The following is a 62,187-nucleotide window of genomic DNA, read 5'->3' on the forward strand; positions in this document are numbered from 1 at the left end:
ATAGAGCTGCTTTGGCAAACCTCCCTCTCTTGCTTATAGTGGCATCCTCTCACACAGGTGCACTTGAGAGTGAACTAAGTCTTGGTGGAGCATAGGGGAAATCTTATTTTTCATACATTTTCCTAAAACGTACACCCTTTCTTCTTTTCTTCAACCTTGTGCCTTGTCGTTGCCCTCGGCAAAGTCAGCTTCATGTTGGACATTCAATTAACATTCAAAACACATACATGGTGAATGTAAAAAAGACTTGTGGCACAATATGACAATCTTCTATGTCTCAAAGGTGGTGTGACAAGGAGACGTATGTTTCAGATACAGTGTATCACGCATGTATTTTGAATGTTAAATAAAGGTCTTGAATGAATGAATGCCTTTACCCAAGTTATCAACGGGGTGGTATGAGGTCACAGAGCAGAGGAAAGGACACCAATTTGGGGAAAATATTTACACACATTGGCAACAACACACACACACACACACACACACACACACACACACACACACACACACACACACACACACACACACACACACACACACACACACACACACACACACACACACACACACACACACACACACACAGGCTGCACTAATCTGAGTGGCATGGTGCAGAGCATATGGGCAATTCTATTACTGGGCCCACAAGACCACACACACACACACACACACACACACACACACACACACACACACACACACACACACACACACACACACACACACACACACACACACACACACACACACACACACACACACACACACACACACACACACACACACACACACAGGGATGAAAACGGATGTGAATTCTCACAACCTTCAGTCAAATGCTGGTAATTCAGAAGTTGCAACTTACAAACTTTCCTTCTGAGCTCTGAGCTGTGAGCTCTCTACATATTTGGCAGGAGTAAGTGGTTAAAGTAGCATTTGGGCAGTGGTTAAAGTAGCATCTTAAGCGTAGCATACTGGTGTCTGAAGGCCCCTGGACACACACAGACACATGCACACGCACGCACGCACGCACACACACACACACACACACACACACACACACACACACACACACACACACACACACACACACACACACACACAAACACACAGATGAATGAAAACGGATGGGAATACTCACAATTTCCAGTTAAATGCTGAAGTAAAATATGACATTTCAGACACAAAAATATATATGACTATTTTTTCTAACCCTAGGTGAATCTGACTGGCGGGTGGTTGATCATTCAAACTGCAAAGATAATTTCTCTCTCTCTCTCTCTCTCTCTCTCGCACACACACACACACACACACACACACACACACACACACACACACACACACACACACACACACACACACACACACACACACACACACACACACACACACACACACACATTTACCCTGATCGCTTTACACTGACAGTGTGTACTATGAGTGAGAAACGTGCGCTGGAGAGCAGTCAACTGATTTTTAATTTTTGCTTTGGAATGTCCTTAACTCATATCAGGGTCCCGAAATGACTTTGCATGGCCTTGAGGATTGGACTTATTCAAATGCACTGGGAGGATACTTCAACTCCTCCTACTCAGTCTCCATTTAAGTCAGTGGGTACACTTGACCAGCCCTGACAGGAAGTGGATTACGGCAGATAACTGTCCTTGGCAGTGTTTAAATCAATTGGGAGTAGCAGCCAGTGGGCTTCCCATGTCAATAGCAACATCCTTTTAACGAATAACACAGTGAAGAGGATTTGCAGACTGATTAATGGTCGTGTGTGTGTGCCATGTTTGTGTTTGTAAGGTGTGAGAGTCTTTTTTTTCCTCGGTCCACACAACACAACATGCCATGTGAAAGTCAATACCATGTTGAATTTAAGAAAAATTACGGATAAGAAATTATCAAAAGACGTCAGAACATAGGCACAAACGCACGCACGCACACACACACACACACACACACACACACGCACGCACGCACACACACACACACACACACACACACTCCTCTTATTTCCTGACCCCTGAAACCTCCAAGTCTTTGATTGCTCCTGTGAAATTGCAAAAGTTCTTTCACTCTTTCATGTAGTTCACGCTGTACTCATAGCACAATCCTGAAATGGAGCACAATGAGCAAAAAGGATTCAGCAAATTTCAGAGAAGTGTGATTGTATGAATTTATGCTTGTATGGATTCCGTTTCTTCACTTTAGCTTACCTGTACATTTGTACAAATCTATGGGTCCAAAGCGTTTTCTAATCTTGCGTCCTCCACTTTTACTTGTGGCCTCATGATGCGAGGCAATACGTCATTGAGAATAAGAGTTTTATTCCATCTCGCCAATGTCCAATTGAAAGCTCATTTTCTCATTTGCAATCAGCATGAGAAAAGTTGTGGCTAGGCTGACAGCGGGGAAACTTGATTGTCTTTTCTCCACGGAGGCGGGGCGTCAGTAAAACACGCCACAAGTTAAAGGAGAGGACAGAAGATTAGGTGACGAGTTGGACCCCATGTTCAGTATACTACATGTTTCTGTTTCTGAGTGTTTAACTGAGGGCTACTTATCGTCTTTTTACTACAGTACATCGTGTGACCTGCTTTTTCATGCCATTCAAAGCATGTGTCATACAGTATAGTTTTGACATATTACATGGCACACCGTAGCGATATCCTAAAACATGGAGACACTAGGAGACATTTTGCAGACAAAATAACACAACCACACAGTAGGGGAGACAAGGGACAGACTTTATAGGGGAAGGTTGCAACATCTAGTTTTTTCTTCTATCAGATAGCTAGAGTGAGTTAAGTCATTGTACATGCTCATGCCCCATCTTTGTACTGTATTAGCTTTTGTCTGATAGTAGAAAAAAGTAGATGCTACAACCATCCCCAGTTGCAACTGTCCCTGGTCTCCCTTGCATTTGGCAGTGTTATTTTAGCACTTCTATAGGACCAACATAGTATTTGACCCTCTCAATGCTTAAGTATTGTGTCTCTGAGCTTGAAATGTCTCCCAAATGTATCTCCATATCTCTGAGTTTTAGGATGTACACCCGCACTGTACCATAATGGCCATGATGGCCAATGTGTAGAGTTTGTGTGTGCAAGTCAAGCCACTATCTCCCATCCTTACCTGTTGGTTGTGGCCTCGTGACACGAGACTCAATGTCATTGATGATCAAAATTCTATTCAAAATCTTGCAAAAGCACAATTCAAAGGTCATTATCTCATTTGTAATTGGGATGTTGAATGGTGAAAAGCCCTACAAAAGCTGCTCTGCCAAGGTTGACGACGGGGAATCTATTATTTCCTCCTTGGAGGCGGGGTGACAGAGGAAACGAGGCCTCAAGCAACAGGAAAGGAAAGGACGGGAGGAAATAGCTTGATCTGTACACTTTGTGTGTGCTATGGCACTTCATGGCGGACCTCTTTGTTTTTTTTCATCAGAGTAAATATTGTATATTATATTTTATTATGTATTATTGTGCAAAAATGTCCCTCGATGAACAAATCAAATTGAAATGATATTTTTGTTAATTCTCTGCGCAAGAAACATTTCACGACCAAACAAAAAGATAAACTGCATTGCAATGGTCCTATCTCATTTTGTATTTTAAAGTGTTTTATCAGCATACATTTGTATTGGTCCTGTTGAATAACACCAATAAAAATGACTATTTGACAAAACTTCAAACTTGAATGAAATATTGGTAGGCTTTGTATTAATTTACAAGAAGCAAATTAACACAAGTGTGTTAAACCACTAAGCTAGAGGTCTAGGCGGATAGCTCAGTGCTACTGATTCAGTATAACCGCATGAATAGACCAGAGTGCAGCAGGGTGATTCTCACGAAACGCGCAACAAAGTTGTTTTGACAACCATTTTTTCAAAATGCTTTTTTGATTGAATTTCTTTTTGAATCGGTTACATTAAAGTGTACAGTTACTAAGCACAATAATATCAACTTACCTGACAACTATTTAAAACAATTTTTTTAACGTTTTAAAAGTCCATGTTTGCTAAAATGCTCATTACCGCAATTTTTGTCTTTCATGAAATGTATTAGGAAACTTAATTGTTCTTGCAGTTTTGTTCATTGAATATTGATAGTTGTACTAGGGGCTACATAAAACACTCAAAAAAGTTTTTTTCCTTATTATTGTAGTTTAAGAATTTTACCATTTTACCTCATTACCGCAATAGGATCATTTGTTTTCCTCTTTAATTTTAGAATAAATCAGTGAAAACCTACAATTTCGGTCCAAAAATATATTGAAGTGAAAGAAACATGAAAGGTACTGTGTTCATAAAAAATATATATGAATACAGTTTTCCTTTAGTACTTTTTTTTTACAATTAAGTGCTCATTTCGGTAATGAGGGATACATTTCGGTAATGAGAATGAGTTTTCGGTAATGAGAATAAGGAGGAATAAATTGAACTAAAGCCTAATATTAGTAATTGATGTGATTTGTTATTATTATTAGCACAATGACAGAGTCTCCAGGGCAGAACTAATCAAATGACACCTAATAAGATGATAAATATATTCTATATAAAACCATTCATTAAGCTACTGAAGGATATTGGGATTCAAGACTTGACCCAGCCAAAGACCATAAAAGACCATAGGTCAGGGGTGGGGAACCTGTCTCGAGGGCCATTTGAGGCTGTTTAATCAGGCCCCCGATATAAAATCAATGTTATGCAGCTTCACATGAAATATGACATATTTTGTAAAGGAATCAACATTTGCAATACAATTAAGTTATATTCAGGGGAACTAGAGAAGGTGGGGTCTGTTTTAAAGGTGGCTGCCTTCAATATAGGCCTAATGTGCAGGGGGAAATCCTCAGATAAATTTGAAGAGGCCCCTCGAATGAAAAAGGTTCCCCACCCCTACAGTAGGTGAAGAGGTGAGGCCCCTCCTGGGCACCAAAGTAACATCATAGTATAGGGGGTGAAGGCCAAGGGGTGCACTCTGAATTTAAAGTTAGTCCATCATCAAAACACCGGAGGGTAGCCACCTGATGACCCCAATGAAGCGCATACATCCCACTCCTCATCCCCACCCTGAATGACATCACAACTCACCACTTATCTCTCCAGCCAAAAATCTATAGTGGACCAGAAATCTAAATCTGTCATGAGGAAAATCATGTCGCAGTGCAAGGTCGTGCACTGGACTTTTTTTCTGACTCAGCACGCACCGGCAACTAGGAAGTAGGTAGTAGAAGGAACAAGAGATGACTAGAGTAGCTTGTATGGTATGTGGGTTCGGTACAGCTTGGTTTTAGGGTCACAGTTCGGTACATTTTCGGTACAGTATCACCATAATGCTGTCCGGACCAAAGCTGGAATTCACAATGAACGTTATGTGTTATGAAATATCACTGAACACCACTAACTGCTTGTGTTGCACATTGCACATCAATGGCAGTCATGGGTTAGGTCATCATCAGACTCCCGATTCCCGACCCGTCAGGTTGGTGGAGGGAGTAATTAACCAGTGATCTCCCCCATCCTCCTCCATGACTGAGGTACCCTCATCATAGTACTGCTCCCATTCAGGTGCTATTGGGGATGAGGCATAAATGCCATTCTTTTGTGTGCAGTGTTCATGTGTGTGCTGTGGAGTGCTGGATCACAATGACAATGGGAGTTGTAGTTTCCCAAGTGGGCTTTCACTTCACTCGCATTTTTGAAAAAGAAAAAATGTTTGGTTTTCAGGACAATATCAGACATGCCCATAATAGTATAGGGTGCATGAAACAGAATTAAAATGTTGTTCTCTTGCAGTATTGTGCCATTGCATTACCTTAACTTCCTTGTCATTTTCTAGCATGTTTGGTACTTGTCAACGGGTGGCACAATAGACTTGGAATTTTGAATTGCTGTGAATGGGCATTTTCAGCTAAATCAGTGCAAAGTGCATTTGGAGGCTGTTTTGATCCAGTTGCCTCTCCACTTACCCAGGACATCAAGAACCCACAGCATGACTAAAAGATGGGTACATGAGTGTTTGAGCATGGCTAAAGGATCGGAGTATGGGGCCTGAAACCTTGCTAAAAGTTGCAAACGACATGCATAAGCAGTTTCTAATTTGGGAAAGTGTAAAGGCAACTACAGCATTCCTCCAAATGATTCTTCTTACTAGTTTTGATTGAAATATTCTAAAAACTGCTTCACACTGAATTCGCTAAAAAGGCCTATTCACTGCTATTTCAAATGCCAAGCCTTTTGTGACACCACAAAGATTTTGGAAGGAAGTCAAGTTAGTAAAAAAGGATAAATACTCAAACCCACTACAAATGAGGGTATGACAACCAAACACAGGAAGCAAAAAAACCTGTCAATTTCTGGGAAAGCACATAGACTTGAAGTGAGTCGATTTTGTCTCCCAACTTTTTCCCTTTTTGCCATCTACGCAATCTGACAACTTCACAGCGAGTGCTGGCTTCATTGTTTGCAATTGCCTTTGCATTGGGTGACATCACTAGGCAATTTGACCATTTTTTGCATCAAAAGACCACATTTCGAGGGTGGAAACAGCCAGAATATTGATTCATGGGTTGGCATGTGAGCAAGAATTAAGTTGTGACTTGCTACTCTCAATTAACTCTCACAACAGGGTTTCTGGCCCATAGTCGATTAAGTTATTGTTCTTCCAAGGGTGGGACAAAATGTAAATGTTACCACAACATTAGCCAGAAAGGATGAGAACAGAAAAATGGTCTATGAACAACACCTATATGACCACTGAATTTAGCCTATGTAATGTATATGGAGATGATCACTTTTACAGACAACCCCCATTAGTTGAAGGAACTATTGTATATGTTAGGCATTTACTTTTGCTTTGTTTACTTACAATATTGTATATCGAATATCGATTCAATTGCATATTTCAACCTGAAATGGATGCAATTTCACTGAACACTTCCGTCAAGTGCTTTAACTATAATTAAGTGACATAGTGACAATATTTATACTGCAAAAATATAATTTCTATTTAAGGTTGCAGTTGCATGTTTAAAAATGTACATAAATAAAAAGCGAAATACATATATGTCATGAAAATATATTCTAAATGTAAATCACCATAGAGTCTCATTACCGAAATTGACAATCCTCATTACCGAAAGGTACTTAAAACATTGCGGTAATGAGAATGTGTATTGCGGTAATGAGATGGCTCAGCACAATAATGCTAACTGTAACTTGAGTAATTATGACATAGCTAATTCATGACCATTGTTGAATTCTGAAAAGGAATACCCTATTACCAAGCAAGTTTAAAATGAAAAAATCTTTTTCATTTCGAAATATTGACTGATTTCGGTAATGAGAACCACTTTTGTCGTATTTGCATATTTTTGAGACAAATTGTGACATTTTACAGGCACAAACAATAAGGCTGACTAATCATGTAGCAATCTTGAATCTCCTGTTAGTACAGATGAATTGGAGGTAGTTTCAGCTCATATTGAAATTCTGATGGCTTTTAATTGTAGTTCTGAAATATATTGCGGTAATGAGAAGAAAAACTTGGGGACACGATCTTTTCTTGAAATATTCATTAGTGTTCATTATTTAAATTGCCAACAAGGAACACTTAATGAAACTTCGGACATAGACTAACGCTCTTGTAGTGTCATTTCTGTATTTTTAAAGTTTTTATTATGTTTTACCCTAATTCAAAGACCAGAAATTTTGGTCGGGACACATTTCGGTAATGAGAATTTGCCTATAAAATGCATAAAAAGTGGAAAATAAAAATAATATTTCTTAAAATGAACTAGTGTGCCAGAAAGTACACGTCTCGCTCTACAGTCATGTATATTATCAAAAGAATCCCCGTCATATTTAACCATTAAAAAGTCATTGCCATTGTTTTTTTTAGCTTCGTGAGAATCACCCAGCAGCAAGCGATCCGAGCGATTGGAGAGACTACAGTATGTCCGTACAGGCAGAAGGCAAAGCACCCAAATATTCCCATTGGCTGTGGTCACTGACCTCTATACAGAATCGCTTTTGTCGCGCGACTCAATACAAAGTCAAAGACTTCCGTCGCTCACCTCGCTCTTGTCGCGGTAGATGTATTTGTGCGGTTAGGCTTCGGGAGGGGAGGGTTCTACTGGTTGGAATCCATATTCTATAAGGCCAGTCAAAGGTCAGGCAGAGATATACAACACATGAATATAATGCACAAGGGCAGCCATGGTCTAATGGTTAGGGAGGTGGTCTTACCATCAGAGGGTTGCAGGTTCCAATGCCACCCTTACCTCTCCCTATACCTCAATCCACGGCGGAAGTGCCCTTGAGCAAGGCACCTACCCCATATGACTCTAGTGATTGTAACCAATACTATACAGTCGCTTTGGACAAAAGTGTTAGCTAACTGTCATGTAATTTAATGGAACAAGTGTGAAAGACATACTGTATGTGTAGAGGTCCACATACAACTCGATTTCAGCTTTCAACATTATTAACACTCTTCTCGTGAGCATAACACATGGATTTTATTTCAGTCAAGTACTGCCTTACATATAATACACCCTATTGAAGTAGCTGAACATCCTGTTGTCACTAGCTAAAATAAACAGTGTTACAAAAACAGAAGCATCGAGGTGAACCCTTTGATCTGTTACATGATCATGTCATCCGTTTCATTAGGCACCGAGCAGCCGGGCTCTTCTTGTGCAAACCAGAAGTGGAGCGCACGCACAGCACACGTCCACTTGACAGCACAGAGATAATCATCTGTTGTTTTTGTTACTGACTCGATGTACAGGGTACAGGGTTTGAGTGCTATTTTTACCTCGATCGCTGCAATATGCCAGTTGCATAGTCCTGCAATTTGGAGCTGTGTGATGGAACATATGAGAGCTGAAAATAGGAGTTAGACTAGAGGGTTGGAGGACATGTTCAGTTCCGAGCGGTCTGTTCTGCCTTTTGTCAAGTGTGCTGTCAGCCACCTACAGGAAATGTACCAGTACCAGAGAGCAGAGAGCAACTCTGTTTCGTTGTAAAATGACTTAAACAGCATTTTTGTACTTTTACTTTTCTACATTCACATTGTATTAGTGGAAATGGCAATTAATACGTCCTTTCATCTGTTCTTGCCATTCAAATATTTCGAGAACATACTTTTTAAGCCTATATAAAATGCATTTTGCAATGCAATGCAATGCAATGCAAAGCCACGTACAGTAGGGTATTGGTTACAGTCCCTGGAGCAATGTGGAATGATGTCCCTTCTTCAAAAGTACTTCACCCATGGATGGAGGTGTTAAAGGGTGGGATTCAAACCTGTAACTCTCTGATCTGATGACCCCCTCCCTAATCACCAGGCCACAGCTGCCTTTTACATTCTCCCAACTCAAGGCTCTGTGAGGAACCATGAGGAAATGTTAACATATTGTGTAGGTCCATTCTCCAGGCACAAAGGATGGAGTGAACAACGCAACACACACACACACACACACACACACACACACACACACACACACACACACACACACACACACACACACACACACACACACACACACACACACACACACACACACACACACACACACACACACACACACACACACACACACACACACACACACACACACACAGACAAACAAGTAATCTATGCCTACTCAAAGCCCCACACACAAATGAGAATGCATGAGGGCTGCAATATTGTGCAGTCTTGTTTGACGGAATTACAAGAAGAATTGCTTGATGTTTGTTTATCACACTTCAAGCTTTGTCTTTGACTCTCAGTATTCTTGTCTTGTTTTTATGCATATATTAGAAGTACGGTATATGCTTGAAGAGACTAACAGGTGGGCTTTCTTCTGCTTCTGTGGTGAAGTGCTGTGTGTGAAGAAAAAACAATTACGTCGGCGAGATGGTTGGCGCCTGATCAGGCTCCGCTTTGCACATAAAACCCATCGGGTGCTTTGTTTTTCATTTTTCAAGCGACTGCATTTGAGTACCGTTGCTAGATTGCACAACACTGTCAAAATGCACAATGCTTTGTTTGCTTTGTCGGTGGCTAGTTCTGCACTAGTGTTTCTAAACAGGGCTCTACAGCCCTCCATGGGGCGTTGGGGAGCCCTATGGGGGTGTTGAGAAGGAATTGGCTGAGAGGGGGGCGTGCTTAGTTGCCATTGGGAGCCATTGGTCTACTTTAATGTTTAGTACTAAGGGGAGCGTTGGTAGGCTTATGATGATGCTCAAAAAAGATTAAGAGCCATTGTTCTACACACACACACAAACACACAGACACACAGACACACAGACACACACACACACACACACACACACACACACACACACACACACACACACACACACACACACACACACACACACACACACACGTACATGCAAGCACATACATGTGCATACACACATGCACACACACACACATTCAATGTATTTCTACACCAACATACGTGTTATGCATGTTTTTGGACACACACAAACACATGCATCCCCCCCCACACACACCTTGTTATGCATGGATTTGAACACACACACACACACACACACACACACACACACACACACACACGCACACGCACACGCACACGCGCACACACACACACACACACACACACACACACACACACACACACACACACACACACACACACACACACAGTATGTGTGTGAGTATTTACAGTTTTATGACACTTTATGACACATTTGAATTGCTTTCCACAAACAATTACCACATCCGTTGGAATGAAATGCCAAAGTGAGAGATGACATTAAATCGGCGATGAACGGCAAATTAATTGTTTTATCCTTCACTGTGCAGTGAAGAAGATCAAAGCTGACAAGGCTGCGAGGTTATCCATGTGCATTTTCACTGTCACTTTCACAGACCAAGCACAGGTGAAGGCTTAGGCTTAGGCCAACTAGTTTCCTCCCCTTTTCTCCCCTTTCTTCCTCTATCTCTTCCTTTCTTTCTTCATCTCTTTCTTCAGTGTTATTTTCTGTCATGCTTTAATCTGGTTTTGACTAATGCTTGCGCACTTGGGTAGCACATGGAAGCAACCAGGCTTTCTAGCAGTCTTGCTCAAGTGGAGAGAGGTGTCTTTTCCGCTATCCTCCCTACAAAGCATAATACTGTTATCCTCCCTAACAAGGCATACTACAGTACCTGCCTGCTCATTAGTTAAGTTCTTGGGGAGAGGACAGGGTTTTTATTTTCCATGTACAAATGAGCAAGTCAGAGATGATCAGTGTCAGACTGATTCTATGTCACAACAGCCTATTGGATTAATGTCATCAGTGAATAGCACCATGGAAGCTGTGTCTTCCACAGTGTTCATTGTATTCAGTTTGCATCTATGGGTTTGCTGCGTCTGCCTTAGAAGAACAGTAGCATTTTCCCAATGTCACAGCTTTTATTCAGAATACACAAGAGAACACTAGACCACCCCTGCAATGTCCAGTACTGGCGGATCGGCCAGCCTATTAGTTTATCTGTCTCTGGAGGAGTGGGTAGAATTTTTCTCAATTTCCCACATAAATATATGCAGGTCAAAGATTATCAGTGCTAGACTGATACTAATATAGAGCAGCCTGTGAGTTTAATGACATCAGTGAATAGCATCATTGATACTGTGTCTCCTTCAGAAGTCTGTGGACTTTTGTGACAAACTCCTAGAAGAATGGTCGCATTGGTCCATTGCGACTGTTCTTCTAAGGAGTTTGTCACAGGAGTCCACAAACTCCTTAGGAGAACGGTCGCAATGGACCAATGCCCAAAGTCACAGTTTTGAGTACACATAAGGACACCAGGGGGGCTCATTTACAACAACTTCACTATGCAAGAAAAAGTTGTGAGAAGCTGGGTGGAATGTGTAGGTGTAGCATTCAGTAAGGATTTATTATATCATTAAGCTTTTCCATAGTAAGTTCCAGGCTTTGGAGCGAGACCACTAGCAAGCCTGGCTTCCGTTATGCAATGTAGCAATAACATTAATCAAACTTAGATCTAAAAGTGATAAAAAATAAGATGGAAGAGGAGAAAAAAATGAGAGAGTGTGGAAGAAAAAAAAGAGCAGGAAGAAAAGAAAGAGCAGGAAAAACCTAATTAGTCACGCGTGGGGAGAAGTGTCATTTCGCTTATCCTCTCTACACGCACGCCGCGAAAAAAAACAACAAAAAAGAATACCTGCCTGTCCACCTATCCATTAGTCACGTTTTTGAGGAGAGGACAAATATTTATTTTCTCCGTACAAAAGTCCATGTCAGAGATGATCAGCGTCAGATTGACTCTAATGCGCAGCAACAGTTAGATTAATGACATCAATGAGTAACACCATGGATGTTGCAGTGTTCATCATATTCAGTCTATGGGTTTCTGCATCTGCCTTAGAAGAACATAAGCAATAGCCCAAAGCCCAATATCACAGCCTTGAACAAGAGTACCCAAGAGAACACCAGAACACCCTCGCAATGTCCAGTAATGTAAACCTGTACTGGCCAGTCTATTAGGTTTTTTGTCTCTTGGGGAGAGGGCCGGACCTTTTTTCTATTTTCTATGTACAAATGAGCATGTCAGAGATGATCAATGCATACTGATCCTATCGAACAGCAGCCTGTTAGTTTAATGACCCAAGTGAATAATAACACCATGGGTGCTGTGTCCCATTTGGTCTACAATCTGCTGTGGTCTATGTACACGTACTCCTGTGGTTTCATGTGAGCTTTGGTCCTACATAAAAGGACACCAGGGGCCTTATACAAAAGCCCTTCTTTGCATGGAAAGTTGTGTAAAGCAGGGTGGAATGTGGCTGCAAGGGAACATTACATTAATTGGCACTTGCCCAATAAAACAAGTAAACTTCCACATCTGAAGATGCTCCGGTGACTCCTTTCTTTCCCTGAACATTACATTAAGTCAGGATTTATAGGCTAAAGATTTTCTATAAGTAAAGAAAACGTGGGCACTGAAGCGATACCGCTAACAAGCCTGGTTGCTCTCAATGTGAAGAACAAAGCTATCAGCAGTCCTCCTGCCTGCAGAGTCCTGCAGTGCCCTTCATATACTGTACAGTCTATGACTTCCTGCAGATGCCTTAGAAGAACAGGAACAATTGCCCAATGCCAAATCTCTCAGCCGTTATGTTTAAAACTTGAAAAAGGCTTGGCCGTGAGTTCAAGCACGTCACGTCAGTGCATGTGGCAAAAACAAAAAGGACGAACGGAGTGCCTTGGGACCTTCTTTGTATTTTATGTTTAAGCTACCTGCGCTCTTGCTTTTTCAAGACCACCTGAGATATACAGTAGCAGCAGTGCACCTCTCTCTCTCTCTCTCTCTCTCTCTCTCTCTCTCTCTCTCTCTCTCTCTCTCTCTCTCTCTCTCTCTCTCTCTCTCTCTCTCTCTCTCTCTCTCTCTCTCTCTCTCTCTGCCATTAGTTAGCAAACTCAGGAGAACACCATGCACAGTTTCTTTTTTCTCTTTTTTCCTGTGGATGCCTAGGCTTAGAAGAACAAAACACAGTAATGGCCAATGGCTCTACCATTGCATACATCACACAGGGCGAGGAGAGATCAGACGTACTGTACAGGATAGGGATTTTCTTTGTTTCCTGTTGTTGCCATGGTAGCAATGATTGCCAGTGATGATGGTCAAAGACCAGTGCCCCATGTCTTGTCAAGCCATTAGGACACACAGGAGATGCCAGACCTCTAGAGATCTTTGAAGATGTCATATGTTCAATCCAGTTCACAATCACAACATATGCTATAGAGCACGGGAGAATGCCAGACCTATGGAGGTTTTTCTCTTTTCTTTTCCTGCTGACTGGGAAAAACTCATGCACCTAATGACCAGCTCCTCATCCAGGCACATACTGTATACAGAGGAGGAGGCAGCAACTATGCCAACCTTGAAACTGAGAAAGATGCCTAATAGGTTGGATATTTTAAACCCACGGTTTATAATTATTCATTAAATTACACTTAGCTGCCATTTTTTTTATCCAGCGCATTGGTGACAGTCATTGGAGCAGTGTGGGGTTAGGTGCCTTGCTCAAGGGCACCTCAGTCGTGGATGGAGGTGTAGGGAGGGTGGGATTTGAACCTGCGAACTCTGTGACCTTCAGTCCAACTCCCTAACCATTACACCACGGCTGCAAACAAGTTTTCATGTTTTTTTGGGTGACCATGAAACCCACAATTAAACATTGTTTTTTGAGCATGGTTTGAGACTGGTTAAACCATAGACACAAACCATACTGGAAAAAAAAAACATGAAAACCATGAATAACCATGATCCAAAAAAACCATGGATAAGACATAGTAATACTATGGTTGGTTCAGAGTACTTAGAGAAACCATGATTACTACAGTAAAACCATGGTTACTACAGTAAAACCATGGTTGATTTTCACTAAAAAGCAAGATAAAAGAGATGAAGATTTAAGAGGCAAAGGCCAATGTATTGTATATAGGTGGGTTTTTTTAGTCTACATTTATAGCCTGGCCTACTAGGTTTTTTGTTTCAAACAGGATCACAGTATATACCTGTATGTACTACATACATATATATAGTAAATATGTAAATATGTATTTTCACTAAAAAGCAAGATAAAAGAGATGAAGATTTAAGAGGCAAAGGCCAATGTATATAGGTGGGTTTTTTAGTCTATATTTATAGCCTGGCCTACTAGGTTTTTTGTTTCAAACAGAATTACAGTAGGCCTATATACCTGTATGTACTACATACATATATATAATAAATATGTAAACATACAGAAATATATACACATGCAAAATACATATACAGTATATATTCAAGGTGTGCCGTGTGATTGTTTTCAATGAAAAAAGTGTACCCTGGCTCAAAAAAGTTTGAAAAACACTGGCTTAAACTACACAGCAGGATGAGATACCAGACCTGTGGTTATATGTATTTTGTGATTGTTTTCTTCACATGCTCAGCTCACAGTGCCTCATGTCCAATGTCTTTCCAGTTAAGCCTCCCACAAAAACAATAATGCATACCTGCCTGTTCATATTAGTTGAACCGGCTGTTGAGGAGAGCGCAGAATTTTTATTTCTCACCTACAAATGACCATGTCAGAGATGATCAGCGTCAGCTCAAATTGTCTTTCACCCCAGCACAGTCTATTCGTTTAATTACATCATTGACCACTAGGCGATGAAATGTTCTGCTCTTTCAGGAGTCAAGATTCAAGATTCTTTTATTGTTCAAATTCATCTAGGACAGTCACATAATTGCCATGTAACGACACATACACATTATGACAAAAAAAGATGCATGTCCTTCTCTGGGTCTCTCCTCCAGCCTTCAGTCTCCTGCAATCTCTTTAAGATACTGTCTACAGCCCTTAAGATACTGTCTGCACAGTCTGTGGCCTTCTGCGGCTGCCTGAAAATAGGAGCAGTTGCCCAGTGTTGCAGCTGTGGTTCGACATAAAACATTTTTTTCCCCTGTTTTTGTCCTTTCTTTTCTTTTCGTTTACTTTTCTTTTTTCCGTTTTCCCTGGCTGCCTTTGAGGAACAGGCACAGTCATGCCAACCGCCTCTGCAATTGCTTAAATCCCACAGGCAAAAGAGAGAATAGACCTACAGAGTTTCTTTTTTTCTATGGCTGACACATGTCGTAGTAGACCACTTACCAATGCCCAATCCTACACCAAGCAAGTAATGCCCACACACCGAAGAGCTCCCCCACTGCAATTTCTTAAACAAAGTTAGACAACATTTCAAACAACACAAAAGTTCTCTCTTCTTTTAAAGATGAGTAATATTTTTAGAGGAAACTTATTTATTGTAATTATTCAAATCCATGTGAAAAAAAATGTTTTTCACTGTATTCAAGTCAGATATTTGAATGCGATTAAAATGCGATTAATTCGATTAATTAAATCCAAAGCCTATAGATTAATTCGATTAACATTTTTAATTGAGTCCCAGCCCTAATAGAAATACAAAGACAGACAACAATCTTACTTGTGCAGTATTTAGAGGTTGTTCCCATGCTCGATCCAACTCGCAATGCCCAGTGTCATAACATTGGGTACTGAACACAAGAGGAGGAGGACACCCATCAGAGGTTTTCTCTTTTCCCTCGCTTTTTTCATTTTAATCTCGATCCTGCTCCGTACGGCACAGAACATTACATGTAATACCAAGGCCTAATGAGACCACAAGGCAGAAAAGGGGGCTCGTTAAAAAAGTTTCCACACAACTTCTAGAGAGAGATAGAGAGAGAGAGAGAGAGAGAGAGCGGGAAAGGAAAAGAAAAGAAAGAGAGCGTGCACATTTTTTGCTTTCTTTCTCCTTCACAACAGGATGCTAATTATTATCATTATAGATCGTGTGGTGTGCAGTATCCCTCTGAATAGGGGAGCCATGAGAGTGAAACCCAGGGCGAATTATCACCTTCTGTATAAGAGACGGGCTGATAAAAGAAATCAATAGGTGTGATTACAACTTTGATCCTCTCCTGCTGCCGCGTGCTATAGCTGCTGCTGTCTTAGATGAAATGAGATGAGATGAGCTGTTGTTTTGTATTGTGTTGTGTTGGGGTGGGGTGTGTGTGTGTGTGTGTGTGTGTGTGTGTGTGTGTGTGTGTGTGTGTGTGTGTGTGTGTGTGTGTGTGTGTGTGTGTGTGTGTGTGTCTGTGCGCACGAATGCGTGCGTTTGTGTGTGTGTGTTTGACAGAGTGTGTGTGTGTGTGTGAGTGTGCGTGCGTATGTTTGTGTGTGTGTCTGTTTGACAGATTGTGTGTGTATGTGTGTGTGTGCGTGTGCGTGTGTGTGTTGCATCAGTTGATCTACATCAATGTGTGCATTATATTGCTATGCTCATTTTGTGTGTTGTGCTGTATTGCTGTGTTTTGTTGTGTGTTGTCTTGTTGTGCTATGTTGTGTGTTGTGTTGTGTTGTGTTGTGTTGTGTTGTGTTGTGTTGTGTTGTGTTGTGTTGTGTTGTGTTGTGTTGTGTTGTGTTGTGTTGCTTGTGAATATCCTCCTCCTCCTCCTCCTCCTCCTCCGCCTCTTTATCATCCTGAGCGAAGAGTTAGTTCGGGCAGTAAATTATTTCTCCAGTCGACATTATATCTCAGCTCACAGTTCTCTTTTCCATCTCTCTCTCGCTATTCTTTCTTTTTCTCTCGCGCTTTCCCCCCGTCCCTGGTGGCGGTATGTGTTTTGGAATGAGAAAAAATACAAATCAGATGGTGTTCCTCTGAGGATATCTGTATTTGGCAGCACTGATTGACACTCCGCCTGAGAAACTGTGGTGTTGGACATGTGAGAAGGGGCGATATACTGCAGCACTAGTATATGTGAGGGAGCCAACTGAGTTTGTGCATGAGCATGTTCTGTTTGTGTGTGTGTGTGTGTGTGTGTGTGTGTGTGTGTGTGTGTGTGTGTGTGTGTGTGTGTGTGTGTGTGTGTGTGTGTGTGTGTGTGTGTGCGTGTGCGTGTGCGTGTGTATCAGCCAACTGGCTCTGAGGCTGGAATAGGATGACAAGCACTTCCAGGGATGTTTCAAGGTATTTGGGGGGGCCCTAGGCAAAGAGGGACCTGGGCCCCCTTTTCTCCCTGCAAACCATTTTGGGAGGGGCCGCCTCATGAGGGATTTCGATAGCAGTATCATTGCAGGTTTTTTTTCATAAAGTTGGCATGGTTGACATTTGAATGCAAGTACGTACGCACAGCAAGTCGGGATGACAGTGACAAGTCAGACGGTGCGTTCTACTCAGCTTTTCACACTGACAGTCCGCGTGCGAGGCTAGTCCTGTACAAAATCCCCCCGCAGTGCATATTTTAAAAGTGCAGTCTGGGGCTGATGCAAAAGTTTGTGCTGGTGCAGGTGGTGATGAAGTAGCCTACATTTGCACGATTCGCTGTTCAGAGGCGTGTGTTTACCATATGAACAGCGTTTGTGAACTGACGGTTTCTGCGAGGCAAAGAGTGGGCACAAGAGTGAGCTCATATTTTCAAGGAACTTGAATTCTTTGTGGTATCTGGAATAGAATCTACTGGCAGGTAGCATGATAAGCAAGACCCTCTCTGCTTTCATAGCTGGTGGAATAAGCAGAAGGGGTGTGGCTCATCAGGCTAACTGACAGCGCCGTGGGGATAATTTCTACACCAATGGGGTTTTTTTTTTATAATGTGAAAAAATAGGATATTTCGTGGGCAAATACCAAATCGGGAAGACAATGGGAAATATGTCAGAAATAAGGAGTTTCCCATGAAAATAGGGAGGGTTGACGGGTATGGCGTGTGTGTGTGTGTGTGTGTGTGTGTGTGTGTGTGTGTGTGTGTGTGTGTGTGTGTGTGTGTGTGTGTGTGTGTGTGTGTGTGTGTGTGTGTGTGTGTGTGTGTGTTTTGGCTGCGTGGTACATTATGTTCTTCTATACCTGTAGTATATCCACAGGTGGATGGGCATTGGGCACCAAATGTATTGACCGACAGCAGAAAATTGCTTCATCACCTAATGTGTGGCATTCTCTGTCCAAAAAGCATAAAGCCGGATACAACGACCAACAGATCGTCCAAAAAACAACAATGATCTTCTGAACACGATACACCAGCACATCACCTAAGCACCTCGGTGTGCTTCCAGACTAGTAATTATAAAGCTTTTAGTGACACGGGCCCCAGCGATGGAGCACTGCTATTAAGTGTAGCGGTGGTGACACAACCATGGTCCTGCTGTGAACTCCGTGGAAACAGCATCACGAATCGGGCCCATGACAGTACAATTGTGAGTCTCGTCTCGCCTGCGTGACCGGGCCGCCAAGGCTCCTTCTGACATTTATGTTGAAAGCAAACGAGTAACTCACGCCTCGTGCCACCTGTGTGTGTGCGTGTGTGTGAGAGAGATACGTAGTGTTTCGTGTGTGTGTGTGTGTGTGTGTGTGTGTGTGTGTGTGTGTGTGTGTGTGTGTGTGTGTGTGTGTGTGTGTGTGTGTGTGTGTGTGTGTGTGTGTGTGTGTGCGTGTGCGTGCGTGCATACACATGTGCTTGTATGCGTGCCCGCATGAACTCGATATGTGTAAGTACATGTGTGTGTGTGTGTGTAAGTGCAGTTTCCTGCAGTGTCATTGCTCTGAAGTCCTCTTGTTTGCATGGGGATTTGCCTCCTGGTCTTTGCTAAATGGCAAATTGCAGAAGGGGCCCCTCTGCCTGTAGACCTGTTCCTTGGTCTGTGTGTAATTCTAAGGCAAATGCCGTGGATAAATTGCAAAAGGGACCCGCAGTCTGTCCCTCCGTCCCTACTGTATGTCTGTCTGTGTTGCTATTGAGGTGGCAAATGACTCAGCTCAAATATGCCATGCTCACGTAATATCTTTGCCTGATGCACGATCATGGGTGTGTTTGACGGAGCTGCTGTCAAATGCTAACCTGACTTACGTCATTTGGCTGCGTTCAATCACTACATAACATGCGGGGGCGTTCCTTCTCCTCACACAGTTGGAGTCAGGTAAGTCAAATACATCAGCCAATAATGAAAACAATGGCATGTGACAATTCTGAACTCTTGATGGAGCCAACGCATCCAACAAATCGCAAGTGAGACCACAGTTCAGTGAAGCAGGAAGTGATCTAATCCAGTGTTAATGAGAATGCAGTGCAGGTCATTGGCGCGATCATGTGAACATAAGTGCTTCAAAGGGGACTCTCTTTCTCTCTTTGTCTGACTGACTGTCTTTCCTTCAGTCTGTCTGTCTAACTGGAAACCATCTGCATGGGTGCCGCGAGGGGAGGAAAGGTGTTACAGATTCTAAGGGCCCGACAGCACTGAGAGGGCCCCTGGAAGGATGCTGATAACATAATTTGTCATTTTGGGGGCCCAAAATTTGAATCTTTCCTACACTCTCAGAAATAAAGGTACAGAACTCATCGCTGTGGCAGTACCTTCAAGGGGAGTACCACTGTGTCGCTTGATTGGTACCCCAAAATAGAGGTGCGTTCAGTTTCTTGCAATGTCGACCAATGTGCATCTGTCACCTCTTTTTTGAGGTACCACCCAAGCGACTCAATGGTACTCCCCTTGAGGGTACTGCCACAGCGACAAGTTCTGTACCTTTATTTCTGAGAGTGTAGGGCCCAACATTTTTAGCGGCGCCCCTGACCATCTGTTTACCTGTCTGTCTGTCCACATTTCTATCCATCTTATTACTCGACCCATTTCAACATTATTTCGAGTTGTCGCGACACCCCTGGTCCGCTAGTTCCAGTGAAGTTACCCCCTTGCCCTTCTGGATTATTCAGCACCAGAAACTGCTCCTCAAATAGCTAATGGTGCTGCCCTTTGGAACGAAGGGGGATATGTCTGCCTGACTGTCAGTTCATCAGTCTGTCTTTAGACAAGGAAAATGCCTCAACTACATTTCTAAAGTGACTCTATCAGTGTGTCTATCTAACATTACATCCGTTTATCTGTCTGTTCTGTATATGGAGGAGAAAAATGGCTCGGCCAATTTATAAAAAAAGGGCTCCCTTTCGCTCTCTCTGGCTGCATGTCTGTCTTACCTCAACATGGCTGACCCCATTCTGTCTGTCTGTATGTCGGTCGATCGGTCTGTCTGTCTGCCTGTCTGTCTGTCTGTAAGGGAGGAAAGTACCTCAACCAATTTATACAAGGGACTCACTGTCTCTCTCCCTGCACATCTTTCTAATCTGTCTATCTGACAAACATTTCATACCAATCTGTCTTCCTCTCTGTCTGCATGTCTCTCTCTGTGTGTCTGTCAGTCTATGTGACTGCCCCCTGTCTGTCTGTCTGTCTGTCTGTCTAGAGGGAAATGTGCTTCAGGAAAGTGGTCCTGCCCCAGAGACCCCTGGGAGCACTGCCAGTAATTTAATCAGACCTCACCACATTCTCCACATCCTGTGACACCTCTTCACCAGGGCATCACTCTTACTCTTTTCTTTTCCTCTCATCCTCCATTTCCTCCTCCCTTCCACTCCTCCTCTTCTATTCTTATTCTCTCACCCTCTTGCTTTCCTCATCCCTTTCTTCCTCTGCCTCCTCATCTCTCCTCTTGCAAGGGCCAAACAGAATAGGCATGGACAAATTATAAGATATCATCATTATCATCACCATCGTCATCATCATCATCATCATCATTCTTCTGCTCCATCAATCCTATACCCCTCTTCCTTTCCAACCTTTCTCTTCTTCCTCTTCTCATTCCCCTGCTCCTCTCCTCCTTCCCCTTGTCTCCTCCTCCAGCTACCCAAGAGAATGGGCAAATTACCTCAGACCACTTCCTCTCTCTCCTGCTCCTCTCTCCTCTTCTCCCTCTCTTTCTCCGTCCTCTCTCCTCCAGCAGGGGCCAAAGAGAATAGGCACGGACAAATTATATCAGACCACTTGCCCTTCTCTCCTCCTTTCTCGCTCCTCTCTTCTCCTCCAGGGACAACGAGAATAGGTACGGTCAAATTACGTGAAACGAGCAATCACATCATCATCATCATCATCAATATCATGATCAACATCATCATCCTTCTGCTTCCCCACTCATCTACCCCCACTTCCTTTTCTTTCCTTTCTTCTTTTTTTTCCCTTCTCCTCTCTTCTTTTTCCCTTTTTCTATAAGAGAATAAGCATGGACAAATTACCTCAGACCCCCAATCTCAAGGACTTGGAGCCTTCTTTTTGCAACATAGTGAAATCAGCGAATCAAAGGCAGAAAACATTGGAGGCAAAAAAATAAAAAATAAAGACAGAAAAGAGTTTCTCTCAGTTCTTTGACTCACACTTGCAGTGACCTATATTCTCTCCTCACATTTCGCCAAATATGTCTTTCCTTTTTCTTCCCTCACACTCTAAAGAGGGCAAAAAGAAAGTGCTGACGAATTGGAAGTGGATCCGATTATAAAAGGCCCGCTCTTGCCTTTGCAGAGAGAGAGAGAGAGAGACAAAGAGAGAAAAAAAGAGCAGAATTAATCTCTCAAGTCACCGTAGCCAAATTTTTCCAAGCCCTACTGAGTAGCTTTTCGACGTTTAAATAAAATCAATGTCAAATGTCAATTCTTTTTAAATAGTTAATCAACTTCAAACAGGTGGAAAGGCACTGAATTCACTTTACTGTTATTCTAGGCCTATCATTGTATCACTAAGTAGGTTTAGAGGAGTCTCTGTTGAATGAGGACAGCCATGGCCTTATGGTTAGTGAGGTGGAGGGTTGCAGGTTTTAATCCAATCCTTAGCTCTCCCTACACCTCCACCCATGGCTGAAGTGACCTTGAGCAAGGCATCTGACCCAACATTGCGCAAGGGGACTGTAACTAACAACAAGTTGCTTTGGATAAAGGTGTCAGCTAAGTGTAATGTAATTGTGATGTGATGTAATGTAATGTAATGAGAGGGAAAGCCACATCTAACTGCAGGGTAGTGTTTCTCAACGGGGAATCTAGAGCCCCCCAGGGAGAATTAGAGCGCTTGGAGGGCCATTGAGAGCAAGGCAGCTGAGAGGGAGCCACAAATGGCAAGACCCGTTCAAAGTGAATGGAAGCTTTCACACCTGTCTAGAAAACTGTATGATTGTCGCACTATCAAAAATAGCATACAGAAAATCATCACTTAAATTATTGTTAAGCCGCATAATCTTTAGCATCATGATGTTGGGTGGGGGCATTGACATGCGTGCGAAGGGGTCGGGGGATGGGAGGGTTGGCATGCTTATGATGATGTCAGAGGGGCGTTGGTATGCTTATGATGAGGTCAGAGGGGCGTTGGTATGCTTATGATGAGGTCAGAGGGGCTTTGGCATGCTTATGCCGGTAGCCATGTTTGCAACCACGAATCTATTAGCTTGATCCTAAGACATGAAAAAACCACGGCTTCCTACTTGAAGCAGCAAGTGAACTTCCTCACAAACATGTGGACTGCACACGCAATTCACGTCAGGTAGATGAGTGTCAGTCAGGGCAGATTACTGATGACATGGAGGACGTCCCATGCCAGGGTAAAGTAACTGCCAGCTGCACAGGAGAAAATCTGTTCCCGCGATGACTTAACACCATGTGATATGAATGCGGAGCAAAAGTCAGCATTCAGGCTCATGAGATTTGAGATTTTGTTTTTATTACAAATGTGGGTATGATTATAAACACATTCTGATGCAAGAGGAGGGCCTTGGCTTTTAAATGCAACTCGTTTCATGTTTTTATGTGCTTCGGAGGCTAAGATATTTAGGTTTTTATAGGCTGAGGGTACATTTTGCCAAAAAGGGCTTAGACATTTAGCAGGCATTTTTTTGTTTTTGCCTTAGGCTAAAATGGGTACTTGACATGTGCACTTTGTGTGTGGCATATATTGAAATGAGAAGAGGGAAGGACAACAACTGTACTTGCCTGGTCGAAATCGTTCCCTACACTACCACATTACCACGTAGCATTTCCCACATCAGATCATGATTCCCGAAATTGTGTGTAAAACAATCAAGAAAAGCTGTGATAAACAAACAAATAAATGAACAAATAATAAATACATTTATGAATAAGACTTGCCATTTGCACCTATTGTTCTATGTATTTCCTGTGCACTTGTGGTATTGTATTGCATGCTGCGATTGTAAGTAGTTTTGAATGAAAGCATGTGATGTCAAGGCTGGCTGTGGCAGTTCAAACCTGGTAGGCCTACTCACAACAAACACTCACATACACATTCACTTCCTCGTTTGCAAAGACTATCCTGCTAAGACCAGAGAGAGAGAGAGAGAGAGAGAGAGAGAGAGAGAGAGAGAGAGAGAGAGAGAGAGAGAGAGAGAGAGAGAGAGAGAGAGAGAGAGTTGGTCTGTGCACGCTCCTGTACCCATTCAAATGAATGGAGGGGGTTGAATTACAGGTTGTGTTGAGAGATGCGAGGGCTTTGTCGCTCATAACGGGTGATTTACGTGCGACCTCTCGAGCCCCCTGTGCCACCACATGGGGGGTGGGGGATGGGGGGGGACCTGCAATCACGCTGCACTATGAGCCACTCTCCGCCTGCCTCTGTCATCAGTTGCCATTGTGCGCCAGGAGCATTGTCACTCTGTTTTCAAAAGCCCATTCAAATTCCAAGCGAGCGTCACGGCGCAGGGCACAGTGAATTGCGCAGATGTGAGAGGAGTGTGCGTGAACAGTAAGTGAATGTGTGTGTGTGTGTGTGTGTGTGTGTGTGTGTGTGTGTGTGTGTGTGTGTGTGTGTGTGTGTGTGTGTGTGTGTGTGTGTGCGTATGTGTGTGTGTGTGTGTGTGTGTGTGTGTGTGTGTGTGTGTGTTTGTGTGTATTCTATATAATTCCATGAGCCGTTGTTTGGGCATGGGTGTGAATTTTGGCGACATAAAAGGCAGCATTTTCCACAAAATTTAACTGCAGAGGTTTTAGTGAGTGAATTCTGTGCATTCTAGGATAGTGGGCTGCTTTGTACGCTAGCCAAGAGATGAGCTGGTGTTTTGGTGTGTGTGTGTGTGTGTGTGTGTGTGTGTGTGTGTGTGTGTGTGTGTGTGTGTGTGTGAGAGAGAGAGAGAGAGAGAGAGAGAGAGAGAGAGAGAGAGAGAGAGAGAGAGAGAGAGAGAGAGAGAGAGAGTGTGTGTGTGTGTGTGTGTGTGTGTGTGTGTGTGTGTGTGTGTTTGTGTGTGTGTGAGAGAGAGAGAGAGAGAGAGAGAGAGAGAGAGAGAGAGAGAGAGAGAGATTGTGTGTGTGTGTGTGTGTGTGTGTGTGTGTGTGTGTGTGTGTGTGTGTGTGTGTGTGTGTGTGTGTGTATCTCTGGAACACAACAGCACAGCTGTGAGGGCGTACCATAGACGCTTACTGAAAGAAAGAAAAAAACATGCGCATGTGCACGCACACACACACGCACACACGCACGCACGCACGAACACACACACACACACACACACACACACACACACACACACGCCAACACACACACACGCCAACACACCATGCCACAACAAACAGCGAAAGTCGAAAGAGATCAAAATGTGAAATCAAACGTCAGTCTACAGGGACAATGTGGGAGTGTGTTTGGAGCTTGTCTGGACTCCACTTTGTTGGGAGATAATTACTATGTCCAGACTGGCTTAGCCAAGCAGATGTAATGCAATGCCACCTTGTTTATTTGCTAGTGAAACGTAAAAGCGACACACAGTGACACTTATTAACGTGCTGTGCAGGGCTGGACTGGTAATCTGGCATACAGGGCATTTTCCCACTGGACCGACAGTCCTCTGGGGCAGATGCTTTTGTTGTTGTTGTTTGTTTCATTTTTTACTCTGAGACTGGCCCACAGTTTAGATAGGGGGGAGGGGGGCATTAGTGTGTCCTTAATATATATCCTGCGACTGAGCTCATCATAGTATAGCGGTGGACGGGCTGGTCTATGACAAAAAAATGCCCGGTCCATTTTTTTCTCCTAGATCAGCCCTGGCGCTGCACAGGGTCTGTTCTCTCTCTGCAGTCATCCCATCATGCTCTCTGTTTCTGTCTCCTAGGTGTGATTAGGATGGTGGGCCGAACATGCGCAGGCACAGATACCGATACAGACACCATCTGCTCCATCATCACTCAGAGACACAGGTGTTGCTGGTCTTTCCTCTGATGTAAATGAGCTGTTTTGGTGGTTGAGGACACCAAAGAAAGAAAATCAGTTTTAAAGGTGCACCAATATTCATGTGTGCTAACTATAACGCACGTCTGAAGAAGGGGTAAAACCCGAAACGTCACGTAAAATAAATTTTTGGGAGCAAAAGAAATCCTGGTCGTGCAGCGGACTTTTTCTCACTTTCATCTAGTCACTTGTGGTCCTGCTCCCAGGTCAGACGTTCCTGTGGATGTGCGAGCTTTCCATCATTACCTCCCATCACTCTTAAAAAAGATTGGTTAAAATAAACAAAAAATTAGTAGTTTTTAACCGATCTGTTCGATTAATATGTGTCCGAGAGAAATATTAGTCGAAATAACCGATTAGACTTGAGTTAAAATTTCAACCAATCTAGATCGGTTAAAAAACTAACCAATTCCATATCGGTTGTTTTGACCAATAGATTGGTTATGTTTAACCAATCTTTATAAGTCAAAAATGTACCAATCCCCCAATGGTTGTTTTGACCAATTTGTTCGATTAATATGTGTCCGACACAGATATTGGTTAAAATTTTAACCGATTTGCTTGGTTAGATGGACACTGCAATTACTTCACTTCAAATTAACAGTTTCAAAGCTATATCAATCATAACCAATAACCAAGATTTGAGTTTGTTTTCACAAAGTTTATTAACAATTTAATTTCAAAAGGCTTTAAAGCACTGATCTGAAATGATGGGGATACAGTAACTTACAGCAATCTGTTCCTTCCCAACACTGATGATGGTAAAGTTGTGTGGACACAACAAAAAGACAGGCTGGTATTAAGGGACATTTTAAAAAAAAAGGAAAATCAAAAGCAGAGGTAACATTTTATGCTTGGTGAGCCGTTTTCAACGAAAATTCAAATTACAAATGCATGCATATCCTGTGACTATTACTTACTTACAAAACATTAAGATTGTGCTCAAATTACAAATGCATGCATATCCTGTGACTATTACTTACTTACAAAACGTTAAGGTTGTGCTTGACAACCGGAGAAAACCTCAGAGTCAACATGATCTTACTTTAAGTTATATTCAAAGAACAGTAGATTTTTGCAAAACAACGAGGCAAGTATCACTTAGAATGGCATACAATGCTGTTTCTCCAGTACCAGGTAAATTACCTGAAATTGCATAGGATGTAGTCTGCATGTCAGTGGAATCAGAAGTAATTAAAATGCACATGGTGAGGAATGGTGGTGACTGCGTAGATGTTTAAAAAAATGTCCAGTGACTACAGAGCAACTTGAAGTGAGAAATGTTCCAGTACCTTGGCCCACGTGTTGGTTGAGATGGTTATATCGTACACATATTCAAAAGAGGCAAAAACAGAGTTAAACTGTGGTGGATATGCCAAGTTACACACCCAGTAGAACATGAAAAGCTTGTCACTGCGCAAGTCAGGCAATCAGCAACAGGAATGGTTACGTTGTCATCCATGGCAGTGATGACAATGCCGTGTCAAACTCTCGCCTCCTAGTAGTGGGGTCCTTGAAACCTTCTCAGTGTCAGTGCCGAGGGATGCAAAGTTGGTTCCAGTCTGAAAGAATTTTTAAGATTTGAGAGAGAGAGAGAAAGAGAGAGAGAGAGAGAGAGATACATCAATGGTGCTTAGCCCCATAATGCACGCCATACCATCTGAAACATGCTGTAATAGTCATTGAAAGGTTAATTGCCAGTACTACTCTACTATGACATAACATAGGGCCTTTAGTAATGCACTGCGACTCAGTAATTGCCATTCTGGTAACCACAAAATTTATAACGCCCTGTTTTAACAGGTTATATAGAAAGCTTTACTCTACTGAGTGAACGGTATAAATCATGCAGTATCTGGAAGCTTAATTAACACCAAGTATAGCCAAAATCAACAATGCACACAACTATATTGTGACTTGTTCTTTCTAAATAAAGGTTAAAAAAATGTCTGGCAGACGTACCAAACTTGGCATCTCCAGAAAGCGTGGAAATTTCTCAAAGATGTCACGCATGGAGGGGGAGTCCTCAGCGATCCTGAAAAATACAACAAATTGAGAAAACGTAACCCAAATACTCCAATCAATGAAACGGTGGGCTCAGTGTCATAGGCCTAACAGCAGAAGGCACCAAGGGTGCGTTTGTAAACTGCCGCTCTGAGCACACAACAATTGGTAATGTCATGTATGAGCAGTGGTGGACAAAGTAAAAGTAAAAGTTTTTTTTTTTTTTTTAAACAGTTTCTTTCCAACACAGGTAACTTATCTGAGTAAAAAGTAGACCAATGTACTTGTCTTACGATGAGCTGATTCTGCACAGGTTGGATTGAGTTTGTGGTGGGTTCTTGTTAGGTTTTTATTGTTTTTCAGTAATAACACAGTCTATCTCAATAGGTAGGTATACTGGAGCAAACGGTGTAACAGCTATGTAATATCATGTGCTACTGTTGTAATTACACCACAAAAGTACTTTTACTTTGTCCACCACTGTGTACGAGTGTGTTATTCAGACTGTTAGATAGTAGACATTTGAAACACACATTTGGTGCAGATTTATTAAAATTTGCATACCGGTACATTTAGAAACTGGGGGAAAGGGGATCAATGTACTGTAACAGACAGCTGCCATCCTTAACCCTGTAGTGCAGCGTTATGGCTCTATGTAATGTCATAGCAATGTTGTTTTATGTGTTTAAGCATTTTCAGCAAGTGAATAGGGTCGCTGGCGACCTATCCTCTCAAAATAACACAAAAGATGAACAGGATGCATCTCTGATTAACAGTGTGTCGTTTAAACTGTTAAGACATTTGAAACACACATACATGTGGTGTACATTTGTGAATGGTTGCTAACCTTTAGAAATTCTGTCAATGTTCAGAAGCATTTGCAGACATGGTCCAGGGGGCTCAAGTACGACCAGAGAGCAACCATCCAGCAATAAGGATATCTTCTCACCTGCACACAACATTAACACACAACACACAACATTAATTTGCATCTCATATTGACAGCATGAAATACAGAGCAAGTTAGAACTTTTGTGTGACTTTATAAACTTAAACTCACCTCTTGCAACAGTGTTTATTTCTCTGAGGTACACCACACCAGAGGAATCACTCCGTGTAATCAGCCAGCTTCCATGTAGGATCCTTCAGCAATATTCTGTCATCTGCAAAGCAAGACAGCACAAAACATGAACATGATTATGTATCAATATGCCTAATTATTACACAAAAATAAAGTTTGAAAAATGATAACACCACCATGACACAATAGGCTGAATAGGCCTACAATATGAAACATCTATAAGATGCATTTCTTAAATTGTTTTCATTGATCATTTTCCCACACTGATTGACACCAGATGGCTCAAAGAATTCAGTGTGCTAAGCTAGAGGGCAAAAAGAACAGATTATATATCCTTCTGGATATTTTACTCATCACTTGAAATGAAATCTGATGCATAGCCCGCTTGTTAAGACCTCTAAAATCACTAGGCCTACTAGTAGATCCAAAAAGGATGGGCAAAGAAATCTAAATATTTATTGCAGTAACCATACAAATTAAGCATCTTTGATTAAGCCAAAAAAAAAGCACCCTACACATCTGGGTGTTTCTGGGCTCATTATTTCAGGAGAAATCTGTCAAATAGGTAATGCCTATTTATTGAAAAGAACACGATCTGATGGCTGACAGTGGTTTCTCCACAGAGAGAACAGCCCACAGAGTTGGCAGTAACAGAATGGGACACAACAGCACACTGTGTGCACAATAACAAGTTCAGAATCAGTTTACTTACTCACTTCCTTTACACAACGAACAGGGAAAGGCACATGTGTTAAAACATACTTCAGAGCAAGTATATAGTCAAAATGAGTTCGTTTCTAACAATAAAAATCAGGCATAAGTTGTGGCTACTTCAAGCTTCTGAGTCAGCTAAAAGATAAGCTGATGTTGCTAACGAACTTCTAGCTAGCTCTTCTCTCTGGTATTTGTGTTTTACTTTGGCTCAAGTACATTAACTGGATATCTTCAGAGCATAATTATACTCAAAGGGAGTTCGTTTCTAACAAAAAAAAAGACTTTAGCTAGCTAATGTTGCTAGCGGACAAGAGATTCATTATTCAGTTTGGCTAGCTTTAATGTTGCTAGCGGACATTTAGCTAGCTCTTAACTTTGGCGCCAACAGTCTTACAACACTAACTTGGCATGTTGTAACTTCAGAACAAAATTATATCCAAAATGTGTTCGTTTCTAACAAGAAACCAATATTCAGTTATGAATACATCGGGCTATTTCAAACATCCCTCAACAAAGGCAACATGATTTAACCGTTAGACTATAGCTAATTGTTGCTAGCGAACCACCTCATCATGCAGCGCTAGCTCTTTCAGGTGAAGAGGCCGGCGCAAACAATCTCTGGCCGGCGGGGAAGCACTCCATTCGGCCCTCCTCCAGAAACCACTGATAGCTATGTTGCTAGCGGACATTTAGCTAGGTCTTGACTCTGACATGGGTGTTTTGGCACCACTGGACAAGTGTTATAGCACTTTCGGAGCAAATCTATATTATACATTTCGTAGAGTTTGTTTCTAACAAAACACAAACTTTCCAACAAAGTTGTGAAAACAACCTAGGGCTAAGTTAGCATACCGGTAGTTATAATAGTGGCCTGTTAGCGGAGGTATGGTCTGAAGACAAATTCATTGCAAATTACCATCCTGAACAAGAAACAGTTTCGTTATTCACTGTATATTTGGCATTGTCTTGAAATTATTAACGAAACATTGAAAATAAACGAACTTACCTCACAAAGTGTTTGAATTCCACCAATATCTCAAACGGCTTTCCTGCAGCACCAAGATGGCGGCTTTGTCAGAAAATTGAGAAGCAGAGTTACGTACTTGACGTTGAGCGTCAGACCTGCGTCAGTTACCAATCTCTTAGTTAACATTTGCTTAACCAATGATATTAGTCATTTTTCAACCAATCTGTTATTAAAGTTAACCAATATCTTTGTTAAATCAACCAATTTGTTCTTAACCAATGATATTAGTTGTTAGATAACCAATTTGTTTGTTTAATAGTTACCAATGTCACAGTTAATTTGACCAATATTGCCTCAACCAACGAGATTAGTCACTTTTTTAACCAATCTCTTTTAAGGGTGATGCTAACTATAATGTGAAATATGCAGTGCATGCACTGGCAGAACAATTCCACACATGGCCCCAGGGCAAAACACAGATACAGCCCCCTATACACCCTGTACAAGTCATAAAAGGGCCCCCACCAATAATACAGGAGGGCCGTGTGCCCAGGGGCAAATGCCCTGCTTGCAATGCACCCCCCACCCCCCCATATAGGCTAGCTCAGCCCCTGAGTTCAACACCATTTTGAACACATATGGGCCCATCTATGAGAGTTGAATTACCACGGTGAAGACATACTGTATGCTCTTAAATAGGCTAGTGTTATATACAACTGACTCTAAAATTGTGTATATTGTATATGCATTTTTATACATATGTATTTTTGGGGTTTTGTCACCTTTATGGAAGGAGTGGGGAGAAAAATCGTTGGGCAAAGGCAGCCTGATCTCCAAAAATTCCGTGCTCCTGGACACGGATGTTAAGGACACGAAATCCGTGTCCAGGAGCACGGATTTTGCCAAAATTCCGTGCTCCTGGACACGGAATTGTTTTCCGTGCTCCTGGACACGGAATTATTTTCCGTGATGGGCACACGGAAGTGCTTTCTATAGGCTATTACCACAGCACTGTGTTAACTCTATCATTAGAAAATACATACCAAATGCTAATCCTAAACAAAATAATGCTATAGCAATTTAAGTTGTGCCCTGACCAAAACATTCCCTAACCTTAACCTGTCATTAAAGACATATTTTTGAGAAATACCTTTTCCAGTTGGTTGCTAGGCTATCAAACTCATATAATGAATGAAAGAAAACTAGCTGTGCCCAGACCAAAACAATCCCTAACCCTAACCTGTCAGTAAGAAATGTTTGAAAATAGAAAAATCCTGAGAGAACACAAGTCTGTGGAAATAGGCTATAGAAAGCACTTCAAACAATTCCGTGTCCAGGAGCACGGAAAACAATTCCGTGTCCAGGAGCACGGAATTTTGGCAAAATCTGTGCTCCTGGACACGGATTTTGTGTCCTTAACATCCGTGTCCAGGAGCACGGAATTTTTGAAGATCATGTTGCAGCTGGGCAAAAGACCTCAGGTCGGAATCGAATCCGTGTCGCCGGCGAAATGGTATAGGCACCTTAGCTCAGTGAGCCACCAGGCCCCAAAGAACATTTTTAATGTGGAAAAAGAAAGGAAATTGTGTGAACATAACTACCTATCTTGGATCAATGTTTTGGATGATTAGCCTGGACCCTAGCATCCTGAAAAAGTCCAAAATTTTGCTCTCTTCTCTTCAAATCGTTCTACATTTGGAAACAATTACAGTCGAGTCTCCCAGTTGATCGATGGACCATGTTTAAAGCGAGGATGCATCAGTTCTGTTAGAGAAAACACGAGCACTTGCAGAGTGTTGTGGTTGTGATATCCTTCCAGACCATTAGATGATGACTGGAACGGTGACTATGTCACCTTTACTAGTACTTTTTACTTTTACTCAAATAGAATTTTACCTAAGCCCATACATAATTACATTAATAGTACAATTTTCACTACTTTTTTCCAGCTCTGCCATACTAAAGATGCTGTCTCACTCGTTGTCTCCAAATGTTGCTGATTCATTGTGCATTCTCTCACTCTCACTGCTGTCTCAAACTCTGTGATGTTTGTGTCTAGAATGTGCTGTCATCATTACTGCAGTCTGTTATACAAACTGTAGGTCTCATTCTCACTGCAGTCTCAAATTTGTTGGTGTGTTTCTCTGAGGGGTGCTTTTGTATGAGTGAAAGTCCACCTGGAAAACTGTCATTGTCATTGTGACACAGCACTCAACAGAGTGGCAGAGCACATAGTGACACAGCACATACCCATAGCAGAGCAGATAAGACCATCTTCAGTTGACTTAAAATAATATAATATTTTGCGCAAAGGTTCGAATGCACTTTTTCTAACTAGTATTGGCCTTATCAGCAGGTATATGCCCCCCACCGCCCCCCAAAAAACTCCAGTCAAATGGACACCACTACTGTCTGTCCCTAAGCTTGGCCTTGCCATATCATACGTGCCCGCTCACTTTACATTTCCCTACTTACATTGCCAGGCAACATGACCAATCAGCAAATGTTGGAGGGACAAGGAAGAGGGGTGAACAATGACTCATTACATACACGCAGGTCAGTCACAATCATCCGTTCCAACCATGTAATGTTCCAAACTTCCTCAGAGTTGAATTTGGCAACATTAGTGCGGAGATTTAAGTAGTATAAAAACAACAGTATAAAGATAAAGCCAGTGGTCTGTTTCTACAACAGGGTTCGGCAAATAAGTTTGGAACCGGTCCAAATTTCCACAAGACGTCCCCAAAGATGCTGTCCCCACCCTGGCGCTGGCTTCTCTCAAAGTCAGCTGCTGATTATGGCTACTGCTTATTGCAGATGGAACAAATTGTTTTGTCTGTCCGGAAAGCTTGATGAAAATCAATCCATATTGAAAGTCTGTCCAGACAAGACAGCTATAATTATGATGTGAGCCAAGACTAGACTAATAGTGGTGTGTGTGTGTGTATGTGTGTGTGTGTGTGTGTGTGTGTGTGTGTGTGTGTGTGTGTGTGTGTGTGTGTGTGTGTGTGTGTGTGTCTGTCTGTCTGTCTGTCTGTCTGTCTGTCTGTCTGTGCGTGTGCGTGTGCGTGTGCGTGTGCGTGCACGCGCGTGTGTGTGTGTGTGTGCTTGCATTCGTGTGTGCGTGCGTGTGTTGTCTGCACATCTTTTCCTCAGGCCTGAAATTGAAATTGTAATCTTGGTGCAGCAATATGATGGAGTAGAAAAAACACCTGGATGCCATTTTAGCACAATTTCAGAACATAAATACAGACCAATAATGATAATTTGTGGCAGGGAGGCTTGGGGTTCAGGGCTCCCTTAACTCTTGGGCCCCTGGGTCTGGGCCTGGTAGGCCCGTGCAGGAATTCACCCTTGATCACACATCATACCTTTCACATGGTAGCATGAAAAGGAAGATAAAAGAAACATTAACAAAGGAATAAAATAATAATATAAGGTTGAACCATACGTTAGTGTTGAATTATAAATCAAAAGCCAATGGTTCATTATTAGTTTATAAAAATCCACTAATTACTACTCACTGTGTGAAGTTAAAGCTTGTGTGGATAGGACATTGGGATCTAAGGAGAGAGGGTATATACTGATACGGTATATATATTTGCACATCTAAAGGCACATGTGAGGCACATTTACATTTCTCTCAGGAGGAGTCTTCAGAACCTAACCCTAACATTATGACTAATCACTGCTAAATGAATAACCGTCCACTGCTCAGCTGATAATGTATTCCTCCTCTCTTTATTTGCATTAATACACTTACAGTTGAACGCGTCCATGCAGGCTATTTAATGGGAAAATTAGATGGGACGCATGACACTAATGATTTTAACTTTTAAATTAACTTGACATTTTGAAAGACTTCCTTTATGCTTTGTTACACTTTATTATAGTTTACTTTTATCATTTAACATTGTCCTTAGTTTTTTTTAAAATTATTATTCAGATAGGCCAGTGAGAGAGAAACGAGTGGGGAGAGAGAAATGGGGAAGGATCGAGAGACCTTGGGCCGGAATCAAACCCGTTTCGCTAGCACAATGATACGGCACCACACCCGCCTTCCAAGCCACATCGCCCCCCTTACTTTCTTTCATGTGCGGTGTGAGGGGCACAGGTGTGAGGGGGGTTTGCAGTCTGGGCAGGGTCAGAGTGGGTGCATGGGGTGATAACATTAACCTTGTATGAACTTTTTCCATTCACACATACGTATGCACACACTCACTCACTCACGCAGGCACGCACGCACGCAGGCACACACACACACACACACACACACACACACACACACACACACACACACACACACACACACACACACACACACACACACACACACACACACCTTGTGATGTATTCCACATCTGTTGCATCATCTCCTGTATTCATAAGCACAGAAAACACCAAATGTGTTGTATATATAGTAGGTAGCCTATATTAAATATGCAGTGTTGTTCTAGCCTCCACATGGATTACATGGACTATTGTAGGCATAGGTCTATACATTGCTATGGAGTTTCAATACCAGTGCAACTGTACATATGGGCAGAGGGGAGGGGAGGGGTCATTGGTGTTGGTCAGGTCATGCTCTGGTTCAGAGCGATTAAAAAAAAAAAAAAAAAAAAAAAAGGGTGTTCTTGAGAGTCTTGTACTTGAAGTGGCTCCCCGGTCTGGAGCAGATGATAAAGATCAAAGACAAAGGGTGAGAGGAGAGCCGCCCTTGCCCTTCATGGTGCAAACCCCTCCCCCCCGATCCCTCCCTCTCTTCCTCTCTCTCTCTCTCCCTCTCTCTCTCTCTCTCTCTCTCTCTCTCTCTTTCTCTGAAGTTCGGAGGGAAGCTCTTCTTCCTCCTCCAATAAATTCAGCGTGAACCTTTTGATTTCCGTAATAATAATAATAATAGAAATATCACCATAACATAGTCTCAAAACACTTGTAAAACAAAGAAAATAATAAAATAATAAAAGATACTAAACTAAACTAAAATAAAAGTGAAAAAAATGATGGGGATATTAATCAACAAGTATGGAAAAATAGGTAAGATGGAATAAGGTTGATTGTATCGAAGTTCTTCAGGAAACCTTGCTAGTAGGCCTAGGCTAAGGCGATATGCTTGGCTTTTGTGGGGAGATTAGGCTAATAATGGGATGTCAGCCATCCTTGATTAAATCCCTGTATTCTGTGAGTGATCTGTCCTACCTCTTGACGCTGGAGTACCCTCTCGTGCTCGGGCCACGCACGCAGATGTCCTTTGTGTGTACCATCATCGACCCTGAGACAACAGAGAAGAGTTGCAGTGGTTATTCAACACATATCCTCTTTCAGATTAATAAATTATCTTTATTCTACCCTACTAGGGCCTACCTACTGCCAGCAGCCTACTCTAAATTCTATCAACAATGTTGGTCTTTTGAATGACGTTGCAGAATCCCTTTCAAACTTTGACCTTTTCACAAAAGTTATAGGCTAGATGGGGCTTAATTGTTGGGGTTATAGACAATAAACATCTTTAGAGTTTTCACAAATCTCCTTATCTAACTTAACCCTTGTAAGTTGCTCTTGTTTTTGTTACATAGAATATGTTCAGGTCTTTTTGACCAGGGCATACAGAAAAATCATCTAAAAATGAAAAAAATCATTGCTCATATTCACCCTCATGTTCCCTTCATTCTGCTTGTGAATTTCTGTGTATATTTGTTTTGAGGGTGAGACGGATACAGAGAGAGAGAATGATAAGGAGACAGTGAAGAAAATAAGTAGGCCTAAACTCAATCCAAGCTCTCGGATTGAGCCACTAAGTGCTCTTCTTGCGCAAGGGTGATGCACAACTGGAGGACCGAACAATATCTGCACTCCATTTTCCACATAATTCACCCTCGGCCTTGTTACTCAACATGTGATCAGTATTGTATAAAAGAGTTTAGAAAATATTGATGTATAAGCCGTGCAACATGATACAGGATTCATGTTCCTCAGAGAAAAGGAAATTGAAAAAGGCCATGAATTGCAGTGTGACAGAATAATAACCAATTCTATTTTTCTCGAAAAACAAACAAACAAACTTAAAACGGGTCAAAAAAAGATCTGAACACCGTAGAGCTACAAGGGTTGAATTAATGTAGAATGACTCGAGTTAAATAAAACTGGCAGGCTCAAGGAAGATCAGCGTGTGTAAGTTAACACTAGAACTACCACGGAGGGGTCAATTGACCTTTTTACCTAAAAGCCCCACAAGAGGGTCATTTGACCCTTTGGACCCCCTGCGGACACTCCTTTTGTTGTGGAAATGTGGCTGTTAGCAGCTCACAGCTGTCACTTGAGACACAGAGTGAGTGTGTGTGTGTGTGTGTGTGGATCATTTCCAATGCCTGTTGAGTGCTATTCTTTCACCACAAAATTATTGAGGGAAGTGAAGCAGTAGTCCACATGCACTGGTATTTATCCATCTAACAATTGCCAGGTTACATTCACATGAGTCGTTATGGTCACACGTTACAGTTTTTCTCGATTGGTTTGGCTAATTTCTCGAAACTGAGATGACATTCTCAAAACAGCACGGACAAATCCCCAAACCAACTTGCAATTTCTCAACACAGAATGGCATTTTTCATTGCTTTCATCATATATCAAATGCTTTGTACATGTCTCAAATGTTTAGTACATCTCTGCAGATGGATATGTACAAATACCCTTCAGTTGACACATTCAGCATACATTTAGCACATTTTCCAAATAAATTGACCTTGCTTATGTAGTGGAGCGCTGCTCCTTTAAGGGAACGTCTGACGCTGCGGCACACGTCACCACACCGCTCGTAGAGGCTTATGGGAAGTCTCTTCATAAATACTGCCAGTGGCTAGTATTCGGTAAGCCTGCAAAGTCCCCCCTTTGCGCGTTTCATCGCCACCGGCGAATGCTGTAGTTGCTTCTCCCCTCATCGTCGAGAGGAGTGCGGTGTCCAGTTCAGATCTAGGAGATGTGGACCATTTCTTGTCGCTGTGAGTATGTGGACCATCTCTTGTCGCTGTTTATGTGCTAGCCAGCGGCTAGTGGCTAACTTCGCGTCTGCTGTTCTATAGGTTGTGATTCCAACTTGGCGTTTCTTACTTGGCTAGAGTGATCTCTTGCTTTTCCACTGGCAAGGACTTCGGTGGACAATACCAACGGTTACCTTGCGCTTTTCCCGTCTCCTGCACGCCGGTATGTATTATAGTGGGTTAGCTTGTGCCTTTACCCAGCTCTGACTGTTTGTTTTCTTACCATGGTTGCTAACGACGGCCATTATTATGGTTTCAGCGTGTGGTCGCTACCGGCGCCTCGGCCGTGTACCTCTGTATTGGCACTCCGACTGTGAGAATTGCGCATCGGTGCACCCTCATCTCCGGGTAAGGTAACCTCTCGGCAGCAGAATCGTATGATAGTGGGTGTCCTGCTAGCTTGGCTAACGCTCTCCTCCTCCCTCGCAGGTTGTATCTGTGTGGCCGTGGTCAGACACACCACGCGTTTAGGTGCACGAGCTGCGACTTTTAGCCCCGGTTGTGTGGTGCCTCTGGACGCCGGGAACCCGTATCTCGGCTGCTGCTCCGGCCTCGGGAAATTGGACATTCGTGTGTGTGTGTGCGTTGGCGCGCTTTAGTTCAGTGTGTGTGTGTGTGTGTGTGTGTGGGCGCTCGGCTCGGTGTGAGCTGGTGTGTGAGCCATTCCACAGTGTGTGTGCGTGTGCGTATGTAGGTAGTGACAAGTGAGTGTGGGGATACCTAGGGGACTGCACTGAGCTGAGCCTCTGGGGTTGGTTTACCTCATGTTTTGATTTTCGTTTTCTTTCGTTTGCTGTGCCTAATTTCCTTTTTTTTCATTATTTCATTCAATTATCTAATTTCTTATTTTACTGCATGTGTTTACTGGATTTTGATTTATTTTGCATGGTTTGCCGTGATTTATTGTTGTTTTCTGTTTGCCGTGGATTATTTCTGTTTGTTGTGAACTATTTCTTTACTTTTTCTTTTGTTAATCCTGAGGTGTGCCATTCGCCCTATTGTGTTAGCCGTGCCAGCCCCTAAGGACAAAGTCTGACAACCTGAGTGTAGGTTCTAAGGCCTTAGGCCTACCAGGTGTGTTGTTTATGGTGAATTAAGGAACATACTTTGGGGCAGGTGTTTACAGATCCGCGGGTGTGGTGGCAGCACACCCACCCCTGCACTTTACTGTTAACGTGAACATACTTTGGGGCAAGTGTTTATCTATCTGCGGGTGATTGCGACAGCACACCCACCCCACTGCACTTTGTGAATTGTGAGTACCTTTTTATATTTATTACAAAGAGTGAGAAAAATATATTTTTATAACGCAAAGAATAATAAAGATTTGAATTACTAATGGTCACCACTGTCTCTGCCTCCATTGTGCACGAACCTGTGTTTGCCTGGTAATCTATTGTGCGGGTACATTGTGTGTTGGTCCGGGGTATCTGTAACTACCCCTAATTCATTTCCTCCGGGGGCTCCACCCCCGGGGGTGGCGTAGTCGAACTACTTCCTGTAACGGTCTCGCCCACTACAATAAACGAATTAGACAATTCTCAGTCTAATGGTTGCCCTCTCCAAAACACGTCAGCATTATTTCATTGTGTAAGTCATCATATGCAAAGTGGTCTACGCAATTCCCAAAACAGTCAAGGACATCATATTTTAAGAATTTCATTACATAGTAAATTCATGACAGTGTTCAACAGGTCAGATGGTATTGTAACTTTACTAGTTAGTAGAAAATAATTTTACAACCGTGTATACTACAGTTTCCTCTGTTATTTTGGCTAATTTCATGAAACTTTTTCAAATGACATTCTGTTCTGAACAATTGCTAGTTGCTTTGGCATTTGTCCATGTTATTTTGAGAATGTTATCTCTGTTTTGAGAAATGAGCCAAACCCATGAGAAACCTGTGATATATGGGCATTACTTTCTGTATATGAATTTACAGTAAAGAAAGTTACTGATAAATGTCCTTGGTAAATTATCCGTGTTGTCAAACTTCAATGGTTTCACTCACTTTTTCATTTTTTATACATAGTCCGAAATCTGGTAGCTGAAACGTAGATGAAACACCTAAACCATTTTGACTGGCAGTGCTTACACAATGGCAAAGGGACAATGTATTTTGGGGGTACTGATGATATATGTGGGGAAGAAATTTAGTTTTGACACATGGGTAAACTGTTTTTGGGGTGATATGAGCGAGTGATGAGGATCCATGTAGTTATGCTGAACCATCCAGTTTATTTTGACAGAAGGACTAAATGAATGCAAATGAGCCAAAGCAATTGAGAAGGATATATGCCATTTTGATGGTACTGACTATTTATATGTGAGACGGTTTAGTGCTGATGTAAGAATGAGGTGTTTTGGGAGGTATATGACATTTTGCTAGTTATCTGAACTGTTTTGCAGAAGTGTAAGAATGTTTGGCCAAATGACCCAATGGTTATAGGAATGTCATCTCAGTTTCAAGAAATGAGCCAAACCAATCGAGAAAAACTGTAATTCAACCATTATCTGGTTGCAGTCATATGATTTGTCATGATCACATGGGACATTCACACATTCATTGATGACTTATATGAAGAAAATGTGCTGACATGTTTTCAGGACAACCATTACACTGAGAATCAACCAATTGGGATAGATCAGCAAGGTACATTCATTTGAAAATTCTACTAAATGTAAGCTGATTGTGTTAACTGTAGGATACTTGTACATAGCCATTTGCAAGGATGTACTAAATGATTGAGACATGTACAAAATCATTTGAAATTTGATGAAAGCAATGATAAATGCCATTCTGTTGTGAGGAACTGCAAATTAGTTTTGGGATTTGTCCATGTTTTGAGAATGACATCTCAGTTTCTAGAAATGAGCCAAACCAATGGAGAAAAACGATAACACACTCTCCGCCAAACTGTGCCATCTGTTTTTGCTGCTGATATCTTCATGCAAGTTGCTATTTACCTGTGGTGATTTTGGAGGCTGACAGCCCTTGGGAAGAAGCTTTCTGTCCCTGTTTGTCTTGGCTGTTAGCACTGTAAGGTGTGACCCCCTCACCCTTCACCCCACACACGGCCCCTAACAGCCTCATTACCATAACAAAATGAGTGATTAGTGTATTAGGTAAAAGCCACCGGGTCAAATGACCCCTCTCTGGTACTTCTAGGTAGGCAGAAAAATCCTGGTAGTTCTAGTGTTAAGGAAGCCCTCATTTCCTTAGGTAAGAAAACACTGCCATCGTCTGGTTCAACGTAAGTAACACAGCACATGGACCATTTAGGAACTATTCGCCCTAAAATATTCCTAACCAGCAGAGGTCAGGCCATCCCAAGTGAAGAAGTCTAGCACAGTGGTTCCCAACCTATGGGTCGGGACCCAGCTTATGGGTCTCCAAAGATCCACAGGGGGTCGCGGAGCCCTCTTGAATTTAAGGGGTTTCCTTTTAAATATATATATAGCCCATGTTGAATAATTGGCAAAGCATTTAACTAATATATGCATAGAAGCATCAAAATGTAAGTGCTACATTAAACATTATTCTATATTTGACCAAAGACAAATTGAGGAATAAAATAACTAAAATGAGTTGTCGCAGGAAACAGAGGGTATACTGTGACTCCCTCTAGTGTGGGAGCTTGCTTGGTTGGGTCACCAAAGCTTACAATAGTAAAAAAACATGGGTCCCTGAAGTAAAAGGCTGGGAACCACTGGTCTAGCTGGTCGGTGAGAGGCTGTGAAATATGTGAAAGACCTGCTGGTCTTATCAATCAAAGAGGCTTAGGTTCTTGAGGAGTTTGTGTGTCAAGTACATTAGTATAATCATAGATCCAATAGAATCCATTATCTTAAGAAGATATGGGTAGTCAAAGGCACTTTGCACAAATGTGTAAACCAACTCCATTGCAGGGTTGGCAGACACCCTATGGGTTTGGTTGTCAGTTGTTTGGTTTTCAATGAAATGTGAACCTACACATAGTTTATGCATACATAACCATCAAATAAGCTCTTTTTGCAATGTATACTCTTTAGAACTTAAAACATGTAAATGTATTAGTATTGTATTGTGTGTACTTCACACACAACATGTACAGTATGTAAAAGACTACAGGCTATGGCTGATTAATTCAATAACATTAAATTAATCTGCGAGTCTAAACTTGCTAACTGAATTCATTTGGTTCTTTTTGAGACGCTTTAAAACTAAAATAGATAAAACGCCATAGTTAATGAAAAGTATTGTGACAACCATTCCCGAAAACAGTGACAACCATCCCCAACTGACAGTTTAACTCTTTTGGAGACTAGCTCCCACATGGATTGCACCAGCGATGAAAAAATGTAACAAAATGCCTGGTAGCTTACTCTTTATACTTTCAAGTGGCAATACTGATTTTGATTTCAGCCCTTAGTGCAATGAGACAAAGGAAAACACAACACTTATCAAAATGTTCATTTTCATGTGAAAAACACATTATATTGTCTCACCTCAATGTTATGTTTTTACCTCCTACCTACCTGTGACACTAATTGTTACAAATATTTCTGTGTCAACGGTTTTGATCAGCACCCTTCAGAGGCTGAGATATTTTCAAGTGTGACAACCATAATTTGTGACAACCAACCCCATTCTCACCTAATAGCACACAGAATTTAACAAAGGAGATTGAGAGAATGATGAATTAATCTGGAAATTATTGCAGGTCGGATGAAAAGCAATTTACCTACCTGCTTTAAAACCTTCCACATGTGCAGTGCCATCTCCCTCTCTTCATGTTTATTATTTATCAATGCCTAGCCTGGCTCTCACTAGATAAATGTGGTCCCCCCTGTAGGCCTTAGGGGTTGCTGTGGCTAACACACACACAAAAAAATACTGGGTTATTTTTTTACCCAAATACTGGTTTATGACAATTTTACTACTTATTGGGTTTTTTATACCCACACTGGGTAATTTGATAGAAACGTGCTGGGTTATATGTTTACCCAATTATTGGTGTGTGGTCGTTTGACCATATACTGGGTTATGCTAACCATTGATGAGTTATTATACCCAATCACTGGGTTTATCATAACATTTGAAATCAGAGCCAGCCAACGGACTTTTTCCTGGAAGTCAACTGAACTGAGGAAACATTCAACAACAAGGAAAGGTTTGTAATGAATTAAACTAATATGTGTGCTGTTTAAGTAGTAAACTTGATATATGGGTAGGGTTGCCAACTGTCAATGAAAAAAATACGGGACACTTCATCGTGCCGGGGGTCTGGGGGTCGTCCCCCAGAAAATTTTGCATTTCTTAGATGTAATTTCCTGCATTCTAACGTCCCGTGTCCCGTTTCAGTTCAATACGGAACCCGTACTTTTATCTCTAAATACAGGACGATTCCGTATTTCAAGGGACGGTTGGCAACCCTATATAACGGTAAAAATGGACAAGGTGCCACCATTTAGACAGTGTTTCTCAGGTTATCACAAGATTTTAACCACCACGGTAAGTGATTAGCACGTTCAAACACGCTACGTTGACCTAAGAGGTAGCGTCAGATATTATTCGATTACCTTCCTATCCTAGTTACATGTAGCCTAATTGCAGTAAACATCTGACTTCTCTTTTTCATTTATAAAACACGGTGGAAACGGTGGCCGAGCTGTGGGCGAGGCTAGCAGCAGCTTTCAAGCTTACAAAAAACTAGCTAGAATACAGTATCAGCAAGCTAGCTCTAGTTAGATATGAGTCTAGCTAGCATGCTCTAACTGTAGCAATTGAAGCAGAAAGTGAAGTATTTTATTCTTAACATCCCCTGTCGTTGTGCTGTACTTGTTAGATTTGTTTGCAGCCCGTGTCTGAATGAGAGACAACTAGGGGTGTCGGGTGATGGGACATTAATACTATAACTAAACCGAAGCCTTTCATTTTGACGTTCGTAATAACATTCTGCTGCAACTTGACATTGTTTAGCGATTACGTGCAGCTGGCTGTCAGTTAGTTGCAGATAGCTTGGTTTAGTGCTGGTAGGAAACGCCAAACTTAGTGAGCTCACGGGGAGAGTGCCTCCGCAGTAAATTCTACAACTTGTCAACAGGGGCGGTTTTAGGAAATCTGAGGCCCTGGGCAAAGAAATATTTTGAGGCCCCCTTTAAATTATTAATAAATAATCGATGGTGTATAAATGCAGGCAGTGGTGTAACAACGGAAACATGGGCCCAAAAGCAAGATTATCTAGGTGGTCCCCATCGAGCTGCGGCCAAGGGCCCCGAAAGCTTAAATTGCCACCGCATGACAAATCGATGCATAATTGTCGATTGACGATGGGGCCCCTGACTGGACGGGGCCCCGGGCAATTGCCCGACCTTGCCCAATGATAGAACCGCCCCTGCTTGTCAAGGCACTTTGTAAAATGATTTCCCCTCGCGGCTTGTCTGCTCCTCTAGTCCGGCGACGTCTAGTGGGCTACCTCTAGCCGGTGAGTGGCACTGGCTAATCGTTTGTGGCTAGAGCGTAGGCAATTATTTTATCAAGGGCATCCTGATGTATGCTCTGCTCACTGGAGCTTTACGGGTGTTTTCTTGTTGCTGCGCTGCTCTGTCACCCGGCCGCCTGTGCGTCTGGGGTCGAGTTTGGGATGGGATAGAACTATGTGACGTCGGTCTGGACCATCCCAGCATAGCCTACTGAGGCTATCCCTCTGAATATGTGCAGTGGCGTTTTCAGAAGAAAATGACCACAGGGGCCTGAGAGGGGCCCACATGTTTTGAGGGGGGCCCATGTACCTTATATTCTTCGACCTTACTTTACTTACCTGACCACCGTGCGCTCTCTCTCACACGCACACGCGCGCGCAGGCGCGCGCACACACACGTACAAATAACGTGTTAGATCACACGCAGCACCTGGAACTAAACCAGACCCGGCGGCAGCAAAGAAATATGAAGGGGGCGATTCATTAATGCGAGGGGGTGGTAATGGAGGGGCTCGTGTATTAGGCCACTGTCGTGTATTTGGCCGTTGTCAGACCCTGTCAATAATGATGGAAGTAATTCTTACTACTATTGGAATGATTTCAGCGGCGAGACACTCACGCATGCACACCCTGAACCCCAAATGTAGGCTACTTCTACACACCTAGGCTAGACACCATAAACACACCTACACACCTAAACACACACTTTCACTGTTATTTCACCTCGATCATAGTGCAAAACAGAAGCAAAGGCACAGACGGAAAAAACGTTTGTGTCTCCAAAATGTGTGTGGTAGATATTTGGGTAGCCTACTTCGTTACACATAACGTTATCAGTCGTTCCCATTCTAAGCATTCAGTTGCACGTTGCGTTTCAAATGCGAAACATTAAGATTAACATTAAATCCACAAATCGTGGATTAACAGAACGATTTCCAAGCATCCGGTGACTCTTCCATCACATATAAGACAGGCTACAGATATTTGTTTTTTGATGGACGCGTCAGTGGCTGTTGTCCACACAGGCTAGTCACACACACGCGCGCGCACATACACCCTCACACACACACATAGCCTGAACGAAAGCCGATTGCTGGCTGTCAAAACACACGCATGCACGCTGCCAGAGTAGCTCAGTGGTATCCTTCACCAAAATCCATCCACGATCCTTCTACAGTAGGCCTACTACTAAAGATAAGAGCTGTCAAAATAACTCTGAAGTGGTGAATGCATTCACACAGGTTACTCAAGCATCACGCGACTCTAAATGTGCACTCCATTGTATTGTTGTTTTGACATGTTTGCATTTAAATAGTCTACTGATTACAGCAACATTTCACACTATCATAGCGTAACAAACCAAGAAAAAGAGCTGAACCTGCTTCAGCGAAACTACTTCTCCACAGGAAAAACACCCCAAGTTGACATGCCACAGCCGGCTAATAAATAACCAAACGGCCTACCTTAAACACTGTCTTGATCGCAGGACTTCTCGTTCTCGCAAGTATTCCACTTTAATCCAAACGGTTTACACACTCAGTACTGCTAGCAATGGGGATCTGCATTGCTAATTCATCTCGTGTATGGTAAAACATTTTCTTCCGTTTCTTCAGACATTAGTAATGTCACTCACTACCCACATCCAAAATATGTCGCTAATTATATTATCTCAGCTATAAGGAGATAAAACAAATCAATGTTATATCAAACCCCACTACGACTGAAAAAACAACTATTAGCAAAAATCTGGCAGCAGTAAGCAGCTTTTTTTGTATGAGGGAACCTTGGCAGTAAACTGGATGACGTACCCCAGGCTACGGTGTGCTTTAGGGGACAAACATAAGAGGTAGCCGCTTCAGACTTGAGCAAGTTCATAATTAGACCTATTATTACCTCAGCCGCGTTGTAGTCCAACAAGTCCTGCGTGTGGTGGTCTCACAAAGGTTTAAAAACTAGTTCTACCTCAGGTCTGCAGGTCCATCGGCTTGTTGCAGAAGGAAGAGCAGGCAACGCCTGAGTGCTTCCAGCAGGAGCAGTAGCACCAGCTCAGTCGCGCCTGGGGACAACGCAATGTGGAAGCCCCCCTAGCAAACACATGAAATGTAACTAGGACCCAATTTTGTACCCCCTCTGTTCCTGTGTCCGGGACAACTGACCCTCCTAATCACTTCCTGTGTGTGTTGCGCTTGGAATCAGTCAATGCACGTACGTTGCAAACTCGTTCTGCTCTTCGCGCCAGCCATTAGAAATTATTTTTTTATAGGCGGCTGCTCGGCACAGGGGCCCTAGGGGGGGCACGTTCCACTTCTACAGGGGCCCAGGCCCACCCTGGCCCCTGTGTAAAAACGCCCATGAATATGTGTGTCTCGTTATTGCTTGTGCATGCTTTACTATGCTTTATGCTTCACCCGAACAGTTTTGAGTATGCACTAACTGTATTATTAATCACCAGGTTAACCAGAGACCGCACTGGCGTCCGGATCCTTTGTAAGCTGATCACGTTATGTCCGTCTGTGCTAAGGTATGTGCAAACATTGTATATTGTAGCATTATTCACCAGACGCTTCAGAGGATGCCATAAATGCAATTGTTTTGAATTAGGCCTCTTTTAAAGCCACGTCAGTCACTCACTAACAGTTCCAGCACGAGACTTACTGCATTATGTTTCATAGGGGAATAATTGTCCACATTGTCAGAAGCCCGAACAAATTAACTGCAGATAACTAGTTCTAATGCAGATATGCAATGGTCACCTCTCCACATCAACACTGACACTTTCAACTGGCTAAAGATATTTGTTTCTGTGTGATTTGATATAGATATGCTGCCAAACCAAGGCATTGCTTGGAAAGAAATTATTTCTTATGTGTTGCCTTTTTTGTCCTAGACTGGAAGTGACTGAAAGACAACACAGATGCATTCTTTCAGCAAGGTTAGTATTGCTGCTTCTCAATATGTGTAGCCTGCCATTATTGTAGCCATACCCCATAAAGCCAAAACAATGATCACATGCATGCATTTATTATGATTGTAGATTGGAACTTAACACCTCAATCTCTAGCTTCTTGCTATACATGGGTTCTGAGTGTTTATCAATATGATGTTATGAAGAGGGGCAAGACACTGGCAGCCAACCACGTGAGCTAAGTTTTTGACCGACAGCGCTTTCCAACAATCAGAGGTTGAGTTGTGCACAGTTAGCTTTGCGCAGTCAGGTTATAAACACATTTTAGAACCCATGTATAAAGAAGAGATTAAAGCACCAGCACAGTTGGGATACTGTATGATATTGATAAAGCATTTGCTTAGCCTTCAGACCCATGTAATTAATGCCTGTTTCCTTTATAGAACAGGAAGTAACATTCAGTAATACCTTGAGCAACACTTGCTAACTCTCTCTCTCTCTCTCTCTCTCTCTCTCTCTCTCTCTCTCTCTCTCTCTCTCTCATGTACTTATTTCTAAGGTGACCAAAATCTGTTTCACTCTGCAGCACTTGTCCTGGAGGTTTTGTAGACAGAGTGAGTATCTGGATACTTCAATATACAGCCATGGAAAAAGACAATATTTCTTTAGAAATTTGGAGAAAATGTATTTGCCAGTTTATAGAATGAAATAGCAATGTTTGTTTTACTCAAACACACACCTATCTATGACGAGGTGCTGCTTGGAAATTATTTCTAATGTGTTGCCTTTTTTGTCCTAGACTGGAAGTGACTGAAAGAAAACGGAGACTCATTCTTTCAGCAAGGTTAGTATTGCTGCTTCTCAATATGTGTTGCCTGCCATTAATGTAGCCATACCCGATAACAGGGCTCTACAGTGCGAGCATTTTGCTCGCATATGCCCCTAAAATAAATGATTGTGCGAACGAAATAATAGAAAGGGCGCACGTGTGCGAGTAGATATTTCAACCCTTTCAATCGTATTTTGCTCCTAAAATAAATACACCCCATAGAGAAACGCAGGAACATGTGAACGAGAGAAGGCGCAAAAGACAGCGTGCGCACCGCGCACAGAGACAGAAGCAGACAGACAAACGCTTCCAATGACGGAGAAGAGCTGGAGAGAAACTTCAGCGCTAGAATTGCTAATTCTCCGCTTAGCACAAATGCTAACAAATGCTCAACCTGTTAACTTTGTGAGAAGAAATAGCTTCGGTTTGTACATACACTTATCTTGTTGTAAGTATGTGGCCTGTACTGTTTATGTTACTCCTCCTGAGACGTTGGCAAGGGAGGACACATAGCAGGCTCTCTCTGTGCGCTCACTTGCTCAACTGGCATCATCATCACGTCACGTCATGTGAAGTCAGTATTTTGTTGGACAGTCTCGGGGTGTAGCCTAGGGCACGTTTTTGATGTGCAAGCCTTCAATATTGTCAAATTGTTATTTAGAGGAAATGTATTTGGTCATCCACTCTTTTTGTTTCATTTCTAAAATGCAAGTATAGAACGATATTATATTTTCAAAGGGTAATGTTGAGATTACTGAGTTGCTGTTACTGTGGTAAATGCAATTTGAAAAAAAGTGTAACCCATGGGTAGGCTGATCATAGCCTCATAGGCTACATAGCATACCCATATGCGAGTCATTGTATTTTCAGGACAGAAGTGTAATTGCCTCTCTGGTCTCTCTTGTAAAAAAGCTGCCCCCTGACCAATTTCATCCCAGCACCCTGCCAGATCCTGTTGTGTAGGCCTGAATTGAAACACCAGCTGTGTATAGAAATTAATGTGATAGGTAAATGTGTAATATTTTGTTTAGTCCTTTTACTGGGGGGAATTTGAAAAAGTGGCCCGAAGTGATTTTAATTGTAGGCCTACCCCTCTAGAATGTGTATTTGTGTGTGGAAAGAGTATAATCTCTGTATCTGTGTGTTAATAATGAAGCTGCGTCACAAAAACTCACTGTGCTCCTAAATTTGTATCTGTGCCCCAAAAATGTTTCACTTAGGGGCACAGGTGCTACTAATTAAAAAGCTAAGCGTAGAGCCCTGCCCCATAAAGCCAAAATAATGATCACATGCATGTATTTATTAGGAATGTAGATTGGAACTTAACAGAACACCTCCATCTCTAACTTCTTGCTATTAAGAAAATATTAAAGCACCAGCACAGTTGGGATACTGCATGATATTGATAAAGCATTTGCTTAGCCTTCAGGCCCATGTAATTAATGTCCGTTTCCTTTATAGAGCAGAAAGTAACATTCAGCAATACCTTGAGCAACACTCGCTAACTCTCTCTCTCTCTCTCTCTCTCTCTCTCTCTCTCTCTCTCTCTCTCTCTCTCATATTTCCTTATTTCTAAGGTGACCAAAATCTGTTTTGCTCTGCAGCACTTGTCCCGGAGGCTTTGTAGACAGAGTGAGTATCTGGATACTTCAATATACAGCCGTGGAAAAAATGACAATATTTTCTTTAGAAATTTGGAGAAAATGTATTTGCCAGTTCATAGAATGAAATAGCAATGTTTGTTTTACTCAAACACACACCTATCTATGACCGAGGTGTTCCTGCACGGTTCACTTTCCTCAGGCCGCGAACCGGCCACCTCATCAACGCATCTGGTTTGGCAATGGGAGGCACAATACAAGACTGCTGAGCTAAAGGACCGGTCAGCTACCCCACAGTTACCGCACTGTATTGAGGCTTTGGGAGAGAGGTTTTTACTAACGTTCCTGTAACGGAGGCTAACTAGCACAGAGTTGGCGTGGAACGTTGGTAAACCTCCCTCCGATAGCCTCATACAGTCTCGTGCCGTTGGGCCGAGAGACTAGTCTCTTGGCCCAGCGGTATCGTACTGTGTCTCCCATTGCCGAACCGTTGTAGTTGACTAGGATGCAGGTTCGATCCCCGAGGGGGGTGAACAGGTGCAAGATGACCTCCGTCACAGTGGTGCCGTGACCCGGATGGGAGTGAGGTTTAAGGGGGAGAGTGTAACGGAGGCTAACTAGCACAGAGTTGGCGTGGAACATTGGTAAATCTCCCTCTGATAGCCTCATACAGTCTCGTGCCGTTGGGCCGAGAGACTAGTCTCTTGGCCCAGCGGTATCGTACTGTGTCTCCCACTGCCGAACCGTTGTAGTTGACGAGGGTGCAGGTTCGATCCCCGAGGGGGGTGAACAGGTGCAAGATGACCTCCGTCACATTCCACCTCACACTTTGATAGTTGGCCTCCTTTACATATACATAGTAAAATCAGAAAAACTGAACATTTTCAAGTGGTCTCAGATTTTTTCCACATATGTGTATACTATTTATTTACATGACTATGAATTAGTCATATTCTTTTAACATACAAGTATAGGGTCGGGGAAAAAGGTTTATTTCGTTCAGTGATAATCTCCCACATATGTTCATGAAAGGTTAATTTTTAGTTCATTAACTTGAATTGAAAACACAGTTCAGGGACACCAATAATCTCCATGTTTCTGGCAGTCATGGGTAAGTAATGGGGGGGATGAATAACAGCTATACTCCTCCATCTGCCTCCTGCCCGAACATGGTCCAAAAAAGAGGGTGTGCTTGGACATCTCAAGTTCATGTGCTGGATCAAAAACTTCAAAATTAACATAAATAACAAAGGTCTGAGCAGTGACGGACACTTGCATGTCAACAAGCATCTTTTATGAAAGATTCATCTAATGTATTTCAACATGAGTAATTTGTTTTTCTTACTTTTTTCTATGGTTGTAGGTGACTGAACGAAAACCTAAATGGTAAGCCTCTGTTTCTCTTTTGAATATGTGTACCATTCATGTTTCCTTAAAAAGCCAAAAGACAGTAGGTCTACAAGTTACTATATATTTTGTACAAAGGAAAAAGAATCTGGTGCCACACGGATGTCTATTTTCTGTTATTTATATTTTCAGTGCAGTAAGACTAACGTCTCGCCATGTGTCTTCAGAGGACGAAGACGCATGTCGAAACGTTAGTCTTACTGCACTGAAAAAATAAATAACAGAAAATAGAAATCCGTGTGGCACCAGATTCTTTTTCCTTTGTACTTATTATTTAGTCCTGCTCTGGTTGCACCGGAGTGTTAATTTAGAAGCACAGAGTGCGTATCTCCTTTGTTTTTACTACATATTTTGTCAGATTGGGTTGAACTGGAAACGTCATTTACATGTTTGTATTTTACACATTGCATGAATATTGGATTCACAACTCTTTTGAGTTTTATAGCTACCTGTGTCCTGCAATGTCTTCAGATTATAGCTTTTAATGTGTAACTGAATGCTACGTTGCCTGTCTTTCTTTTCATTCAGAGAAATAGGAACAACATGTTTAGAAGATGAAGTGTGGAAGCCTCGGCAGCTTCAGTATGCTGTGTACCTCATCTTGAACTCTTTCACATGGTGATTCCTACACATAATTGCACACTGTATGTGTTTAGCTATCCTATCTTACAAAGACTTATGCCAACACTGTATCTGCCTTTCCTCAATACAATATAAAAAGTGCTGCATAGACCATTTAGAGAAGCAATGTCTCGTGACTTTTACTGTATGTTTATTTTTGAGCAAGTGTCATTTGTTTTGTAAAATATCTTTGCAGATTTTCTTTTCATGCCTGGACACTTTTTTTAATTTCAAATATTGCTTTGAATTGATGCAAATTGAAGAACGTGAATCCCTGGTAATAAAGGAAGGTTGACCAGAAAATCATTTCTCTCTCCATTGATTCATTATGCTTTGATGTGTTTTCGTATAATGTCATTGAATTATCACATACTGTATGTTAACATGTATACAATAATGTATACAAATTATTTAAAACATTAATAGTGATCAGATTGGTTCTATTTGAGCAATGGTCAGCAGTGAGTATTTAAAATGGTCAAATGTGTTGCATATTGTTAAAGTGATATGTAACCATTTCTGGAAATAGGCAGATTTTTACACATCCCCTTGAGTAATTGAGCCTTACTTTTCTCCTGTTCTTTCAGCCATTTCCTGAGTTTGGCAATGCAACTTCTACCTCCAAGCAGGCAATTATCATTGACCAGTGGCATTCACTAGCCGCTGGCTGGTCCCATAAGATTCAATGATAGTTGCTTGCTTGGAACTCGACGATTGCCAATCAAAGGAAACAACTGAAAGAATTGGAGAAAAGTAAAAGGCAATTCCCAAATAACCCAGTTTCCACCCATGTTTAACCCAGTATTAAACCAGTTACTGAGTAACTATTGCACAGCACACATACTGGGTTATTTTTACCCATTGGATTGGGTTAGTATTTTAACCCAGTGAAATGGGTTAACTCAGCAACCCAGTGCAGGGTATTTCTGACCATATGGCAGGGTTAATTTTACCCATTACTGGGCATGTTGTATTGACCCAATGCTGGGTTAAAAATACTAACCCAATCCACTGGGTAAAAATAACCCAATATGTGTGCTGTTCAATAGTTACTCAGTGACTGGGTATTAGAATACCCAATTTGGGTTATTTTTAACCCAGTATTTTTTAGTGTGCACCTGGCCATATCCTGTTAGAGTCCGTCCTGGGTCATTTCTCTCTCTCCCACCGGCTTCCTGTCTGCCCATACACTGTCCTATCTGAATAAAGGCAAAAAAAGGTCTAAATAAATGTTCATTCACTGATTGGGAGTTACATGACATATCAGATGTTTGAATTCAAAGGTTGAACACTACTTTGCTGTCCACATCCACCCATGCAATTCACAGTGCCATTTTCTTTATTTGCCCCTTTTTTATTTGCCTTAACATGTGTTTAAGTCATAGCCCAGCCCAATATAAATATATGTTTTTAATAGTAAATATTTGTCTGCTACTCTATTCCATTAGGGTCACTTGTCTGTGATGTCTGCCACTCTATTCCATTAGGGTCACTTGTCTGTGATGTCATTATGGAGATGGTTCTAAAACCTCACCTGAGTATACAGACACTCATTTAGCAGCAGGACACTGAAGAGTACAGTTGGATTATTGTTTCCTCCTGGACGTTTACACACGCATGTAAGAACCCAAAACGTAATAACTGCCCATAACGTAATAACTGCCCATAACGTAATAATTTGGGCGTAATAAAACCCATAACGTAATAACTTGCCCATAACGTAATAAAAATTCCTTACCCATAACGTAATAACGTTCTGCCCATAACGTAATAAGTTATTACGTTATGGGCAGGTTATTACATTATGGGCCTTACTCTAAAAAAAGCATTGATAATGTAATAACGATGCCCATAACGTAATAACTACCAGTAATGTAATCATTTGGGCCCATTTGAAACATAAAAAAGCCAATAGCGTCAAATAGCAACAATGGTAAATGTGTAGCCAAGTGTTTAAGTTAACATTAGCTAAGGTTGGTTGACAGGTATTGCTAACCATGCTAATAATACTAAATTGTTAACTATCTAAATTTTATTCAGTAAATAAAATGTAACTAGAAGCACTCAGAGAGCGCAGACTTCCGCCAAGGATGCTGCTTGATACATTTGACCATGTTACACCCTAAATCTTTCTGCCTTGTTTTAGTGCTGTTCTCGCAATTCAATTTCTGGTCACTAGGGGGCGTCTAGATGGTGAAGAATCTTTTTTAAAGTCCTGGTTCCGGTTCGTGATCCGGATCACCACCAGAATTTAATCACTTGTTCCTTGGGTCATTACTAATAGCTCCACAAAGTTTCGTCCAAATCACTTGATTCGTTTTTGAGCTATCCTCCTGACAGTATCTTTAAAAAAGTCCTGGTTCCGGTTTGTGATTCGGATCACCCCCAGAATTTAATCACTTCTTCCTTGGGTCATTATCAACAAACCCACAAAGTTTTGTCCAAAAATGTTTAGTTTTTGAGTTATGCTGCTGACAACCAGACAGAAAAACAGACAGACAAACCAACGCGACCGAAAACATTACCTCCTTGGTGGAGGTAATTAGCTAATGTTGTTTTTATGCCCTGATGGAGCAGACATCTAGGGGCTGTGACAATGTAGTTTAATGATGATATTAAACTACCAATTATGGTAATATTGCTTATTGTGTTATGTTAATGTGATATAATTAAATATATATTTTTATATTGTATCTAAACTGAAGCAGGTTAGCTGATATATTTACTATACAAACTATCTTAAAAATGCTAATTATGGTTCAAAATGAAATGATTAACTACGACTCTAGTCTTACTCAACAAAAGTAGGTTAACAAAGATACTAATAAGGTTAATTATTTTAAGATGTTTTATTGGACTGTCTTGTTAGGCTATTTCAGATTTCAACGCTATATGCAGTAGCTCAGAGTAGATGGTTTATGCTAAATATGCTAGCACTCGGCACACACAGCATTTTTAGCATTTTCTGTGGGAATGCAGTCTCGTTATAACTTGGGAAATTCCATGCTGCCTTGTCCAATCGTTCCAATGTGAAAGACCTCATGGAAACACTACTTGTGTGCAGTTTGTACCATTGTACCAAATTAAATGAACTTCTGACAACATCTGAACATCAAATATTATCTTATTGTGATGCATTGTAAAATACATTTTACAATTTATTGGATTTATTTTTTTATTTTATTATTTATTTGAAATAGGCCTATATTTATATCACCGAAATGCGGCGCGTCGGGGATGTAATGGTTTTGCTGCCGCGTCCGCCGCGTCCGCCGCGTAAGGTCTTTCGTGTTAACGCGATAACTTTTGAACGGATGTTTGGATTTGTCCCAGATTTTTTGGGTGAATGCTCTAGGGCAGGTTCATGAACTGATTCGAGTTTGGAGGTCAACACTTTCAAGATGGCTGAATTCAAGATGGCCGAATTTTTGTTTGGCCCATAACTTCTGACTGGGTGTATGGATTTCTCCCAGATTTGGTGTGTTAATGCTCTAGGGTGGGTTCATGAACGTATTCGAGTTTGGAAGCCAACACTTTCAAGATGGCTGAATTCAAGATGGCCGAATTTTTGTTTGGCTCATAACTTCTGACCAGTCGGATGGATTTCTCCCAGATTTGGTGTGTTAATGCTCTAGGGTAGGTTCATGAACTTATTTGAGTTTGCAGGCCAACACTTTCAAGATGGCTGAATTCAAAATGGACGAATTTTTGTTTGGCTCATAACTTCTGACCAGTCGGATGGATTTGTCCCAGATTTGGTGTGTTAATGCTCTAGGGTAGGTTCATGAACTGATTTGAGTTTGGAGGTCAACAGTTTCAAAATGGCGGAATTTTTATTTAGCCCATAACTTCTGACTGGGTGGATTGATTTGCCCGGTACTATCTTATTTTAACAGTTCACCATTTCAGTGAATCTACCATATTATTTAGGTACAGTGTATCAATATTTAATACCATGTTATACTAGTGTAATACCAGTGTAACAATATTAGGGCTGCGTACCGAATTTCGGTCCGGTCCTGGCACCGACCGAAAAGCCACATAGTATCGAATATCAAAACAAAACAAAAAAAAACGGTGCCTTATTTCGATACCTTTTGTGCGTTTCAACAGTCCCTGCTGTGTCAATAGTAAATCTGTGAACCAATAGCCATGTAGTCAGGTGAAATTGTCATTTGTGATTGGCTTCAAAGGACCTGGGTGGGCGGGACGAGCACGAGACATTTCATTCATTCAAAAAGTACTAGCGTTTGTTTACTCGAACAGCTGACAGTCGGTGAGGATATGTTGTAGGCTAACTTAGTTGTAGCTAGTTGCAGTTAGTTGTAGTTGCAGTTGTAGCTAGTTGCAGCCCTGATAGACTTGCTGAGATCTAAAGTGTGGTTAAACTTTGCTCGTGTGACTGGACGCAAATAGAGCCAGATGCTCCATTTGTGATAAAGCTGTCCCTGCGAAAGACGGCAACTTGGCGAAACATTAACGCACCAAATCAAGGCTAAGAGCCGAAAACTGCGCTGAAATTTACAAGCCATGGACGAATGGACATTAAAAATATTATTGTTTGAAATGAATTTGTATTTGTTAGTAAGTGTTTCTTGAACTCTATAGAAGATTAGGCCTATATGCGCTGCTGCCCTGTTTGTCTCTTCAGGCAGTGCCTGGCGCGGGCGCGGCTCAATCAGCAGAGTCCTGTACAGTTGACGTCGAGGCTGTGTTGTGCTGAGGTGTTAATTTTGAAACATGTTCAACAACCCTTTTGTCCAACGAAGACGTGTGTGTTTGTGCAGTCATGATAATAGTGGTAGAACTACCGTCGCGCCAATCTTCCTCTGATGCTGTCGTTTTAAACCTCCTTGAGTGTGCACTCTCCTCTCCACTTGCGCACGGCTACTGTAGTTTTGATAAGAATCAATGTGTGGGCGATCGCTAAGGGGTTTAATAAAGTGCGGAGATTTGAAACTTGTTCCCGCGGAGGGCAACGGCGCTAAAAGACCCACTCGACATCCCTTCCATGCGATGCGTTAAGACAGCGTTAAGATAGCGTCTCCCAGACATCCCAAGTTCCAAAAACGTTTTACAGGGAGCTGCTTATCAACCCCGGACACCCCGACCAACACATTTGCAAATTAGTGTTAGCCTACATTGTTTGTCAGTGCCCTTTCTGTCGTCCAGTCTGTATATAACTGCTTGCTTTTTTTACAGGGCGCCTTACGAAGTGCACGTAATCTAGACTATTTCAAGTAGGCTACCCCACGCATGACGCACGAGTCATTATATTCCTCTTTCCCGCATTGGTAATTGAAAAAACGCGAACTTGCATAGTCTAAATCAGGAATGATCAGGAATAATAAATCAGGAATGCTTTATCTGACTCGCGGGCATCGGAGAGCCACTATCAAATATCAGGGAGACTTATTGGACTTTCATTGGGATGTCTGGTCTTCCCAATCTGCAGGTTATGTATGAGTCAAGCGGTCAGGTGAAGGAGAGCGTGTAGCTACGTGAATTCAAAAGCAAATAATACGCAGAAGCTTCTAGAGAGAGAGAGAGAGAGAGAGAGAGAGAGAGAGAGCGAGAGAGCAACCTGCACCTGGAAGTGTGTATGTGTCTAATGCTCTTTTGCTCTATGATGTTGAGATTACTAAATAATTTACATGGCTGATTTGGGTTTTGGTGGAAAATTAGTAACAACGTGATTATTTGCTGCAATAGGCTATCTAGTAATAATTTGTGAAATAACAATAGCCCTAGCCTAGGTTTGCCTAGAGATTATGACAATAGTAGGCTACATAGCAATTGAAGTAGGCTACTCATTGATTGCTGAGCTAACTGTCATCCAACTGTACTCCTGCCTAATTACTCAACACCTAGGCTACTCAGAAATCATCTTCTATAGGCCTATTTCATTTGAACTGAAGATATACAGTGCCCTCCATAATTATTGGCACCCCTGGTTGAGATGTGTTTTTTAGCTTCCAATTATTTTCTTTTTTTTCTAAATAATATGGGACCTTAATGGAAAAAAAGAGAAAAATCCAACCTTCAATACAAGTGCATTTATTCAGTGGGGAAAAAATCCCACATAAAGAAATAATTATTTGACATCAAATAATGTGTGTCACAATTATTAGCACCCCTGGTGTTAATATTTTGTACAACCCCCTTTTGCCAATAAAACAGCACCTAATCTTCTCCTATAATGTTTCACAAGATGGGAAAAGACAGAAAGAGGGATCTTCAGCCATTCCTCTTTGCAGAATCTCTCTAAATCATCCAGAGACCTGGGTCCTCTCCTCTGTACTCTCCTCTTCAGCTCACCCCACAGGTTCTCAATGGGGTTGAGGTCAGGGGACTGAGATGGCCATGGGAGGAGCTTGATTTTGTGTCTGGTGAACCATTTCTGTGTAGATTTAGCCATATGTTTAGGGTCATTGTCTTGCTGAAAGACCCAGTGACGACCCAGCTTCAGCTTTCGGGCAGAGGGCAACAGATTTTGATTTAAAATGTCCTGGTATTTCAAAGCATTCATGATGCCATGCACCCTAACAAGGTTCCCAGGGCCTTTGGAAGCGAAACAGACCCACAGCATCACTGACCCACCCCCATATTTCACAGTGGGTATGAGGTGCTTTTCAGCATGCGCATCTTTCGTGGTACGCCAGACCCACTTAGAGTGTTTGTTGCCAAAAAGCTCAATCTTGGTCTCATCTGACCAAAGCACACGGTCCCAGTTGAAGCCCCAATACCGCTTGGCGAACTCCAGACGCTTGCGTTTATGATTGTGAGTGAGGAAAGGTTTTCTCCGTGCATGCCTCCCAAACAGCTTGTTGGCGTGTAGACAGCGCCTGATGGTTGATTTGGAGACTTTGTGACCCCAGGATGCTACCATTTGTTGTAATTCTGTAACAGTGAGCTTTGGAGATCTTTTGATTTCTCTTACCATCCTCATCACTGTGCGTGGTGGCAAAATAAACTTGGGTCCTCGTCCAGGCTTGTTTACCACTGTTCCAGTTGTTTTGAACTTCTTAATTATTCCTCTCACAGTGGATATGGGCAGCTGCAGTTGAGTGGCAATCTTCTTGTAGCCTCTGCCTGACCTGTGAAGGTCGACGCACATCTGCCTCACTTGTATGCTGTGTTCCTTTGTCTTTCCCATGTTTAAGAGTGGATAAGAGAAATGGCCTCGGTGTCACGTCATGTTTATACCCCAGGGAAACAGGAAGTGATGAATTACTAATTAAATGTTCCTACATACTCTGGTAAACTTTGTAAACTACTGTAGAAATGACAGAAATGCTTCAATTATATTTATTTCCTGGGAATTGTTAAGGGTGCCAATAATTGTGGAACAGGTGATTTAATGAAAAATAATTATTTTTTAGTCAGGGATTTTTTTATTTTCTTACAATTCATTTGAGTTGAAGGCTACATTTTTCTACAATTTTCAGTGTGACAGTATTCTTCTGCAATAAACACTGAATTTATTTTAAGGCTTTTAACACATCTCAACCAGGGGTGCCAATAATTATGGAGGGCACTGTATATTGAGTAATCTGTAATAACATTCTTTAAGATGACTGAAATGCACTCACCGTATGCACAATACTACTTGTGAAAATTTTGAATTTGGTGATCTTATGGGTTCTTCATAATGAGATTAACTTCAAAACAACAGGTATCGAAAAACGGTATCGAAAAGCACCGGTATCGAAACCAAAGTATCGAAATTGGCACCGTATCGAAAAAAACAAAACGATACCCAGCCCTAAACAATATGCAATACCAGGTACAGTGTAATAACCAATGTACAATATTTAATACCATGTAATACTAGTGTAATACCAGTGTAACAATATACAATACCATGTAATACACACAAAAATACATGATGTAGTACAAAATTGGTACATGGTGTTACACTGGTATTACATGGTATTAAATATTGTTACAATGGTTATTACACTGTACCTAATGTGGTATATTCACTGTAATAGTGAACCATTAAAACAGTGTTACCATTTGCCCCATTTTTTGCTTCATTTTCACAATAGTCATTTGGTTTTAAGCCTATGCACGTCATTATTCTATGTATAGATATTAAATATGTTTCTTTAATATTTTGTATTTATCATATACGTTTATGAAAAGGTGGACGGGAGTGGTAGGAATGATTGGGGACTGGAAGCGTTGCGTTTCGGGGATATACCTTAAGCAGCCGAAGGCGACTGCACAGGCAGTCTAGTTTACATTTGAGATTGAAGTGGATTAAGAGAATAGATTCATTAGAATAGAGGGGGCTGTTTTCCAGCAGGGGCCATTTTACTATTTTGCTTGAAAATAAAAATAGAACACACTGAAAAGAGTCCTCACAGGAAGCACAAGAGTCCTCATAGGAAGCACAAGTCCCTTTTCAGTTTTTGTGGGTATATCAAACAGTTCGGTCCGGTTCGACGTATTCAGACCTAAAGGTCTTGGCCTTAGCTGAAGCTGCCTCCTTGTCTGATGGTGACTCTGCCTATGTCTCTGATGTTGATCCTGCCCCTGTCCCTGATGGTGACCCTGCCTCTGTCCCTGATGGTAACCCTGCCTCTGCCCCTGATGGTGACCCTGCCTCTGTTCCTGATGGTGACCCTGCCTCTACTCCGGATGTTGATCCTGCCTCTGTTCCTGGTGGTGACCCTGCCTCTGTCCCTGATGGCGACCCTGTCTCTGTCTCTGATGTTGATGATGCCTCTGCCCCTGGTGCTGAAAAACCCATGTGTCATGGAGCTCCCTATTAACCTTCAGAGGTTTTACAGAAAAGTATTGGTTTTGTCCTTGAACAAGATATGGCCATGCTTGGGGCATTTAAAGTGATGGTTCGGAGTAGTTTTCTGCCATGGTGCTGAAGCTGCCTCCTTGTCTGATGGTGACTCAGTCTATGTCCCTGATGTTGATCCTGCCTCTGCCCCTGATGGCAAAGCTTTAGCAGGACAGAATCTATTCAGCTTGAGTTGATAATAATAAACTCCAGCACTATTTCCAAACTTCCAAATGCTTAGTTTGGTGAATAGAGACCATATTTGTACTACTGTAGAAGTTTGGTGTCATAACATGTTAATTTTCTGAGGTAGGTTTGGAGATGTATGTGAATGTCCAATAGCACTTAAGCCAAGCTATTCGGAATAGCCATACAATAACTCGCTAACTCTGCTAATGTTCGCCCAAGCCAGAAAACACTTTGGGTGGACTACTGGATGGATGTCACGGTTCAAATGGCTTTAGGGTGAATCTACTCTGAACCACCGCTTTAGTGTCACACCTGATCCGTCAGCTGTGCACCATGTTTAATCAAAAAAAAAAAATATGAGATGCTCTTGTGGAGAGCCTACTTGAAGGTGACTGTGGAGGTGACATATCAATAAGCATCATGAAGCTGTACAAGGCTGCTGGACGCAGCAGCCTTCTCAGCACACGACTGAAAGGCTTATTATGCGAGAACAGCCAATGGATGAAAGCGTGGATACTTCTTAGTCATGTAGGCTACGGAATTTACAAGATCAAGGACATTTACTGGAAAAAGTAACGTCAGTATTACAGTATGTGGATGTTATTCTACCTTATGTTTATGTTGACTATGCATATTTTGTTTGTTTACATTTACATTTTTACATTTAAAAGTTTGAGTCAGAACAAAGCAAGATCACAGCACACTCCAACACTTCAGCCATGATATTTATGGAAAGTAATGCCAATTTTGTGTTGAACTCATTTTACCTAATGTTTATGTTGAGGATGCTACAGTATGTGTGTGTGTTTTACATTTCAATATGATGAAAAGTATTCTGGTAAAATAGAATTTTATACAGAATAGCAGTCTGTCATTTTAATTAACATTATTTTTTGTATAGCAAACAAAAGACATTTAATTTCACTATTTGTGTAGTTCATGTATGAAATTTGCAGTTCAAATGTTTGCATTAAAGGAATTGAAATTTTGAATACTGTAGGCTATGTATTTGTCATTATTATAATAGCTATAAACTTCGTAGTTAGACAATTGGATTGAACACATTGGAAATGCAGAGGATAAGGATAGATTGCATTCTCACAGAAAATGCTGTAAGCGGGCTTGCCTTTTGGGGCAGAGATGAAACAAAGTACTATTGAGAAAACAAAGCTAAAAGAAATGTTGGAAAAAAATCCATCCACCCAGTCAGAAGTTATGGGCCAAACAATTCAGCCATCTTGGATTCAGCCATCTTGAAAGTGTTGTAGCTCTGCGTTTTGGGGGTATACTAAATGACATACATGGTATTTTAAGTTGGCTAAGGAACACTGCATATATAATTTTGAAAATCAACATGGGTTCGAGTGGGATTCAAACTCCCAACCTCCATATATCTAATCCAGCACCTTTGTCATTGATACTAAATGACATACATGGTATTTTTAAATTGGATAAGGAACACTGCATATGACATAATTTAGAAAACCAACATGAGTCCGAGTGGGATTCAAGCTCCCAACCTCCATATTGCAGGACTACCATTGGGCCAAGCAGCTGCCTATGAAAAGCATTACAGCAAGACAATATTACATTGCATTGAAGAGCTGAACAATAGACTTCTAGAACTACAGAGCAGTTGCTTGTTAAGAATAGAATGTTGAGAGAAAGTGACAGTTGAGATGGAACCCTATATTGGCTGGACCTGTTCTGATTGACTGAATGGCAGTTAGTATGGTGCTCTAAGGCAGAGGGCAGAATCAGAAACAGTTTTTTTGTCTTTAGCTTGATGTTTGCTAAAAAAACCTAAAAGGAATTGGCACGTGTCCTGCTTACAGATCGGAGTCATACGTGTGATCTCTCTAACAGTCTCTGAATGAAGTTTATAGGTTAAATGGTTCAGTCACAAATAGACAAATAGAGGGACATGCGCTGACCTCTTGAAAAAGGCACTTCAAGCCTC

General features: G+C 41.8%; 3 long non-coding RNA genes across 4 annotated transcripts; 2 read left to right on the forward strand and 1 right to left on the reverse strand.

Annotated features, from left to right (window-relative positions):
* Nucleotides 1-26,036: 26,036 nt before the first annotated feature.
* LOC134459962 (uncharacterized) lies at nucleotides 26,037-30,754 on the reverse strand. Its single transcript, XR_010036919.1, has 5 exons — nucleotides 30,417-30,754; nucleotides 28,676-28,778; nucleotides 28,463-28,564; nucleotides 27,574-27,646; nucleotides 26,037-27,173 (listed from the first exon to the last, which is right to left on the reverse strand). It is a non-coding gene; the product is annotated as an uncharacterized LOC134459962 (long non-coding RNA).
* Nucleotides 30,755-42,288: 11,534 nt separating this feature from the next.
* LOC134459963 (uncharacterized) lies at nucleotides 42,289-47,626 on the forward strand. 2 transcript variants are annotated; one of them, XR_010036921.1, is made up of 5 exons: nucleotides 42,289-42,564; nucleotides 46,328-46,396; nucleotides 46,763-46,807; nucleotides 47,340-47,394; nucleotides 47,580-47,626. It is a non-coding gene; the product is annotated as an uncharacterized LOC134459963 (long non-coding RNA). The 2 variants fall into 2 exon arrangements; XR_010036920.1 differs by lacking the exon at nucleotides 42,289-42,564 and having other exon boundaries at nucleotides 46,276-46,396.
* A 1,583-nt stretch (nucleotides 47,627-49,209) lies between these two features.
* On the forward strand, nucleotides 49,210-51,521 carry LOC134459966 (uncharacterized). The gene is made up of 3 exons (XR_010036922.1): nucleotides 49,210-49,241; nucleotides 50,574-50,596; nucleotides 51,146-51,521. It is a non-coding gene; the product is annotated as an uncharacterized LOC134459966 (long non-coding RNA).
* The last annotated feature ends 10,666 nt before the right edge of the window (nucleotides 51,522-62,187 follow it).

This window comes from Engraulis encrasicolus, chromosome 12 (genome assembly GCF_034702125.1).
Source record: "Engraulis encrasicolus isolate BLACKSEA-1 chromosome 12, IST_EnEncr_1.0, whole genome shotgun sequence".
NCBI classification, from domain to species: Eukaryota; Metazoa; Chordata; class Actinopteri; order Clupeiformes; family Engraulidae; genus Engraulis; species Engraulis encrasicolus.